The 72,089-nt window shown below is 36.1% G+C and overlaps 3 protein-coding genes, 2 non-coding genes and 1 pseudogene across 5 annotated transcripts; all 6 read left to right on the forward strand.

Annotated features, from left to right (window-relative positions):
* The first annotated feature begins 11,106 nt into the window (after positions 1 to 11,106).
* On the forward strand, positions 11,107 to 11,179 carry TRNAK-CUU (transfer RNA lysine (anticodon CUU)). Its single transcript has one exon. It is a non-coding gene; the product is annotated as a tRNA-Lys (tRNA).
* Positions 11,180 to 11,343: 164 nt separating this feature from the next.
* Positions 11,344 to 15,225, forward strand: LOC112786725 (eukaryotic translation initiation factor 2 subunit alpha homolog). Its single transcript, XM_025830095.2, has 7 exons — positions 11,344 to 11,921; positions 13,185 to 13,241; positions 13,341 to 13,427; positions 13,535 to 13,681; positions 13,837 to 13,941; positions 14,619 to 14,717; positions 14,830 to 15,225. Exons 1-7 carry the CDS (start codon positions 11,547 to 11,549, stop codon positions 14,983 to 14,985), a joined length of 1,026 nt encoding a protein of 341 aa, XP_025685880.1. The 5' UTR covers positions 11,344 to 11,546; the 3' UTR covers positions 14,986 to 15,225.
* Positions 15,226 to 16,239: 1,014 nt separating this feature from the next.
* On the forward strand, positions 16,240 to 22,105 carry LOC112786723 (probable methyltransferase PMT23). The gene is made up of 8 exons (XM_025830094.3): positions 16,240 to 17,110; positions 17,573 to 17,722; positions 18,399 to 18,669; positions 18,875 to 18,988; positions 19,362 to 19,533; positions 19,942 to 20,196; positions 20,751 to 20,945; positions 21,706 to 22,105. Exons 1-8 carry the CDS (start codon positions 16,640 to 16,642, stop codon positions 21,896 to 21,898), a joined length of 1,821 nt encoding a protein of 606 aa, XP_025685879.1. The 5' UTR covers positions 16,240 to 16,639; the 3' UTR covers positions 21,899 to 22,105.
* An 8,495-nt stretch (positions 22,106 to 30,600) lies between these two features.
* Positions 30,601 to 31,306, forward strand: LOC112785700 (capsanthin/capsorubin synthase, chromoplastic-like; annotated as a pseudogene).
* A 16,357-nt stretch (positions 31,307 to 47,663) lies between these two features.
* LOC140183020 (secreted RxLR effector protein 161-like) lies at positions 47,664 to 48,206 on the forward strand. The gene has a single exon (XM_072231017.1). The coding sequence runs from the start codon at positions 47,664 to 47,666 to the stop codon at positions 48,204 to 48,206; it is 543 nt and encodes a 180-aa protein (XP_072087118.1).
* A 21,039-nt stretch (positions 48,207 to 69,245) lies between these two features.
* On the forward strand, positions 69,246 to 69,353 carry LOC112786965 (small nucleolar RNA R71). Its single transcript, XR_003194406.1, has one exon. It is a non-coding gene; the product is annotated as a small nucleolar RNA R71 (small nucleolar RNA).
* The last annotated feature ends 2,736 nt before the right edge of the window (positions 69,354 to 72,089 follow it).

Here is a 72,089-nt window from a genome sequence, read left to right on the forward strand (position 1 = left end):
TTCTATGGATTAATACTATTGACAGCCTACTTTTAATTAATGTATTGATTTAAATTCAATGATTGCTTTCGTTTTTCACCTTATGAATTTGAGTGTATTAGAAGATAACTCTTTTTCTACATGATTTCTTGTTGATTCTTGGAAAAGTTAACTTACTTGAATAACAGCTTGAAAGTAACTCCTCCTAAATCACTAATTGTCTGGACTTAATGTGATACGTGACATATAATTACCTTATACTTGGGTAATTAGGATTTTTGTGGCTAATAAGCTAGAATTGGACCTAAACCTTTAATCTTAATTAAGGAGATTAAATCACTAAGAAATTAAGGTTTAATCAATTAAAGTTTGGCATGAATTGAATCTTGCATGATTAAAGTAGTTGGTAAGAATTATTAATCCAGAAAAAATAAATATCTTTGAAACCTTAATTATTCTCTCATATACTTTTCACACCAAATTTACTAATTGTTTTCTTAATTTCTGAATTACTGTTTAATGCAATTTGAACCCCAAAACACTCTTTTCTGCTTGTCTGACTAAGTAAATCACTCAACTATTGTTGCTTGGTCCATCAATCCTCGTGGGATGGACCTTCACTCACCTGAGGTATTACTTGGTACGACCTGGTGCACTTGCCGGTAAGTTGTGGATTGTAGATTCTGCATTAATCTTCCCAAAGAATCTCCCCTGTATCTCGCCGCCACAACCTCTTCACTCCATGGCACCAATGTTCAGCCTCTCCATCCAACATATATGTTGCGAACGCAACGAACTGTACTTCTGTACTTGTTGCGCCCTCAATGACTTCTCTATTCCTCAAAACCAGTTGTCCGCCTCGGTTGCCACAAGCGTCCCCTTGAACTTGGGCGGATTCACCTTTAGGAATGTCGCCAGAGTCATCAATTTGTCATTGTTCTCAACACCTCCAACGCCATTACCATCCTCTGCACGTACCCCACTGCTAGTCCTATTACGCTCGCCACTCCTATCTCCTAAACGGTCAATTGCTCGAATTGTAGCAGTCGCCGTTTCACGCATAGCCTCAGCTATGGTGTTCACTACCGCCATAAAGGCATCGGGATCGCACGTTGGAATACCTCTCAAAACCTCATGTCGTCTACCACGACCTCGTCCCCACGTAGCCGTCTAGACCCTGTTCACATCCAGCAATCAATATTAAGGTGATCAGTCTCAACGTTTCGAGTTAAAGTGTGAATAGTTCCTAAAATGGATACACAACGCAGGCATGCAATCTATATCACAAGGATATCCTATAAGAATAAGACATAACACAGAGTATGCAATGAAGCATGATTCAGTCCATTCTTTAGGCTTTAACAAGAACGAACAGCTCTGATACCAAATTGTAATGACTCAATTTTCAGTATGGTATGCTCATATCGAAACATCGAGTGTTACTAACTTGAAACTATACTGACATTATTATTAATAATATCAAGCCTATAATCGGGTTAACAGAACTCGATTTTTATGAAAAACCTTCCTTAAAGAAAATAAAATCACAACCAAAACGATAAATAGATACATACACAAACAGGATTATAAACTATATATACATATATATATAGCACCCAAAAAATGAAAAGTTAGTTACTCCCTCACAGTCATGAACATATATATAACTCAAAATATCTCTAGAGTCCAGCCTATATAGAAAGCCCCTAATCTGACGCCCATACTAGCCTAGTCTTCTAACCTGATCTCTCGAAAAACAAAAGTGAGAGTCTAAGACAAAAGAAACACTAAACCAGAGAGCTGTCAAAAGAAAATGATGATGTCACTACCTAAGCGTCCTTAGAAGTCAGATCCACAATCTCTATCTCTTTGATGTCCTCGTCGTCAAAAATAATACTCTGGGGACTATTATCACTACTGTTGCCTGCAAAAACTATACCACTAGGAGAAATCTGCTGAATTGCTGAGGGTTGACCAGAAGTTGCGATGGAAGTCCCAATAGGCTCTATGGTGAAAGGGTCAGAGGAGCAAGTAGAAAGAGACTTTATCGATATATCCAAACCTACTAGAGGAGACTCAGGGATGTAGTCATCAACAACAGGGCCAAGCTCAGGCACTGCATATCCATCTTGCTGTGCTGGAACAGGATCTCCATACACATGATCAAAAGGATGATGAACGGAATCAGTATGTAAGTAAGATAGCAGAAAAGCATACGGTGCATTAGGATCAAAGAGAAGTGAAGCTAGCGAATGCTGAAAGGGATGATCTCTAACTACATACTTAAGGACTCGAGACTCCGCGGCCACCACATAGAAGCTGTGAAGGATAGGATCCTTGTACACATAAGGCTGCTCGATCTCATAGAAAATGTCACCCGTCTCCATCTGAAGGGGGTAGGAAGATAGGGGATAAAAATTGGGGAGTTCTTAGTAGGATCGGGGTGAAATAAGTTAATTTGCTTTTTATATAATGGCCACGTGTCCCAGATCAATCAGACCACAACAAAAGAATATAGAGAAAACAACAAACAAAAGAAAACAGTAACATAACATACAATAAAAGATCGAATTCAAAATACACAAGAGATATGTGCAAAAAGTATGATGTATGTCTAGCCCTAGTGCAGGAAATGAGTTTATCTGTAGGTTTCTAACCCACGCCCGACATTACATCCTTACGAACGTTATCTCTAGTTGCCATCGCTTCTGGGTATAGTACCCGATACACTCTTGGGTTATAGCGCCCGCACGGTCTTGGGCTATAGTGCCCGTACCGCTCTCACGATTAAAGTGATGGGTCACACTCTTGGGCTATAGCGCCCGTACCGCTCTTCGGTAAATCACCGGATAAATCGATGACAAGAAGAGTCATTGGTGTAGCACTTCCAACCACAATTATCTCATCACATAATCAAATAACTTGCAGGATATAATAATTCTTTTATCCAGAATTTCACAATTTTTTTAAAATAATAAACTGAAACAGAGCGGGTCATGAGATTTAACTTTAGAATAACTTTTTCGAATATCTCAGAGTTATGCTTAAATTCTATAAATACTTTTAAAAATATGCATAAATATGCCCATTGGACTAAAATACATAAATATGCTTAAACTTTGAAAAATGGCATATTCTATAAGTTACTTTAATTAAATTTACGTATTTTAAAAATTACTCTAAATAACTCTGAACTTTTATAAAAAGACCTAGTCTTCACTGATTACTTTATAAATCATTCAAAATATTGTACAATTTTCAAATACTCAAAATTTTATTAAAATAAGTAAATTGGGCACAATTCTTCTGTTTTCAAAATAAAACCTTTTTCGTTCAATTAGAGTCATTTTTTTCCAAAGCCGTCTTCCACTTTAAACCCGTTATTTCAAACCAATTATTTTTCTTCAACAACCAAACTCAATTAATTCAATAAAGTTTATATATTTATAAATAAATAATTTTTATTTATCAAATCTTTCTCAAAAGTCAAGCCTCTGTTCCTTTTTACTCGAAACCTCTATTCAAAATATTCGTTTTAGTTATATTTAATCCCAAATCAACATCCGACCGATAGAACTCAATTACATACTATTATATAACTCAAATTTCAGCCAATTATTCAACAACATCTCAGTTCCCAATTCCTCAATATGGCCGAATCACAATAACAATTTCAATAGCAATTTAGCTAAAACTTCAACAGCCAACAATCACAGATTTAAACAACAAACACCAACAGACAATAATCTAATCACATATATCAATTAATTCATAATTTTAACCAATTAAAAAGTCAAACCCTACCTCTGTGAAGCGCAGAACACACACAAGATACCGGATGAGGTTTCTGATTGATCAAATAGAGCGAAATCGTCAAAAATTTGGTGGTTTTTCCCCTCCTTTGGTTCGGCCAAACTGGTTCCTGGTAGGGATAGCTCCACTATATGATTCCATCGAACAAGACACACGTCACTACATAGAGGAGGAAGATACAGTCACTTCTATCGAATCAAAATTATTGTGGGGGTCACGAATATCAAGAAATCAAGCTGGAAAGTTAGAAATCAACCAAAATCCTTCCTTTTCTCTCCATGCATGCCTCGGCTGGTCCTTGAGGAAAGAGAGAGAAATTTGTGCTGTTATATAGCTTGATTAGTGACTAAGTATCACTTAATCAAGGGGAAGGAGGCATTGCGACACGCGGCACATTAAGTGCTGCGTGTCACGATTTTAAACCGCTAAGTCAGAGGGGTTCATTTTTAAATATCTTGGAAGGTAATTAAGATAATTAAGCATGATAAAAACTTAATTAATTATCTCAAGTGGTGGCACTTAATTAAAATAAGAATTGGGTAAATTACTAATGTAACTAACATTAGTAAAGCCGAGCTTTTATAATCTTTTGGGCCCAATATCAAGTGATCATCCTTCGTCAAATAAAATTAAATAATAACATAATATTAATATTACATTTTTATTCATTTTATTTAAAGATCGCAGAAAAAACTTATCATAGATGTTACGCGAACAAAACGTAAAACTCGCATATGCAACTTTATCGCAAAACCAGGATGTTACATTCTACCCTCCTTAAAGAAAATTTTGCCCTCAATATTTCTTTTACTTGTAAACAGATGAGCATAGTCTGCTCGCATCTCGTCTTCTAGCTCCCAGGTTTGCCCAGCTTCAACGTTGCATCCCCACGCTACTTTGCCCAAAGAAACCATTTTGCCTCGTAGCTACTTATCATTCTTATTGACAATCTCGACCAATGTTGCAGGGTATGTTAGATCGTTCCGTAATTGTACTATCTCGGGTCACAAGACATGACTCTCGTTGGGATTATATTTCATATGCTGAGAGACATGGAAACATCATGAAGGTTGGACAGAGAAGGTGGAAGAGCTATTTGATACGCGACTGGACTAACTCTCCTAAGGATCTGAAAAGGACCCACGTACTTAGGGTTTAACTTTTTAGTGCTAAGGGTGTGACCTATACCGGTGGTAGGACTTGCTTTTAAGCAAGCATGTTCACTTTTCCTAAATTTTAAAGGCTTACATCTATTATCGGCATAGCTCTTTTGTCGACTTTGTGCCGTCTGAATCTTCTCGCGAATCTTCTTGATCTTAGCGGTTGTTTCCTGTACCAAATCCGGATCCAACACTATATTTTACTCTTTGGTGCCAACACAGTGGAGATTGACACCGTCGTCCATAAATAGTTTCATATGGGGCCATTTCAATACTCCGTTGATAACTGTCGTTGTAGGTAAATTCTACCAGTGCCAATTGCTTGTCCCAGTTTTCCTGCTATTCCATTACATATGATCTCAGCATATCTTCTAATGTCTGAATCGTTCATTTTGACTGGCTATCTGTCTGTGGGTGATAAGCCGTACTTAAGCTCTGTGTCAAAAGCTTTCTGAAAAGCTCCCTAAAATCTTGATGTAAACCTTGGATCTCTGTCGAAAACAATTGAAGAAGGTATTCCATGCAGTCGCACCACTTCTTGAATGTACAAAGGCGTAAGCATTTCCGATGTATAGTTAGCTCGGACTGGAAGAAAATGAGCCGACTTTGTCAATCTGTCCACTATAGCCCATATAACATCATGCCCAACCGACGTCCTCCGGTAATCCAGTGACAAAATCCATGGTGATTCTCTCCTATTTTCATTGAGGCACTTCTAAAGGATGTAGTCTTTCTGAGAGTTTCTGATATTTTACCTTAATCTTCTCACAAGTCAGGTATTTAGATACATATTCCGTCACATCCCCCCTTTAGTCCCAGCCACCAGCACATACTCTTTAAATCTTGGTACATCTTGGTCGTGCCTGGATACATAAAAAATTTACCTTGATGGGCCTCCGTCAAAATTTTTTGACGCAATATTCATTATATTAATATTCTTGGTACTCTTCAAAACTTTTATTCATTATATTAATATTTTTTTTTCAATAAATTATTGAATATATGGTATAATAAGTACAAATAGATTAATAAATTATTTAAATTTAAAAAATTTATTTATTATAAAATTAAATAAATAATTTTTAATATACTTTTTAAATATATAAATAATAAAAATCAAAGTACAGTTAATACATAAATAATAACTGCCCTATGATATATTATTAATATTATGATTTATATAATTTTTTCAATAAAATAAAAATAAATAAACACATTATTTGACATATGTGGCATTTAATGATAATAGTAGTCACAATAATAATTTATAATTATTAAATAATTATAATATTTTTACTAGGTATTGATACATATAAATTTTTTTTGAGTAATAATAAATTTAATTTTTTATCTCTTTAAAAAGATGACAAATTAAGTTTGTCATTACTAAATAAATTTATGCATACCAATGCTGAATAATAATAATAATAATAATAATAATAATAATGATAATGATAATGATAATGATAATGATAATGATAATGATAATGATAATGATAATGATAATGATAATGATAATGATTGGGTAAAATATATTTTTTGTCCCTAATGTTTGTTAAAAGTTTCAAAAATATCCCTAAATTTTAATTTGTTTCAATTTTGTCCTTCAAGTTTTTGATTTGCATCAATTTTATCCTTATAAATAATTTTTTGATAATTAATATTTTTTTATAATTAATTTTATCCTTTCGAAATCTCAAGAGTATGCAAGCACTATATCATGGATCATGTGCCAGGCACGATATCCCAAGGGGTTCCCATTTATTCGTGACCAAAAGGCGACATCTCCATGGGATGTGTCGGATTAGCAGTTGAACCGACGATGTGATATCACAGCCAAATAGGACAGGCATTCATCATGTGCATGTTCTATATGTTTGCTTGCTTTGCCTGTAAAATTAGTAAAGCTAATTTTAGAAAATATATAAATAAATAATAACTAAATAAAATGAGAGGTAATAAACAATCTTAGTTTATAACCTTAGAATTTTAATGGTTGAAAAAGAGAAAAATTATATACCTCTAATTGACGGATGGTTCATATTGAAGAGACTCACCTATAAATTGAGTTTTTCTTTAATTCATTTAATCAAGTCATCCAGATAGAATAACATAATATTTCTTTGAGTAGTTTTCTCCTATATATAGAGAGAGAAGTGTGTTCTCCTTTTGTCAAGAGAGAGTGTTATTGTAATCTCCTTGTGATAGAGAGAAGTTGTAATTCTCAAAGAAAGTTATTCAATTATTTCCATATTTTATACAAATTTCTAATTTTTCATCTCTATATTTTGCTGTGTCATTTGTCTGGTACCTAACATTGCCGACTTGCATTGTTTGCCTAATTGTATAAGATGCTTAATTATTGCTTGAATTACTTGATATACATAATTATACTGTGTTTTACTTGTATTGCTATTACTTGTGTTTTCTACGGGGATTGAGGAGGTTCGGTAGGTGGTGGCGATGGGATTGCATGGCGATTACGTTGGCGAAGGCTGTGGGACAGTGGTGTAAATGTTAGTTAAGAAAGTCCTTAAATTAGATTACCCCATTTCATTATGGTTATGAATTTTATTATGCTTTAAGTTTGAATCTCATGATTGATATGAAGTTCTAGGATTGTCTTTGGCGTCCCAGAGTCTTATATCTTACATTACTGGGCACTGTTACCATACTGAGAATCTCCGGTTCTCATACTATATTCTATTGTTGTTTTTTTCAGATGCAGGTCGTAATCCACCTCGGTGAGTTGTGAGATGGTGATAGAGTGGAGGATCCTAATTATCTTTTGGAGTCTTTTAATTACTTTTGTCTAGTACTCTCACGTTTGTATTTTTTTTTTGCCTTAGAGGCTTACTTTGAGAGATATGTTGTATACTGTTTTAACTTTCAAAACTTTGTATGTCTGTATATAACTAGTCAGCCTAAACTCCGCGGGTTGAGGCTAGTATCTTATGAATATTATACTCTTATATCTACATATACCTTGTTATTTTGTATCTATACCTTGTACCTTTATGCTTTTAGCTCCGTGTGAATGTTTTGCGCTTTTGAAACTCTATTTTGAGCTTATTTATTTCTTCATCGGGCTTCTAGATTTACTATTTCTTTCTATATATATTATTGTATAAGCCTTAGGATTGTCGTGACCTTTAGTTATCCTTAGCTTTACGGCATGAGGTAAGGCTTAAGATAATTAGGATGTTACACTCTGTCGTCTGTCGTCTGTCGTGCTGGTCCTCTCTCCATCAAATTTAGGATTATGCAGCAATCGGGTTTAATGTTGAAACCGTCAACATTAAATTTTAAGTTTGGGATTTAGGTAACAAATTTTCTCATCTTGATTCAATGTAAATGTTTTTGGCGGATTTGTGGTACTGGATTTAGAACTAATTAAAGAGATTATTCTAAATGTATGCCAATTTAGAAACTTGGCAATCCATGATCAGAAATTACTTAGTATTGGTGACATAGTCAACTAAAGACTGGTGAATAAGACCATGGTTTAGATGAATATCGGTTAAAATTTGTGTCTCTGTTTTTGAATGTGTGTGTGGGTGGGTGGGGGGATTCATCCCTGGTTGTTGTACACATACAATGTGAAATTCTTCTATCTCATGCTATATACATTCCTACTGCTAGTTATAATGCATTGATGTTTTGTTAAAATTGTGCTGAAAATCTTGATGAGTAAAAAAAATTGTATTATGTTGTTTGTGCTAAGGTTTTGTACTGCTACATATTTGTTCATTTCACCTCTTCATGTTTCAGGAATGGCTTTTGTTGGTCTCGTTTTTTAAGTATTTGTTTTATTTTTAATAATTTGTTCCTATCTCATGATACGCTTTCAGGTCTCTAGAGGTTATGCCAATGTTCCATGAGAAAAGGAAGATAAAGTTAGGGTAATTAGACATTGTTTATGTTATAATTTCTTAATACAGTTCAGGCTTATGTAGAAGAAATTGTGCTTAGATTGTGATTGATAAAAGAAGAAAATATGAAATTATAACTGATTGAATATGAATCTAAGTTCAATGAATTATTTATTTATATTTCATTTAGGTCATATTGAATTGTTTTAAAAAATTTTGTTCGTCGTTGAGCCACTATGCTTGTTATTTATGGGATTAGAATTTTGTAGTTTTATTTTTTCTTGATTGCATCTATAGATCTCATTGGTTATGTTTGGTGGCTCTGAAAAGTAGGTCTCTGCTTTGTATGTTGCAGCAGTGAAAGCTAATTCAGCCAAAAAGATCAAGTTTGAGAGTTTTCAGTTTATTAAGGCAGTTAAGAACAATATTATAGTTTTTCAGTTCATAAGTGACTTGTATGTGAAGAAAAATATTTTAAGGTTTATATTAGACTATAATTATAATTTAGAATGTTTATTTATAATTTATTTATTATTTTATTATAAAATAAATTTTTCAATTAAATTATGGTTCGATTGATTAGACAAATAAATTAATGAATTAATGACTAAAGTGGTTTAATAACTGGTCCAATTTTTAGAACTTTGATAATAACTTACGTGAGAACAATTAGATTGAGGAGCGCATCTAAAAAATTACTTTTAAGGTATTAATTCACAAAATGTAATTTATTATAAATAAAGTGATTAGTGATAATTAAAATGTCTTTATTAGAAAAAAATTGAATTGTGATCATGTTTTTATATAGCTCGTAAATTTATATATTTTTTGAAAAATAAAAAATTTAGGGATTGACATATTATCTTAAAACTCGATATAAATGAAGCATATAATAAGATTGAATACAACTATTTAAGGAAGGTAATGCAAAATTAAGATTATGCAATAGATGTATTAATTGGTTAGAAGAAAGATAAACTATTAAAAATGTATTCGAATTATTTTGGCGCTGATAAAATGCTTTTAAATTTTGTTATTAACAAAAATGTTCTCAAATTATTTAAAGAACGATCAAAGTGTCCAACATTAAATATGTATTTTCAAAAAATACTTTAGAGATTGAATTTTGATGCGATTTTCAAGCATGATTAAAAAATGAGATATTTTTATTTTTATAATTTGGTGATTTTTCGTTAAGTATATATATTGTAATTTTTTTTGTCAACAACCAATAATATTTTTAAAAAATAAAAAAATCTAAGTCAAATTTTTATCCGATTTTTTGTATGTATTTTTTAAATAGTTATCTAAATATTTCTATAAAATTTTAAATCAAATGTATATATATGCAGTTTGTTAAATACAAAAATCGTTTACTGCTTATATAAAAAAAATTATTTTTTGACATTTTTATTACGTTTTTTTGGTGGTATATCCATAAAAGAATGTGTAATTATTGAATCTTATTTTATTGTTGTGGTACGACAATCTCAATTTACAGACGATTGTGTTCTGTATTGCATGGCTAACAATCAAGCATGCCAAATATTAATGCAAATCTTCCAGGCAGGGACGAATGCTTTGATATTGTTATGGGACAAGTATCCTATTAGAATTTGAAAATTTATGAGTAGTATATAAATAATAATAATATATTTGTCTTCTATTATGTTGTTAAATTTGATTTCAGTATATTAAATTATTATAAAAATTATTTATTAAATTTGACTCCACTAATAAATATATAATATCTTTGTGTTAAAATAATCTCAAATTAAAATTTAATTTTCACAGTTTTAGAAGTTATCTAATTTGTTTTTATTATTTGAGAAAAAGTTATTTAGTAATTATTAATAATTTAAATATAATTAAATAATTTTATTAAAATATTATTTAACATTTGTTAAATGCGATAATATACTTGCTTATCAATGTTGTTCCTTTATCCTTTTGGGTTCCCCATTTTGCATTTGTACTGATGTCCTAAGTTTGGATCTACTTGTATTCATTTACTCTCTTAATGAAAATATATATCTTTAGTTAAAGAAAAGGAGAGACAGTAACAAAAAAAAATATAATCTCCATATCTTATTTAGTAGTACTATAAATAAGGCATCAAAATTGAATGAAGGAAACAATTTTCTTTTTCCACTCATCAACCTTTTATTTTTTTCATTTTGTAAATTTAATAGCTAAGGTTAATAATATATAGAGTAATTAAATTTTGCTAAGAGTTAAAAGAACAATTATTGTACATATAAGTTAAATTTTTAAAATAACTAGCCCGTCTAGCTCAGTTGGTAGAGCGCAAGGCTCTTAACCTTGTGGTCGTGGGTTCGAGCCCCACGGTGGGCGTTTTTTATAATTTTTCATTTCCTCCATTTCCATTGCAGAGACAAGGCCAAACGTGCCACCTTTGTATTTTTTTTCCAGCTGGCCCAGATGCGCTTCTTAAAAGCGTTTGAATAAGGTTTTGTTTCGTAAACATGATGGGCCTATAACGGGCTTTCCAGATGGATCACCGAATGGTTCGAAGCCCAAGTACTTACATCAGACGCCACCACTATCCCCCTTTCTCTATATCCAGTGCGAACTTGATTTTTCTGCTCCTTTTTCACTCTCTCACGCTCGACTCTCGCAAAAACCCTCACCACTCTTTCTCTCGCCCTCCATTTCTGAAACCCCAAGCGAGAGCGAGTAGCAGCATCCGAACCAAGCAGGTATGGGTCCGAACCTAGAGTGCCGTATGTACGAGGCGAAGTACCCGGAGGTGGACATGGCGGTGATGATTCAGGTGAAGAACATCGCCGACATGGGCGCGTACGTTTCACTCCTCGAGTACAACAACATCGAGGGAATGATCCTCTTCTCTGAGCTCTCGCGGCGCCGGATTCGGAGCGTCAGCAGCCTCATCAAGGTCGGTCGCATCGAACCCGTTATGGTGCTTCGTGTCGATAAGGACAAGGGTTACATCGACCTTAGCAAGCGCCGTGTTTCTGAAGAGGATATTCAGGCCTGTGAGGAGAGGTATAATAAGAGCAAGCTTGTTCACTCTATCATGCGCCACGTTGCTGAGACCCTAAACATTGATTTGGAGGTAATTTACTTGCTGTTTCCAGCTCAGTTGTAATTTTGCTTTGTATGCGAGTGATTTGAGTATGCTTGTTTTTTGGTTGTTTTATTGGACCTGTGTTGATTGGCGTTGTTGTAAGAGATAGTTGCTTGTTTGGGTGTCTCTTTCTTGGTTAAAGAGGACCAATCAGTGTGATTGTCTAATTTCTCTTGGTGAAAGTAGAAATGTAGAATTACAAGGAAATGATAATTTTTTATGGCATAAAATAGATGTTCAAGAATGTGTTCATTGTCCATGTGTAGAGGGAGGAAATGAAGGGAAATTGGTTGAATAGGATTTGTTTTGAGTTATGGACTGTATTGGAATTGTTACCATAATTAGGAAGGCGTTGGTCAAAGTGGCATATGATGTTCATTTCTTTCTTGGGCTTTGAAAGCCTAATTGGCTTTACTCATGTTGGTAGTATTGGGTAGGTCGTCGACTCTGTTCAATTTGCCTTTTTTCATATTTTGCTAATGTTTTGGTTTGTATTTGTTCGGACCTCGCTTGTGCTATTCGCGGTTCACGTGTTGATTCGTGGAACCTGACCTTTACTCAAACACACCGGAGCTTATTTTCAAGTGATTTGTTGTAGTTCTAACTTAAAAATGCTTTGTTTGTATGCTTAATCATATTGCTTCTGTTCAAGTATGGTGCAAGTATGTTTGATTATACTACTGTCCACGTTAGATCACAGGCTTATTTGGTGTTTTCGCTTTGATTTTTACTCCGTTGTAACTTGTAGTTCTTGCACTATCCGATCTTATAGGACACTTGCAATTTGCAAACATGTCTTTTGATTAAGAAATAAGGGTTATTAGCTTGAACTTCATAAGAAAATTTTCATGAGAAATTACCACTGACTGAAATTTCCTTTGTTGATATAAAACACTATTCATCCTCTTATTGATCTATTATGTTTCTGTCATTATCATAGTCTTCTTTTCTGTAGGCATGTTTTTCTACCTTTCTAAACATGTCTGTCCACTTAATATGTCTTGATATTTAGAGAAAGGGATCTTTGGGAAACTCTTGTTTTTGTGTTAGTGAATAGAACCCTATACATAGATATTTATAATGGTGAAGAATGGTATAGCAGTGTGTTATATAACTAATCTGTATGCTGTGGAAATCATATCATAATAACAATAATAATAATAAATTATGAATATCTGATTAAACACTTTATTTACTGGTCTTACCATTGCAGTTTTGTTTATTGAACTAAATGCAAGTGGCTTTATGCAGGAGCTGTATGTTCACATTGGATGGCCTTTATACCGCAAATATGGTCATGCTTTTGAGGTAAAGTTCCTTTTCTTTCAGAAAAGAAAATATTTTCCTAACAGTTCTCTGAAGATGCTCTGAAAAGTTTATTGACTATATGCACCTCTTTTTATGCAGGCATTCAAGATAATTGTGACGGATCCTGATTCAGTGCTAAATGCCCTCACCCGTGAAATCAAGGAAGCTGGCCCTGATGGGCAAGAGGTAAATATTTGTTATAATAGAATAGAACTATAGACTACCTGCCACGTAAATCACACTGATGAATAAAGTTTTTTTTTTTCTTTTTTTTTTTTTGCCGATTCCCATAGGTGACAAAGGTTGTTCCAGCTGTCACAGAAGAAGTGAAGGATTCTCTAGTAAAGAATATTAGAAGACGAATGACTCCCCAGCCCCTGAAAATTAGGGCAGATATTGAAATGAAATGTTTTCAATTTGATGGTGTTCTTCACATCAAGGTCTTAGCCTTTTCTCTGGCCCTGAATTGCATAAAAAGTTCCCTTTTTCTTTTCAACATCTAGTCATATAGTTTGCATATAACGTGCTATTAAGTAATTTCTGGTTGCCTATTTCCTAAAGTATTCTGAGGCATGGTAATTTCTCTAATATGCAGGAGGCCATGAGGAAGGCTGAAGCTGCTGGAAATGATGACTGCCCTGTAAAAATTAAACTTGTTGCGCCCCCACTTTATGTGCTTACCACTCAGACTCTCGACAAGGTTAGTGCAACGTTGACAGAAAGTTTGATATGTTAATTGGCTTTTGACCTGAATTCAGTTAGTGCCTACTAGTGTATGGCTTTGTTTTTTTTATTGTGGGTGTTTTGGCACTACAACTCGGTAAGTATAGTTTTTCCACATGTATCAATCATCATTAATCGACAGCTGCTGTCATTAATGGACTCGATCTAGAATTTTTTCCCTATTCAGTTCAAAGTTTTTTGAAATTTGTTGCTTTGTTATGTATTCGTTTTAAAGGTTGGAAAATTGTTCATATGACAAGGGGGGAAAAAAAAGAGGAGGGGGGGGGGGGGGGCTAAGGCAGAGTTTATGAGTGCAAGAGGGAATTAATTGAAAATATCTTGCATTTACTGAATTTATATGGTGTTCGCTGTGGTAAATCCTGTTACCTTCAAAACTAGGATGGAATTGTTTATACAGGAATAACTGTTCTTTCCTACATATCCTTGGAATTAATTAATGAACCTAAAGTGGAAACTAGAGAAAAGTCTGATACAAGCAATTCATATTCCATTCATGTCTCCTGTTTGGGAACTCTGATAACTTAGCTGCTGTTGTAATTTATTAGCCATATTATATTATAGTACACAATACACTATATCATATCATATATGGTCCAATTGAAAGTGATGCTCATTTTGTAATAAACTTGACAGGAGCAAGGGATACAAGTCCTCAACAATGCCATTACTTCTTGCACCGAGTCAATAGAGCAACACAAGGGTAAACTTGTGGTGAAGGAGGCACCTAGAGCGGTGAGTGTCACTCCTCTATATTTATCATCTACATTTGTTTACACGTGTACATATTCTGTCCTCTGATTTCTGTCTGTGGAAACTTGTGATTTGACGCTGCATTTTTATGCAGGTGAGCGAACGCGATGATAAATTGCTTGCTGAGCACATGGCAAAACTACGACAAGATAATGAAGAAGTCAGCGGCGATGAGGACAGCGAAGAGGAAGAGGACACAGGAATGGGCGACGTCGATCTGGATAACAACGGCACCGGAATCACAGAGTGACACCAGACTGAAGGTAGTGTGTAAGGCATAGATAGCAAAAGATGGCTTTACTAATTTTTGTCTTTGATTTGATTCTTTTCAAACTGTTTTCATATGCGGTTGTATCATACAAACATGAAATACTATATGTTGAGAGGTTTTGTAATTTGCTATATTACTATGGAGTCTCCGCAAAAGGGTGTTCAACCCAAACTACGGTGTTTTACAGTTACATTAGAAAGTCCATCATCTCTCTATTAAGACGTTTCTATGCTAATTTCAGTTAATGTTGGCCACCGGTGCTCTCGTTGCAAAGCCCACGTTTAGATGCACTCGCTTATGATCCACTTGTTTCAAGTTATTTTTAAAATAATGGTTTGCTTTTTGAAGCCCTTTTTGCAAAATTCTTATATACACATTTTGTTGGAAAATGAATCTTTTCAATTTTTTTTCTCAATTGATTTGTCAAATATGTTCTTTCATCATTTAATATTTTTTCATCCAATTTTTCTTGTTTCACTTAGGGTGTAATGAGAAATTATACTTGGTAAAATAATTGAAAAAAAAATTGATAAGATCTATTCTCTATTTTGTTGTACAATATTCTAGCGTGCGAAGTGCATTGATCCCCTCTATGCAAAATTTTAGGCGGGTCTTTACTCTTTATGGAGAGCTTATGCGAACTGTATAAGTTTGGTTGTAATAAAAAATGAATACGGGTGGATGAAATTAACAAAATAAAAAATGACTAAGACTTGATGATTTTTCTTTTAGGTGAATATGAGAGTTGATGATTTGAGTTGTTATTTGTAGAAAGAAAAAAAAAATAAAAAACAAAGAAAAGAAACATTGGCTCATTAAAAAAATTGTTTTTTAATCTGTCCTTTGCTAAATTGTTGTTAACAAGAACAATTTAGAAGTTGTTAATTCCACCCCTTCATTTCAATTTACGTAGAAAAGGAAAATTAGCCAAGGCAATGTTTTATAAGCTTCAACACAAACAGAATAAGCTATCATATAAAAATAAAATTTTGATCTAAATCATATCTAACAATGAGTTAAATTTGATTATATGCCGACATAGGATGAGAATGTAAATTTCCGAAACCCATGGTCCATGGATGTGACATTTTAGTATTTTACTATCATGTCCATGGTTGATTGTGACAGAAAACACTAAAACCTGTCATTGTCGGTCAGATGCATGACCTAAAAAATAACTTTCAAGTTTGAAGCATTATAATATGCCGTCATATTGGCAGAAAATGTACAATAGAATCTGTCAAATGCATATTCTAATCTGTCACTACTCTGCAAAATCACGGTCTTCTTCTTTCTGTTCTATTCTGCCCCTCTCAAGGTACAACACCAACACAATGTTACTATTATATTACACTACCTTCCTCGTCATGCAATATCACTCTTCTTTGATCCGTACCCTCAGATTCAACGCTTTATTAGCTCCACCTAAGGATTAAATTTAAAATCAAAGCACAAAGATGCTGGTATGTCATTTTCACCGACTCTCTTTCCACAAGTCTTCATTAGATTCAAGGATTTGAGTTCACACCAAAAAAAAAAAAAAAAAAAAAAAGAGAAAAAGCTAAGTTCTCACAAAAGCCAAATCTTCTTCTCTTCCTAACATCACAAGAATTAGTTGTTTGGATCATCGAAAATGGCGATTCAAGTTGAGGGAGGAATCTTGAAAGAGAGGAAATACCCTTTGGTTTTCGTGATATTGTTGTTGCTCATTTGTGCCGTGGTTCTTCTCTTAACCAACACTGCTTCCACCTTGAATCCAACGAGTTTCTACCCTGATGCCGAAAACCCTGAGCCACTCTCAGAATCAATCACAGAAGAACAAGAGAAGCCGCCCGAAGAACAAAGAATATTGCCTCTGAAAAAGGAGGAGGATGATTTCCGTGACGATTTTGTGGATTCGATTATTCATTGGGAAGTTTGTAAGGGTGGGATTGGGGTGGATTACATGCCATGTTTGGATAACATGAAGGCCATTAAGGCTCTAAGGTCAAGGAGGCACATGGAGCATAGGGAAAGGCACTGTCCTAAATCTAAATTGCACTGTTTGCTGCCACTTCCCAAAGGGTATCGGGTCCCCGTTCCGTGGCCTAAGAGCAGGGACATGGTGAGATTGATACTTTTTGGTAAGAAAAGAAATTATGATTCTTAGTGGTTGATTTGACTCTGATTTTGCTGTCTGCATAGAAAATTTTAAAGACTGTTTCATTCTCTTGATATGATCGGTTTTGTTTTTCTTCAAAACCAAAGATGATTTTGTACAACAATTGAAAATTGTTTGTAACTTAATTTGACAAGTTGATTATTTCTAAGATGGTGAGGTTGATACTTTGAGCAAGAAAATTTGTGGTTCTTAGTGATTGCTTGTATGTGATTCTGGTATCTGTATAGAAACCATTTGATTTTTGCAATGATAAAGACTCTTTCTTGATTGTGGTCTAAGATTGTGCTTTGCATTTTACAGAGTTTAAGAAATTTGACACCATAGTGCTACTTGCCCACTTCCATTTCGGTTTACATTTTCATAAATCCATTGATGAAATTTACTTCTGGTTCTGTTTTTTTTCAGATTTGGTATTATAATGTCCCTCATACAAAGCTTATTGAATACAAGAAGGAGCAGAATTGGGTGGTGAAGTCTGACAATTATCTCGTCTTTCCCGGAGGTGGTACTCAATTCAAAGATGGAGTTGATCATTATGTTGAGTACATAGAGAAGGTATACCATAGTACTAAATTATCATTTTTTTTTTCTTTTTTTTTTCCCTCCTCCCTGTTGGACTTTTCTTCTAGAAATAGAGGAATAAACAAAGATTTGAGAGGAGAAGGATATAGGGACCAAGATGGAAGATTTTCTTTTGATTTACTTGCACACAATTCCTTTTGAGAATGAGCCTGTTAGCATAGTAATGGTGTAGTCTAATCCAAGAATCAGAAAATTGAAACTAGGCCACCATAAGATGCGAAATAAAAGGGCAGCTCGGTGCACAAGCATCCCATATTAATACGGGGTCTAAGGAAGGGCTGCACCCAAAAGGTGTAATGTAGGTAGCCTAACTTGATAATGACATCAGTCTCTAAATCTACTGCTTGAACATGTGACCTTGAGGTCAAACGGAGACAACTCAACTGTTTTATTCAATTTATCCGCTAATAAGTGTCGAATTGGCAAGATTGGTACCTAAAAAAATCAATACATTCGGAAATAATTTATATACGAATTTGTCAATTTGACACTTACCAGTCGATGGAGGTTGTATGTGGCTAATAATAATCTGATATTTTCTACAGGGCAAGAAGCTATGAGCTTAAATAATTAGTACCATACACATGTTCTTGTGATATTAGTATATTTTGATAGTATTGATTTCGTTGATGTCTCTTTTTTTTGGCAGACACTACCAGCAATTCAGTGGGGCAAGAATATCAGGGTGGTTCTTGATGTTGGTTGCGGCGTTGCTAGCTTTGGTGGCTATCTTCTGGACAAAAATGTTCTTACCATGTCATTCGCACCAAAGGATGAACATGAAGCACAAATACAGTTTGCTTTGGAGCGAGGTATTCCAGCAACCCTGTCTGTCATTGGGACACAGAAGCTGACATTCGCTGATAATGGATTTGATTTGATCCATTGCGCACGATGCAGGGTTCACTGGGATGCAGATGGTACTTTTACCTACTTTTCTTCTTCTATAATTATCTTCCATGTTTCATCTGCTAGGCCATGTTTGGTAAACGTCTCAAGACGGAAATTGCTTTGGTTTTCCTCTAAATAAGTCTTGTGTTTGTGTATTTCTATGTTGAGACAATTTCCAAACTAGGCTAAAATTTGATAAAACTGTGTATTCACAAACCTTGCTCATGCCTTCAGGTGGGAAGCCATTATTCGAGCTCAATCGAATTCTTAGACCAGGCGGTTTCTTTGCCTGGTCTGCAACACCGGTTTATCGTGATGATAATGAAAGAGATAAGAAAGTGTGGAAGGGTTAGTCTTTGACTTCACACCTTTCTGCTTCTGTTTTTTTTTATCATTTTATCTCCTTTTTCTCCATGCCTAGAAAGTAGACTATATTGACAATAGGCTAATAAATATTACCACCTTCATTTCAAAATTTCTGGCAATTTGGGCAAAAGGTGGTATATTGAAAAATCAACATATCACCTTATTCAAATGAACAGATATTTTGAAACAAATCGAGTATTATTCGGAGATACAAGTTTTAATCTTCCGAGCAACTATGTTTTAAGAAATAAAGCATTTTTTTTCTTTTCAAACATGGCATTTTGATTTCATGAAGAATGTTAGAAAACATGCAAAATATTCTTCTAAGAATGGATATTGTTATTTATTTCTGCAGCCATGGTGAGAGTTACAAAAGTAATGTGCTGGACTGTCGTGGCTAAGACCGTTGATTCAAATGGAATTGGTCTTGTTATTTACCAGAAACCTAACTCATCTTCCTGCTATGACAACCGAAAAGAGAACGATCCTCCAATCTGCAAAAATATGGATACCAAAGATAAACCATGGTAGTTAGCTATATCACCTTTTGGCTTATATATCTTTGACATTTATATATCTACAAAATTTTGGTTTTTGATAACAACATGACAGAGAAATGTACAAACATCATTGCAGCTTTGATATTTTTCTTTTCATGAATTTTGTATAAATACAAATAATTAGACTTATGCGTCGGGTTTCTCCCCGAATCCTGTATAATGCAAGATGCTTGTGCATTAGGCTGCCTTATGCTTAAGCAATTAGTCTCTCTGTACAACATGTGGTCGAACTTTTAGTATAATAATATCTTGGCATCTATAATTTATTATTCAGAAAAGTTCCATAGAAATTGTTAATGCATGATCAATACTGATTTTAGCTTTATACATTTATTTCTATCTATTGCTAATTTTTCTTTGCACAATTATGTTTAGGTATGCCTTACTCAGTCCCTGCATTACCCCTCTTCCAGTTGATAGTAATGGCAACATACAGAGCTGGCCCATGCCTTGGCCTCAGAGGCTTACCGCTAAGCCTCCTAGCTTATTCACCGTACCGGATGCCGGCGAGACGTACTATAACGACAGCAAACACTGGTCTAAACTAGTTCCAGAAGTTTACATGAATAGCCTTTCTCTAAATTGGTCAAGTGTCAGAAACATTATGGACATGAACGCTGGTTATGCAGGGTAAATATATAATATATGTTTCTTAGAGATTAGTTAGTTTTCTTGCCCTTTTTCCCTTTAGATTATTGAGTTTAATTTCTATCCATGGTAAATCCAACAGTTTTACGCGAGTAAAGGTCTATTCTAGTTTAAATTGTGGCCGTGTTCAAATTGGTTCTTGAGATTTAAAAAATGTAATTTGGTTTCTGAAATTATACTCTATAATTCACTTTTGTCAGAGATGGACCAAAGTGAATCACAAAGTATAATGACCTAATGACATTATTGAAATGTCAAGAATCAATTTAAAACTTTCACACAATTTCGAGGACTCGAATGAACCTTTACTTAGTTTTGAGTTAATATCTAATCAAATCCTGTTATGAAGAAATCACTTTCTGTTAACTTGACATACATACATACTTTAATTGGAAGTTAGTGTAAACCCTTTTTTCTTTTTTGAAAGTGCACATACCAATTAAACTCTAGATTATTAACTAAACTTGGATTTCATTATGAATTATGATACTTGATCACTTTTGCCTGAGAACTGATACTAGATTATTTATTTTCAGATTTGCAACAGCACTAATTGATCTACCAGTTTGGGTGATGAATGTTGTACCAATAGATATGGCAGATACTCTGGGCATTATAAATGACAAAGGGTTGATAGGAATGTATCATGATTGGTGCGAGTCCTTTAACACCTACCCTCGCACCTATGATCTTCTTCATTCTAGTTTTCTACTAGAAGCTCTTCAGAAACGGTATGCGTATGTTATTCTAAACTCTAAAGAGTTTAATTTTGATACCATCAAATTTTTTTTAATCATATTCATTCTTTCAACTTACCATTCAAGTATATTAAAGATATATTTCAATATATTATTAAAGTTTGTTTTATTCTTTTCATATATACACAGAGTAAAAATAATTTTTTTTCAGCCAATATTTTTTTTCATTAATCTGTACTTGTCAACTACTTTATTTATTGATTACTGGTTAAAAAAAATTCCTTAGCAAAACCTAAAAAGGAATAAGTAGATAACGTCAATATATCAAAACTTAAACTCACTTTTTCCGTGAGTTTCGTTAATTTGTTCTACTAAGCAAAAGCATGTGCTTTTTAAAGAATATGGTTTTATAATTTTGTCATTTTAGCTATGTTTTGGGACTTCAACAATGCTAAGAAACCAACATGGTTCAGCCAACAGGTATTGGACCAGCCAAAATGCCCAATAAAACAAAAACAAAACACATTGTTTGAAATTACTTTTTTACCTTCGTTTCACCTATATCCACCAGCCACTTACCACCACTATTGGCCACCCTCCTGCCGCCGGCGCTGGTCATCTTAAATTTTATACTCTAAATTAGTTTTATTTTGTTTCTTATTTTTTTAATTGTGTTTTGGACGTTTTTATTTTTTTTAGTTTTAGATTTTTTTAAATAATCAATTATTAACTACTTTATTGGTTGAAAAGTATTGGTTCTCAACACTTTCTCTTATGACTTTGTATTTGTTAGATGTGACATTATGGACGTGGTTGTGGAGATAGATCGCATATTGCGGCCAGAAGGGTACCTTGTGGTTCAAGACTCCATGGAAGTGATTAGAAAGCTTGGTCCAATCTTGCGTTCACTTCATTGGTCTGTCAAGTTGTATAGAAATCAGTTTCTTGTTGCCAAGAAGAGTTTTTGGCGTCCGCAGCTTTCATAATAATCATCTTTCTTCTTTTATTATACAATCTTGTTATATGAATTCACTTTTGATATAGGAAACCAAACAAAAGAGAAAGGGAAGTAGAGAACGTGGGAAAAAAATTGTGAAGTCCACAACTATTATTGTAGACGCTAAAAGTGAACACACACGGTAATATTTTTTCTTTAAATTATATTATAATGTTACAGATTGTATGATCAAAAAGTTTTTCTGGGAAGGAGAAAGAAAGTTAGGAATTTTAGATATGATGTTCATGTTTCAAACCTATAATGTGCCCAAATTATTTCCATGATTTAGAGTCATAAACTTTATATATGTGTATACATTGACATTATAAATCAAATTCGATTCTTAAGTTTGTATGATAAATCAAGTAACTACACAAAGGGGATGCTCTGAAAAGAAAAATGTTTTTCGATGAAATATAATGATTTAACAATGAATATGTGATATGTGAAGAAAATTTATATTTTGGTCAAATTTGATTTACTTATGCTCAGCAAATAATAAAATCAACTTTAATTACATACTAAATCCGTAAATCGCAATTTAACTATTTATTCAAACTTAGTTCACTCATTTTCGGTCCCATAAAACTAAATTTGATCAGATATTACTAGACTTTTTACGTATCACGTTCTTATTCCTCAACCATACTATTTCAGTATTTCATCAAAAAACCTTTTTTGCTTCACTCCACTTCATCATAGTATCCACCATGGAGAATTTTTCTTGGCCTCAATTTATAGCTAACTTGTTATTTGTGTCATAATTAATAAATATGAATTTGTTGTGAAATAAAAGATATATATAATAGAGATGTATAAATAGAAGACTCTAGTATTAAAATAATTAGCCCAATAATAATTTATATATATATAATAATATAATATGTTGTAATGTGTATATATATACAAAGATAGAAAGGAGTATTAAAAATAAAGAGAGAGAGAATCGCATTTGTTTATTGTTACAATCTCAATATAATAAAGATGATTAATATTGCTATTAATATTATATGTAAAGAGTAATAGAAAATAGAATTTAAAATACTTATAAAATAAAAGAAGAGAAAGAACTGTAGTAGTAATATAAAGAGAAGAGTATTTGATTGTAACATAAAGAGAGAGTATTTGATTTTATTATTGTTATGTATATTCTCTTGCCTCAGATCATGCTTTTATAGGCAAAGAGAAGTTTACTTTTCAAACTACATTTATTTCTTTCATCCTAAGAACTTGTTCTCTTCAACGTAGAAAATGGGTTGCCCATTAAATGGACATCCATTCTTATCCTTTCCTAGTCACAACACTCCCCCTTGGATGTCCATTTAGGATTATGCCTCGTTAAAACCTTACTAAAGAAAAACCCAATGGGAAAAAAAAACTTTAGTGAAGGAAAAAGAGTACAAAATCCTTTGTGATGAGAACTGCCTCATTAAAAACCTTGTCAAGAAAAATCCAATGGAAAAAAAACTTGACCAAGGGAAAAAGAGTACAGTCTCCCCCTCTTGCTGACATCATTTAATGTCTCGAAATCGGCGCATCCCAATCTTATGTACCAATCTTTCAAAGGAGGATTTTGGGAGTGACTTTGTAAATAAATCTGCCAGATTGTCACTTGAACGGATCTGTTGGACATCAATTGTCCCTTGATTTTGAAGGTCATGAGTGAAGAAGAATTTGGGAGAAATATGCTTTGTTCTATCACCTTTGATGTATCCACCCTTAAGTTGAGCAATGCATGCTGTATTATCTTCAAACAGGACAGTTGGAGCTATCTTATGATCAATCAGTCCACATGATGATAGAATATATTGAATCAGACTCCTCAGCCAAAAACACTCGCGACTAGCTTCATGAATCGCCAGTATTTCAGCATGATTAGAGGATGTTGCAGCAATCGTCTGTTTCGTGGACCTCCAAGATATAGCTGTACCACCATATGTGAACAGGTATCCTGTTTGAGATCTCCCTTTATGTGGATCAGACAAGTATCCAGCATCTGCATAGCCAACTAATTGTGACTTGGATCCATAGGGATAAAACAAACCCATATCAACCGTCCCATGAAGATATCGAAAGATTTGTTTGATTCCACTCCAATGTCTTCTGGTTGGAGAGGAACTATATCTTGCTAGTAAATTCACAACAAATGATATGTCAGGTCGCGTATTATTAGCAAGATACATTAGCGCTCCAATGGCACTAAGATATGGTACTTCAGGACCAAGGATATCTTCATTTTCTTCTTTAGGACGGAATTGATCCTTTTTCACATCTAAAGATCTTACAATCATTGGGGTACTTAATGGATGTGACTTATCCATGTAAAATCTTTTCAAGATCTTTTCTGTGTATGTTGTTTGATGAATAAAGATCCCACTTTTTATATGCTCGATCTGCAGGCCGAGACAAAACTTAGTCTTTCCAAGATCTTTCATCTCAAACTCTTCTTTTAGAGTTTTTATAATTGTTGGAATCTCTTCAGGAGTCCCAATGATATTTAAATCATCAACGTACACAGCAATTATAATGAATCCGGATGCAGATTTCTTTATGAAAACACACGGGCAGATATCATCATTCTTGAATCCGTTTTTGGCCAGATACTCAGTAAGACGATTATACCACATTCGTCCAGATTGCTTTAGACCATATAAAGATCTTTGCAATTTGACTGAGTATAACCCTTGCGAATATTCATTGGATGGTTTAGATATCTTTAGTCCTTCAGGGACTTTCATATAGATATCACGATCTAATGAGCCGTATAAATAGGCTGTTACCACATCCATTAAATGCATATGCAGTTTATGATATGCAGATAGGCTGACCAAATAACGCAATGTTATTGCATCCACTACGGGGGAATACGTTTCTTCATAATCTATACCGGGCCTTTGTGAAAAACCTTATGCCACAAGTCGGGCTTTGTAGCGCACAACTTCATTTTTCTCATTTCGTTTTCTCACAAATACCCATTTGTATCCAACAGGTTCTACATCTTCTGGTGTACGGACTATAGGTCCAAAGACTTCACGTTTTGCAAGTGAGTCTAATTCAGCCTTCATGGCTGCTTCCCATTTTGGCCAATCATTTCTTTGTCGACATTCTTCGACTGATCTTGGCTCAAGATCCTTACTTTCATGCATGATATCTAATGCCACATTATATGCAAATATTTCATTGACAATTGTCTTATTTCGGTCCAATTTCTCTCCTGTAAAGACATAATTTATCGAGATCTCGTCATTTTCACAATTTTCAGGTACCTGAACGTCTTCTGGCGTTATATCAGAATTTTGGACAACTGCAGGTGTCTTTACTATGTCTTTTTCAACAGGAATCGTATTTACCTCTTTTCTCTTTCGAGGATTTTTATCTTTGGAACCGACAGGCCTGCCACGCTTCTGGCGTGTATTTGCTTCAGTGGCAGTTTGTCCAACTGGGACATCAATTCGAATTGGGGCATTTTCCGCCCTGCCACGCTTCTGGCGTGAATTTACTTCAGTGGCTACTTGTCCTACTGGGACATCAATTCGAATTGGGGCATTTTCCGCTGGTATATACGACTTGGTTATCCTCTTTGTATCGGAAAATGCATCAGGCAATTCATTTGCTATTCTTTGCAAATGTATAATCTTTTGAACTTCCAGTTCACATTGCCCTGATCGAGGATCTAAATGCATCAATGATGATGCATTCCAATTAAGTTCCTTTTCAGGAAACTTATTCTCTCCCCCTAATGTTGGAAATTTTGATTCATCAAAATGACAATCCGCAAACCGGGCTTTAAACACATCACCAGTTTGTATCTCAAGATACCTCACTATAGAGGGAGAGTCATATTCAACATATATCCCCAATTTTCTTTGGGGTCCCATTTTGGTGCGATTAGGTGGCGCAATGAGAACATATATCGCACACCCAAATATTCTTAAATGGGAAACATTTGGCTGCTGGCCAAAAGCTAATTGCATAGGAGAGAACTGATGGTACCTCGTTGGCCTCAAACGAATAAGTGCTACAGCATGTAAAACTGCATGCCCCCAAACCGAGGTTGGGAGATTTGTTCTCATAAGCAAGGGTCTAGCAATTAATTGGAGACGCTTAATAAGTGATTCTGCTAACCCATTTTGTGTGTGAACATAAGCTACTGGATGTTCAACACTTATTCCATTAGCCATACAATAAGCATCAAAAGCTTGGGAAGTAAATTCACCAGCATTATCAAGACGAATTGCTTTAATTGGGTTTTCTGGAAATTGTGCTTTTAATTGAACAATTTGAGCCAGTAATCTCGCAAACGCCAGGTTGCGAGAAGATAATAAGCACACATGTGACCATCTCGAAGATGCGTCTATTAGGACCATAAAATATCTAAAAGATCCACATGGTGGATGAATAGGTCCACATATATCACCTTGAATCCTTTCTAGGAATTCAGGAGACTCAAATCCAATCTTTACTGGTGATGGCCTTAAAATTAACTTCCCTTGAGAACATGCAGCACAACAAAATTCACTAGTTTTAAGAATCTTCTGGTTCTTTAGTGAATGTCCATGAGAGTTTTCAATGATTCTCCTCATCATGGTTGTTCTCGGATGACCCAATCGGTCGTGCCAAGTTATGAACTCATTTGAGCTAGTAAACTTCTGGTTTACAGTGGCATGTGATTCAATTGCACTAATCTTGGTATAATACAACCCAGATGAAAGTGAGGGTAATTTTTCTAATATAACTTTCTTATTTGAATCATGAGTTGTTATACATAAATACTCATGATTTTTCTCATTCATCGTCTCAACATGATATCCATTTCGGCGAATATCTTTGAAACTCAACAAGTTTCTCAGAGACTTGGTAGATAATAGTGCATTATTTATTATAAATTTTGTTCCTCCAGGAAACAAAATTATAGCTCTTCCGGAGCCTTCTATCACATTGCCTGAGCCAATAATAGTGTTAACATATTCCTCTTTTGGCACAAGATGGGTAAAATATATATCACTTTTGAGAATAGTGTGCGAACTTGCACTATCCGCAAGGCATACATCTTCATTACATATCCTTGTCATTCTCTTCAAAAACAAATAATAATAAAATGAGTAGTATGCACAGTTAAATTGAATACTTGATCAGAATTATTTTCTAAGAAACACTGTACATAAAATAATGTCATATACCAAAATTTTATTTTAAAATTTGACACAATTAATAATTTCAAAATTCATAAATATCAATATTTCATTATTTATGTACATCACATTTGAAACTTAAATACATAGAAAATAAAACTTTAACAATAAATTTTTTTTTTACATTATTTATTTACATAGATACTTCACAATTTCACATATTAAACTATTCCATCATTGATCAAATGGCCAATATTTCCTTCAGGGTCCTCAAAGAAATCAGATACATCATAATGAGTGGTGGAGTTCTCAGCATCATTTGAAACAAAATTTGTTTCCTTTCCTTTGTCGTTCTTTTTCAAAGATGCCTGGTAAAGATCGACTAGGTGCCTTGGGGTACGACAAGTACGTGACCAATGGCCCTTTCCACCACAGCGGAAACACTTCTCCTCGGTTGATTTATTCTGCCCGATATTCTTTTCTTTGTCCCACTTCTGGTGAGATCCTCTCTTTTGAACATAATTCTTTTTTCTTCCATAATTTTTTTTGTTATTAAAAGCTTGCCATTTACCTCTTCTGGGGTAATGATTTGCCGCATTTACTTCAGGAAATGGGGCGGCGCCAGCTGGGCGCACTTCATGATTTTTTAATAACAACTCATTGTTGCGTTCAGCAACAAGAAGGCAAGAAATTAACTCAGAATATTTTTTAAACCCTTTCTCTCGATACTGCTGCTGCAGGAGCACATTCGAGGCATGGAAGGTTGAGAAAGTTTTCTCCAACATATCATGATCAGTTATTTTTTCCCCACACAATTTCATTCGTGAGGTGATCCGAAACATTGCAGAATTATATTCATTTATAGATTTAAAATCTTGTAAACGCAAATGCGTCCATTCATATCGGGCCTGAGGAAGTATCACCGTTTTCTGATGATTATACCTTTCTTCAAGGTCTTTCCAAAGATCTGCAGGATCTTTTAATGTAAGATATTCATTTTTCAATCCTTCGTCAAGATGACGACGGAGAAAAATCATGGCTTTAGCTTTATCCTTCTGGGATGCATTATTTTCAGCCTTAATGGTATCTCCAAGATCCATTGAATCAAGATGGATTTCAGCATCTAATATCCATGATAAATAATTATTTCCAGATATATCAAGAGCATTGAATTCAAGATGAGAGAGCTTCGACATAATGAAAATTTGTTACCTGAGTCTTCCTAAAAATTTGATCAGAGTCTCGTGCTGATAACGTGTTGTGAAATAAAAGATATATATAATAGAGATGTATAAATAGAAGACTCTAGTATTAAAATAATTAGCCCAATAATAATTTATATATATATAATAATATAATATGTTGTAATGTGTATATATATACAAAGATAGAAAGAAGTATTAAAAATAAAGAGAGAGAGAATCGCATTTGTTTATTGTTACAATCTCAATATAATAAAGATGATTAATATTGCTATTAATATTATATGTAAAGAGTAATAGAAAATAGAATTTAAAATACTTATAAAATAAAAGAAGAGAAAGAACTGTAGTAGTAATATAAAGAGAAGAGTATTTGATTGTAACATAAAGAGAGTATTTGATTTTATTATTATTGTGTATATTCTCTTGCCTCAGATCATGCTTTTATAGGCAAAGAGAAGTTTACTTTTCAAACTACATTTATTTCTTTCATCCTAAGAACTTGTTCTCTTTAACGTAGAAAATGGGTTGCCCATTAAATGGACATCCATTCTTATCCTTTCCTAGTCACAACAGAATTAAGGGTTTTTTTGTTTTTTAACCAATAGAAATACTAATCTCAGTTCTCATTTTGGTTTCACATGTAGTATTTATTAATATTTGATCAGAATTTCATAAATATGATCTAATCCACAAGCCTATAGAATTGGATCCTATTCAATCTAAAAAAGAAATTGGATCAGATATATGATGTTTAGAGAAGTATTTGCGTATTCAATCCGCAATCTGCATATGCAATTAAATAATGAAAAATTATAAATAAATAAAAATATAAGTTGTTATTTTATGTTTGGTTGTACACTGGTGTAATTTTATTATGTTAATAGTGTTTAAGTGTTTTTTTATTTGGTTTAGTTTTCAATTTTTGTTGCATTCTTTGAATGTTGGTATATTAAAATAAATTTGTATTATTACTTGTTTGTCGTTGTTGGAATGTTAGATAATTAGATTTGTTGTTTTAATTCTATTATTATTCATTATATGTTTAGTTATTTTATTTTCTATTATTTAAAACATATTGTTTAATAATATTCTGGAAGTAAACAAATATAAAAAGAGTGAAAAAAAAAGAAATATTGACTTTATTTAAAAAGAAAAGTTAAAAATTATATATATATTTTTTGTTTTCGTGGTCTAGTAATATCTGATCCCATTTAATCTGTAAAATGGGATTTGAGCCAAAAAATGCAAATATCTAATTCGATGTTTTGAGTGCAAATCAAATTGAGATTTTGTTGTTGATATCTAATTCAATTTACATGTCATAAAACTCACTGGTTTTTTGTTTTAATTTTTTAACCAAAAATATTATCTCAAAGTATAAAAAGTTTCTCTCCGTCCACACTTTTCAATCTCTGGTGATCTCTCTTCAAAGGAATTTTGTGTTAGTTCCATATCTTATAACTTTGATAATTAATAAAAATAAATATAATTTATAAATATCATTAATTCATTTGAAAATTTCTTCGTGAAAAGTGAATTGGGTGAAGAGTAGTAAAGATAGCAACTAAATAATTTAGGAATGTGCATTACATGTGATACGCTTTATTTTTAATATTTTTTTCTGTTGTAAAAAAAAATTCATTAAAAAATACTAGAAAAAAAATTAAATAGGTCCCTAACATTTTACTCCGTGGATATTTTTGTTACTGATCATTGAAAAATACTTTTAAGTCCTTGACATTCTTAAAAATTGGGCGGATTAGTCCCTCCGTCCAAATGTCTCCGTCAGACTCAACAGAAAAGTCTGACGTAGCTTCCGTTCTGCTTACCTGGCATTACAGCTGTCCACGTGGCACGTTAGTGAAATGAAACTTTTGAAAAATGGACAAAGAAGTCCCTGTCTCTCAATGCGACGTCGTTTACCCCACCACCACCTACCAAAGCCACACTTTCTTCATTCCCTCTCCCAAAAACTCATTACACATCAAGTTCATCATGTTCTTCGACTTCAAGAAGGTTCAGAGTCAGGGCCTACAACAACACCAACAAGTTTGGAAATTTCCTCAACTTGAAGCCTGCCCATCAACCTGAACCCTTGGATTTTGATCTCCCATGGTGCCATCCTTCTGATCGATCTTGTTTCGACGTGATCATCATTGGATCTGGCCCTACAGGCACTCGCCTAGTAGAGCAAGTTTCCCGCTATGGAATTAAGGTTTGTTGTGTTGATCCTGACCCTCTCTCCATGTGGCCTAACAACTACGGTGTGTCGGTGGATGAGTTTGAAAGTATTGATCTTGAGAATTGCTTGGAGGGTGTGTCTCCAATGGGGTTAAATTTCACAAGGAAAAGGTATGGGGAATGAGCCTTACTTGAGAGCTAATAATTCCAAATTTTCTACTTTTTTGTATGCAATGCCTTTCAGTTCCAATATGATATTTCTTGAGGAAACTTCCCTTGTTTGCTGTCCGATTTTGTCTTACATGGAGGTGAAGAAAAGGATGGTTGCAAGGCTAAGGCACTTAGGAATCAGAGTGAAAAAGATATTGGAGGATTATAAGTGTTTGATTCCAATGGGGGACTTCTTCCTAGGATCCCTCAAAATGTAATGGCCATTGGCGGCACTTCTGGGATAGTACACCCTTCGCCAGGGTACATGGTGGCTCGAACAATAGCCGTTGCACCATGTGTAGCCATAACCATAGCAGAGTGCCTTGGCTCAACCAGAATGATCAGGGGGAAACAGCTCTATGCTAAGATTTGGAATAGCATGTGGCCAATTGAGAGTGAGCTCAACAGGCAATTCTACTCGTTTGGATGGAGACTTAGTTGAAGCTTGACTTGAATGGATCCAGGCGTTTCTTTGATGCATTTTTTGACTTGAAACCTTACTATTGGCAAGGGTTCTTCTCTTCAAGATTGAATCTAAAGGAACTCGCTTGGTTAAGCATTTCACTCTTTGGACATGCTTAAAACCCTTCCAGGTTTGACATTGTAACAAAGTGCCCAGCACCATTGGCTAAAATGATAGGCAATATTGCCTTGGAATACATTGGATGATGCAAGGTTGTGAAACATGTACCATAGTCAATGTATTTTCATGCTTCGGTGAAATATGAGGTATTGTTGAAGGGGCCTTAAGCTCTGGTGGATTCTGCTGAGTGATTCTCTGAGTTGGTGCTGGTGCATGCGCCTCTCTTCCAAGCTTTGTCGTCGGGAAAGGTATTGAGAGCAAGAGTTGGTGGAGTTGGGAGGGAGGAGGCAGTGGTGGCGGATATGCTCTTAGGAGAGACAGGGACTTTTTTGTCCATTTTTCAAAAGCTCCATTCCACTAATGTGCCGCGTGGGCAGCTGTAATGGCAGGTAAGCAGAACGGGAGTCACGTTAGACTTTTTCGTTGGGTCTGACGGAGGCATTTGGAGGGAGGGACTGATCTGTCCAACTTTTAAGGATGTCAGGGATTTAAAAGTATTTTTCAATGGTCAGGGACGAAAATTTTTGTAGGATAAAAGGTTAGGAACCTATTTGTCCTTTTCTCAAAATACTATTCACCGTAGCATTACTCATATAAAACCTATACATTTAGTACGAAAACACCTCAAAAAGTAATTGAGTTACCGATCTATCTTAGAAGCTACAAAGAATTAGTTCTTACTAACAAAAACAAAAAAATAATTGATATAGTGTCTAAAAGTCTTTGTCTAACTTATTAAAGAAGATTAAAAATTAATATTTAAATTTAAAAGTATAAAAATAAATAATTATTGAATATTCAAATTTTATCATAAAAAATAAGTTAGATAAAAATTAAACATTAATATAAATTATAGGCAACATAGAATTCACTAAACAAAAAATTATCCTTTTAAGATTTTAGAAAATCATTCAAAATAATAAATACCTTTTGACCTCAAAATATGAGAGTGTTGAACATGACAAACTGATTATAAAAAAAAAGAAAAAGTTTTTCTCACTTTATTACAATAAGTATCAATAGTTTTTTATTTATGCTACAAAGCATCATACCATGTGTTCTTGCAAGGATACTCTTTCCGAGCTATACGTCGGCTACTTGTTGATCCTGGTATGCTTGGTAGCTTGAGCCGGATCGGGAATATCCTCGTGAACTCGGACTCGAGCGTGGTACCTGCAAAAAAGACTCCGACGCCCAAGTTAGTAAAGGAATAATTTAAATGAAAAGCGTGTGTACAAGTGCGGATGTTGCTCCGAAGTATGGTGTTGTGAGATGAGTTATTGTGTGTTTTATCATTAACACCGTGCTCGTTTTATAGCTTAGTGTGGGGTAGAACAGTTTGCTTCGTCCGAGATTCTGGTGACTGTTTTCATTCCGAGATTGTGGGGAGTGTTCTGTTGAGATAGAGCCGTTATGCCGAGGTATGACTCGGTTTTATCCGAGATCTCAGGGGTACAGTACACAGCCCCCAAACTTGACTTGATGTAATTTCAGCAAGTTGAGTTTTTTCTTAGAGTTATTCCTCGGCATTTTGAGGTAGAATACTAAAGCCCCCAAGCTCAACGCGCATTTTAAGCTTGGGCTCAAAAGTAAATGGATTTCAGAAAATATAAAAATAAAAGTAAAAATTCTTTTTGAAAAAAATTTTTGCTTTGTAAATTGGGCTGCAATAAATTTGCGCTTTAGGTGTGATGGAGCCGGACCGTTTTGCATTGGGCGGGTAATTGTTGTTGTTTCAACTTCCCACTAAAATAGTGGGTTGTAATTAAACTTGTGCCGTTTTGGAAAACACGAGATACGACTTCAGTTTACAAAAATTTGATAAGTGTGAGAAGACATGTCTTCCAGAGGTTAGTCTTCTCCTCTTCTAACTGTCTTGTCGTCTTCTCAGTGTTCCTTTCATTTCTTCCCTTTTGTTTATTATTTGAAAAAATGGCTAAAGAAAAAGAGAAAGAAAAGGTGAAAGTTGTCGAAGTAAATAAAGAAAACCCTTATCATTGGGTTCATGTTGATGTGAAGACTCGTGCGTCGTCATATTGTGATCATGAGTCGCTTCGTGTTTTAGAAGCCCCAAAGTTTGTTAAGGGGGGTTCTGGCATTCGTATTGAGTTTCTTCCCTGTTCTAGTGAGGAGAGGGTTTGTGAGAGGAGAAGGAACTAGGGTTATTTTTATATGTATGTTCCTTGTTTGTCTGAGTTGCATGTGAGGTTTCCTTTTTCATATTTTGAATGTAAGGTTTTGACTCAGCTGAACTGTGCTCTGTCGCAGTTGCATCCAAATTCCTGGGCATTTTTGCGTGCATTTGAAGTTCTGATGTGTTTTCTGAAGTCTCCTCCTTCTCTGAATGTTTTCTTTTCTTTGTTTCAATCGAAAAGGGTTCGTAAAGGGCTTTGGGTGTTTCTAAGTAGCTTCCCTGGTCGCTTTCTCTTCTTGTTGTATAAATCTTCTTTTAAAAACTTTAAATCGATGTTTGTGAAGGTTTGCTCTTTGGAATCTGAATATCCTTTCTATTTAGATGATGATATGAGATAGAGAAATTCCCTTTGTATTGGTGTTCGGAACCGTTGTAAATCCTCGAAGCAAGTGAGAGAAGTGAGGAAGAGGACTATTCGTTAGTTTTTAATTGAAAACTTTGCTGCTGGGGAATGTTTGTCTATTCCTGATTTATTGAAATATGAAGAGGAAAATGACATGGAAAGGTTGGAATTGTATATAGGTAATTTTGTTTTTTATGTGTTTTGATTTTGTCTGATTGCGTATTTGTTCACTTTCTACTTTTTGTTGTGGTAGGTAGTAGGGTTCCGAATTTGAATGTTGCTAAGTTTCAGGCGTATTTGAAAAAGAAAGGTGAGAAAGGTGGTAGTACTTCTGGGGTTGTGAAAGAGACAGATGGGGATACCACTTTTTTTGCTGCTCAGCCTCCTCATTCTCCAAAAAAGAGAAAAATCTGAGTTAGAAAAGTCTTTGGAAGTGATATCGGAAGGTGACCAAAGTGCTGCTGTGAAGTCTGTTTTTGAAAGGCAACAAAGATTGCATGGTTTTATTCCTGGGGCGAACTCACATTCTTTGTTTAGTGACCAATTTCTGATTTCTGAGCTTGCAGATCATGTATCTCAATATTCTAGAGATATAGGTCTCACACATCGGACTGGAGTCGAGGGGATGGAAAAATTTATTCAGGTTGGATTTTCTTCTTTTTTTTTTTGTTTTTTCGTCCCTGTAGAGTGTTTTGATCGATTATGTTGTTGTCTCTGCAGATTGTTGCTTCTCGAATGTTGTGTGTTGGTAGTGCTACTGAGTTGTTGGGTTCGGAGCAATAGGTAGCGGTTGAGGTGTCATCTCTTGAGCGTTTGTTGAAGGAAAGGAAAGAGTTTGTTGTTGGCGTGACCACAAAGATGAAGGAGAAGGAAGATGAAGTTAGTCGCCTCCAGGAACAAATTAGATTGCTGCAAGCTGAAGTTAAAGAAAATGATAAAACCAAAGGTGAAATGACTGCTCATCTTAACGAGCTTAAGGAGGAAAAGATAGACATGTTCATAGCTGGGTTTGATCGTGCCGTCAACCAAGTCTCATTGTTTTTCTCGAACTTTGATGTGCGAAAACTCAATGTGGAAAAAATTGTTGTTAATGGTGAGCTTGCTGATGATGAGGTTGGCGAGGAGCAGGCTGAGAGCATTCCTCCTCCTTCTTGAAAGACATTTGTATTTTTAGTTTTGTAGCTTTCCGATTTCATCGGAGTATTTTGGACTTGTGTTGCCCGACCGTTTTGGTGTCGATTTTGACCTCTTATAATACTTTATAAAAAGCTCTTATGTGTATGGATGTTAATTGTAGCCTTTGTGTGCTAGTTGGATAATAGATATTGAATTTGGTAATAGTTTTGTATGGGTTTTATATTTGTTTGATGATATTCTGAATTGGCATTTCCGACTTATGTGGTCGGTTCGATTTATTAGATGGTCGCAATTTCCGACGTTGACTTGCCGATTTGATTGATATGCATTTAGTATTATTTGAAATAAAGGTAGTTGAGCATAATGTGAAATTCATTGATATATGAATCAGTCGTTTAAGGAAGGTATGAAGTGGTCGGCCTCGTTAAAACCTGTCCGAGTAAAACCTTCCTTAGGGATAAAACCTCATGATCAGGAAAAAGAGTATCTGGTCATTTCATATTTACATAAGATCTCAACTGTAATAAATTTTTAAAGATGAAATGTTCCAAGTGTTGGAAAGGGGTGTTCCTTCTAATGTTTCGAGGGAGTATGCTCCTTTTCCGATGACCTTGGAGATGCGGAAAGGGCCCTCCCAGTTTGCAGCTAGTTTCTCGTGTCCTGGTGGTTTTCGGACCTCTTCCATTTGTCATAGGACCATGTCCCCTCTTGTAATGTTCTTGGTTTCACTTTTTTGTTGTACTACTTTCATATTGTCGTTTGCATGGTCCGCTGCCTTAGTTCGGTAAGAAATCGTTCTTCGCTTATCAGATCGAGCTCTGTTGATCTAGCTTCTGTGTTGTCCTTCTCATCAAAGTATTCGGCCCGAGTGGACCCTTGGCTGATCTCTATAGGTATCATGCAGTCTGCACCATCTACTAGTCAAAACGGGCTTTCATTTGTTGTTGTGTGGGGTGTTGTGTTATAACTCCACAATATTTCAGATATGAGCTCGGCCCATCGTCCCTTAGCATCTATTAATTTCTTTTTTAAAGCCTGCAAGATAACTTTCTTAGCTGCCTCTGCGAGCCCATTGGTTTGTGGGTGTTCGACGGAGGAAAAACGGTGCTTAATATGTAAGTCGGTTAGATATGATGCGATCTTTTTATCCGTAAACTTCCTGCCATTATCAGATACGATTTTCCTAGGTAAACCGAATCTACATATAATTGATTTCCAAATGAAATTTTGTACCTTTTCGGCTGTAATTTTCGCAAGAGGCTGTGCTTCTATCCATTTTGTGAAATAATCGACAGCTACTAGAAGAAATTTTACCTGTCCTGTTGAGATTGGGAATGGTTCGAGTATGTCCATCACCCACTTATGGAACGGCCAGCTGAGGTCAGAGGTATGTAATAGCTCGGCTGGGTTGTGGATGAGCGGGGCATATCTTTGGCATGCATCGCAGTTTTGTACCTTCTCTCTGCAATATTTTCTCAATGTCGGCCAGAAATATCCTGCTCGGAGTATTCTTGTAGCTAGACTCCTACTTCCGGTGTGGTTTCTGCAGATTCTATCATGTAGCTCGTCCATGGCGGTTTCTGCTTCTGCTCGGTCGAGGCATTTCAGAAGAGGTCGGGAAATACCTCGCTTGTATAGGTCGGCTCCTAACAAGGTGTACTGGTTTGCTTTGTATCTGAATGTCCTTGGGTTTTCGCCTTCTGGTATTTCTCCACTTTTTAAGTAGTGGATGAATGCGCTTCGCCAATCTTCTTCCTGTGACACGCTTAAAACAGATTTTACATCTAAACTGGATTCCGTTAGTGTAAGGTGATGCAGTACGTCTGTTTGATCGGCTATCCTATATGTAGCTAATTTCGATAAAATGTCGGCCTTGAAGTTTTGTTCTCTAGGTATATGCAGTATTTTGAAACTTTAAAAAGAGTTCATTAAGGTTTTAACCGAGTTCAAATATTTTTCTACGAGTGAATCTCGTACCTGGAATTGACCGTATGCCTGTTGTACCACGAGGAAGGAGTCACAGTGTACTTTTAGGCTGGAGATCCCTATTTCTTTGGCTAATCTTAGGCCTGCCAGTAAAGCTTCGTACTCATCCTGATTATTGGTTATTTCGAAAAGAAATTTGATTGACTGTTTGGCTTGGAATCCATTATTGTCCTTCAGGAGAATTCCTGCTCCGCATCCATTTTCGTTTGATGCTCCATCCACGTATAATTCCCATGTTTTGATGTATGCCTCCTTATCTGTGCATTCCGAAATGAAGTCGGCCAATGCTTGTGCTTTGGGTGATCCTCGCGATTGATATGATATGTCGAATTCAGAGAGCTCTATTGCCCATTTCGTCAATCGTCCTGCTAAGTCTGGCTTCGATAATATTTGTCGTAGAGGATGACCTATCCGAACTATAATTGGGTGTGTTTGAAAGTAGTGCCTTAATCGCTGAGCAGTGATAACCAGACCGAATGCCAACTTTTCTATCATCAGATACCTTGTCTCGGCATTTTGTAAGACTTTTCTTACAAAATACACCAGATGTTGTTCTTTTCCTATTTTTGTTACAAGCACAGAATTGATAGTGTTAGTGGAAATTGAAAGGAATAGAAAGAGTGGTTTACCTTGCTCCGTCTTTTTGAGTATAGGAGGTGACCCCAAGATATGTTTGAATTCGGAAAATGCTTTTTTGCAATCTTCTATCCAAAAAAATTTATCCGACTTCTTCATGGTTTTGAAGAAATGATAGGATCTAGTTGCTGCGGGTAGCAAGAATCTGGATAGGCCTGCTAGGCAACCTAAGTCGTTGCACCTCTTTGATCGTCTTTGGTGACTGCATGTTTAGGGCTGCTTGACATTTGTCAGGGTTTGCTTCTATACCTCGGTTTTTCAACAAAAACCCGAGGAATTTGCCTTTCTGTACGCCAAATGCGCACTTTTCTGGGTTTAGTCTCATATTATAAGCTCGGAGTTGTTGGAAAATCTCCTGAAGGTCGGCTTGGTGTTGTTTTTCTGAGCTGGATTTGACGACCATATCATCGATGTATATTTCGATATTCCGTCTGATTTGATTTTTAAATATTTTGTCCATCAGTCTTTGATAAGTCGCTCCTGCATTTTTTAGTCCAAAAGGCATTACCTTATAGCAAAAATTACCTTGGTCGGTTACAAACACTGTCTTATCTTCATCATCTGAGGGCATTTGTATCTGGTTGTATCCAAAGTAGGCATCCATGAAACTTAGTACTCGGTATCCAGAGGTGTCGTCTACTAGTCTGTCAGTGTTCGGTAGTGGGTAGGAGTCCTTTGGGCAAGCCTTGTTTAGATCTGTGAAGTCTACACACATCCACCATTTTTACGAGCTTTTTCTAACCATAACCACGTTTGCTAGCCATGAGGAAAAGCGAATTTCTCGGATGAAACCTGCATCAAGTAATTTCTGTGTTTCTAATGCTGCTGCAATTCTTCTTTCTGTGCCTAGGTTACGTTTCTTTTGTCTGATAGGTCGGGCATTAGGGTTGACCGCTAATTTGTGGCATATGAAGTTTGGGTCGATCCCTGGCATGTCAGAAGGGGTCCAGGCGAACAGGTCGGCATTGGCCTTCAATATGTCTTCCAAGTTTTGTTTCGTTTCTGCAGAAAAAGCTGAACCGATGTTAGTATATTGATTTATTTCACCTGATTGTACCTTTTCTAGGTCGTCTGTTGGGGAGGGGCGACTGTTATTGTCCCTGGGGTCCATTTCAACCAGGGTAGGAATGCTTTCCGAGTTGTATACGGAATGGATTCTTGGAATGGCCTCCTTTGTGATTTTCTTTAAACTCGCGTTGTAGCATTGTCTAGCTTCCTTATGGTCGGCATGGACCGTTGCCACTGTGTTATCCTGCAAAGGAAACTTGACACATAGATAAATGGTAGAGACAATAGCTCCAAAAGAGTTAAGGGATGGGCGTCCTAAAATGATATTGTAAGGACTAACACAATCGACTACCAGGAACTGGATATCTAGTGTTTTGGAGTTTGGGGATTCTCCCAATGTTGTTTTTAACCATACATAACCTGATATAGGGACTTTTTCACCTGAGAACCCTGCCAACTCTCCTCCTGATGGTTGCAATGCCTTGTCGCCCAGCTACATCTTTTTGAATGTGGAGTAGAATAGGACATCGGCACTGCTTCCTGGATCGAGCAGGACCTTCTTTACGGTTAGTTCTCCCATGTGCACCGAGATCACTACTGGGTCGTCTAGATTTGGCATCTGTGATTTAAAGTCGTCAGTATTGAAACTGATGTGGGTAGTTGAGGTCGGGACTGGTGGGTTTTGATGAGACCCTTCCATTGTCATCATGGTCCGATAACTTCTTTTCCTGGCTGTGTTAGTGATTCCTCCTCCAGCGAAACCACCTGATATGTAGTTTATGACTCCCTTGGAGGTCGGGGTCTCTATCGGGCCACGCCATGTTCCTTTTTCTTTGTAATCCGAGGCATACTTCGATATGTTCGTGTTCTCGGTTGGCTCCTTCCGACTTTTGGAGCTAACGTATTTGTCCAGTAGTCCTTGTCTTGCTAACCTCTCCAGTAGGTCTTTAGCTACTACGCATTCATCAGTGGTGTGACCGAACTTTTGGTGGAATACGCAGTGTTTGCTTTTGTATACGTATTTCTGATCTTGGTATGTTCTTGCCATGATTGGTGGCTTTATGAGTCTATTGTGCAGTATCTCTTTAATGATGTCTTCTCTTTTGGTATTGAACATGGTATATGAATCAAATTTCGGAGTTAGTTTAAAAGGTTTTTTGAAATCTTTGTTAAGGGACCTGTTCAGCTTGTCTTCTTCCTTTCGTGATGGTGGCCTCTAGTTCCTTCATGTTTCACGCAATTCCTCTATTTTGATTTGTCCAGTGGCTTTGCCTCGGAACTCCTCTAACGTTTTTGGTTTCGCCACAGCTATAGCTTCCTGGAATTTTCCAAGTCGGAGGCCACTTTTGATGGCGTGCAACTGTACTTCGGGATTAAGGTCGGGGATTTCCATGGCTGCTGTTTTAAAGCGTATCATGTAATCCTTTAGGCTTTCGTGTTGCCCTTGTTTGATTGTGCTGAGGTAGTCTGAATCCCTCACATAGATTTTAGACGCTGGGAAATGATTGATGAACATCTTGGCGAACTCGTCAAAGCTGGTTATGGATCCTGCGTGCAAATTAGAAAATCATAATAAAGCAGCTCCATCTAAAAAAGTGGGAAAGGATCGGCACAGGATGGGATCGGAGTCGTTATTTAGAAACATCATAGATTCGAATTTCGTGACATGAACTTTAGGATCTCCGATCCCCTTATATGGTGTTAGGGTCATAGGGAGTGTAAAGTTCTTAGGCATTTTGAAATTCATTATCTCCTCGGAAAACGGGTTGGTTCGCCGTCTTCCAGTTTTTGGGGGGTGTTTCCCCTGTCTTTGTGTTGGACTCTGCTTGATGTTCTTCGTGTTGATTAGCGTTTGTCTTTTTGCTATCGACTTTTCAATCTCCGTTATTTTGCATTGCTGCTAACAGTTCGGCCATCCGCTGATTTTCTGCTAAGAGAGCGGCGTTAGCGGCCATGAGAATGGCATTTGTTTGAGGAGGTTGCTGGGTCTCCGAGTGGTCAGTCATGCTTCCTTTTCTGCAAAGAAAAAGGGGTACAATGCAGATATGGATAGGTTATAAAAATTAAAATATCGAGGCGGGGTGAAGTTAAACTTTCCGGCCCTACGGTGGGTGCCAAATGTTCTTGCAAGGATACTCTTTCCGAGCTATACGTCGGCTACTTGTTGATCCTGGTATTCTTGGTAGCTTGAGCTGGATCGAGAATATCCTCGTGAACTCAGACCCGAGCGTGGTACCTGCAAAAAGGACTCCGACGCCCAAGCCAGTAAAGGAATAATTTAAATGAAAAGCGTGTGTACGAGTGCGGATGTTGCTCCGAAGTATGGTGTTGTGAGATGAGTTATTGTGTGTTTTATCATTGACACCGTGCTCGTTTTATATCTTGGTGTGGAGTAGAAAAGTTTGCTTCGTCCGAGATTCTGGTGACTATTTTTATTCCGAGATTGTGGGGAGTGTTCTGTTGAAATAGAGCCGTGATGCCGAGGTATGACTCGGTTTTATCCGTGATCTCAGGAGTACAGTACACCATGTATAAATCCTTTTTGTATTTTTACACACTATATATACAAGTGAAGAGGCTTTAAGAACTAAAAAGAATAAAATATAGCTTGATATTTTATCTAAATGTTCATCTTAAGTTCTCTTTTTTTTTTCTACGTATTCTTCTTAGCTTAGAAGAGTTGTCTTAGTTGTTTGTAATTTAAATTATTTTTTAATAAAATCTCATACTAAATTAGTAAATAACATATTTAAGTAGTTCCTACATTGTATAAAATCTTGAAATAAGAATATTAGATCTTATATGTGTATCTCATATACATCTTTATTATATTCTTCGTACTTCGATTCCATAGTGATTATTCTTGAGAATACTTTAGTTAAGAATATCTTAGGTGTTTAATCATCTAAGTCAAGCTTAGCCAAAGAAGATCTGATGCAATAATATTGAAAATGGAGAATCAAATACTTATTCAAATAGTAAAACTCTTCATATTTATTTATTAGAGAGCTAGATTCGGGTGTTGTTACTGCACTACTATACATTATGGTGTACTCTTTTAAATTCATCTCTTTATTTCCTTTCGTTATATTTCTTTAAAACTTCATAAACATTCTTTTAACTGAAATCTAACTTTACCTTCTGCCTTAGTCCATATAACCAATGTTTAAAATTGAACATAAATTTTATAATTTCTTTTTATAGTAAACCACTCATCATAAATCCAAGAGGAAGTGAGGGATAGTACAAAGAACAAACACATCAACCTACAACTAAAACATATCAACAAACAGACACTACCATCTAATATTGTTAGTTGATATAGACCCTTATTATACTATATGCTAATTATAGTAAAGTTGGTTAGTTAGAGATTACTAACTGTTAACTTACCTTAATTAGTTAGTTGCTTTTGGCTTAATTAGAGTTAGTTAGTTCACAAGCTGCTGTATACATACTGCAACTGTATCGAATTTTATTTTTGTGATTTTCTATTCTCTTTCAACAAAAAATATGAATCATTTCATCACTTTCTTTGCTACTCTTCCTTCTTGCCTTCTCTGTCACTGAACCTTCCACAGCTCCACTTTTCATATGGTACGGTGAGCGTGGAAGATTCGCATCTGTGAGAGGAATCGATCAAAGCTCAAGACTCAAGAGGAAGAACAGATTGTTGTTGAAAGCTCCCGATTCGGCCCATTCATGGCAAATGAAGAGTGAATGAAAGATCCATTCTGAGCAGTGGAGGACGAGTATTCTCCAAGTGACATTCAATGTCTCACGAAATTTCTGAACTAACTTTCAAGATTTGGAAACCTACACCTGCAAAACAAGATGAACCAGAATCCACTAGCTGTCGCTGTAAGTTCGACTTTGAATTTTGATCCACACAATCCCTATTACATGCATCTGGTGTGGTAATTTATAACCCACAAACTAACCGGCAAGTGCACTGGGTCGTACCAAGTAATACCTCAGGTGAGTGAGGGTCGAATCCACGAGAATTGATGGATTAAGCAACAATAATTGAGTGATAAGCTTAGTCAGGCAAACAGAAAATAGTGTTTGGAAGTTCAAAGGCATTAAAAAGTAATTAAGAATTTCAGAAAGCAAGTAGTAAATGAGCTGTGAAATATATATGGGGAAATAGTTAAGGCTTCAGAGTTATCTATTTTTCTGGATTAACTTTTCTTACTAACTATTTTAAAAATGTAGGATTTAATTTATGGCAAACTGTATGTGACTAGACCCTAATTCCTTAGACCTTTCTAGTCTCCTCTAAAATTCATTAACTATCAATTTCTTGGTCAATTAATTCCAATTAGAAGCTGCATGATCAAATTCCAGTTTATATGCCACAAAAACTCTAATTACCCAAAAATAAAAAGATTATATGTCACGTATCCCGTTAAATCTAGATAATTAAAATTTAGGAGAATATGTTTTCAAGCTGTTGTTCAAGTAAAGAGCTTTTCCAAGTTATACAAGAACTCAAATAGAAAGAGGGTCATACTTCCGTTCCACCCAAATTCATAAGATAAAGAACAAAAATAATTCTTAAATTATAAACCCATACATGAATTAAAATAGAAAAAGCAATAAAATCAATCCATACAAATAAACAGAGCTCCTAACCTTAACAATGGAGGTTTAGTTGCTCATGGTTCAGAGAAGAGAACTGTGGAATATGGAATGTAAATTTGTATAGAATTGGAAGTTCCCCGGGACCTCTCCCAAAAGAGAGGTTTCCTCTCCCTTTTACATCTAATCCTAATAATTTAAAATCTAATATCTAAAACTAGAATAATATCTTTTCCTAATTTAATATTTGAATTTTAAATCAGAATAATAAGCAAGTCTTCAGTTGATGGGTGGAGACCACTTGTTTTGTCCATTCTGCAGCTTCTAATCTGTGTTTTTTGGGTTGGAAACTAGGTCAAAACAGCCCAGAAATCGCCCCCAGCATTTTTCTGCATTTTCTGCACGTGGCGCATGTCACGAGTCATGCGTACGCGTCGATGGTCTTTTTCGCGAGTCACGCGGATGCGTCGGTCACGCACGCGTGTTACTGTGCAAATCTTCAAATCACGCGTACGCGTCAGTCACGCGCATGCGTCGCCATGGAAAGCTCCAAATCACGCGTACACGTCAGTCATGCGTACGCGTCGATCTTTGCTGCCATCTCCTTTGATTCTTGTGCTACAGAAACTCCATCAAATCCTGCCGAATGCAACCTAAAATAAACAAAATTGCACAAGACTCAAAGTAGCATCCACATTGGCTAAAAGATAATTAATTCTTTATTAAACTCAACAAATTAGATGCAAATTCACTAGGAAAAGATAGGAAAGATGCTCACGCATCAGCATCCAGGAGAGAACCCTGGGATTTTCATTGTAAATGTGACCTTAAATGCATCTAACTACGATTCTTGGGCTCGTGCAATGCGATTAGCCCTCAAATCAAATAATAAGCTACAATTTATTGATGGCTCATTACCTAAACCTGATGAGAATGACAAAAATTTTTTGGCGTGGGAGAAGTGTAACACATACACCGTTACTTGGATAAATCTCTCACTCAGTAGTGAAATTTCCCAAAGTGTAATCTGGAATGAGAATGCTTGTGATATGTTGAATGACCTTAAACACAGATACCACCATGGAGATGTTTTTAGGATGGCTGAATTGGAAGAAGAAATGTATAGTGTGAAGTAGGGTGACCTAAGCATAATTGCGTATTTCACAAAATTGAGAGCCCTATGGGTGGAATTGGACTGTCTGGAACCGATTCCTCAATGCTATTGTGGAGCTGAGTGTATGTGCAGATAAGGCATGCTTAGAAAATATAGAAGAAACAAGCAAGTTATGAGACTCCTTAGGGGACTTAATGAAGAATACAGTGGTGTGAGGCTACAAATCATGCTGCAAAAACCAATGCTTGATGTAAATGAAGCTTTTTCAATGTTAACACAACAAGAGAGACAGTTGCATTTCCCTGATGTGAATGAATTTTGAATTCTCATGAGCTCAGCTGATTTGATTGAAAGTGTGAGAAATCATCATCCTCCTTCAAATGGTAATTTTTGATAAAGAAGAAGGTCAAACAGAGGCAGAGGAGGTAGAAGACCTCCTAAAATATGCTCTTACTGTAACAAAACAGGACATTTGGTGGACACCTGTTACAAGAAGCATGGGTTGCCCCCTCACATGAGATAGCAACCATACAGAGCCATGAATTGCACAATCGTAGAACCTAGCAATGAAATTGGAGAAGCCAGTGATAGTCAATTGGATTTAACTTAAAAGAAATAAGGTAAGAATTCTCATCTCATGATATCTCAAGAACAAAGAGAAACATTAATTGCATTACTTTAATAAGGGAATAACCAAAATAACACTTTGCACATGAGTTCACATATTTCACACATCTTATTCACAAAATCTTTTTTTTTTTTCAAATTCATGGATAATAGATAGTGGTGCCACTGACCATGTGTCCTTTTTCCTCAAGAATTTTTTTAGCTATCACTACATTGATCCCATTCTTGTGAAATTGTCTGATGGAAGTCAAACCTTGACAAAAATAGCTAGAATAGTGATTTTTTCAAATAACCTGTATCTCACTGAAGTGTTATACATACCATCGTTTATCTTTAATCTACTATCAGTATCTAAGGCTACAAAATAATTAAATTGCCATTTTTCATGACTGACATGTGCTGTGAGATACAGGACAGGAGTACTTCAAAGATGATTGGGTGTACTAAAGAATCAAATGGACTTTATACATTGAGAGTTAGCACACTGTGCTCACAAACTATCACCACATCTGCATCATCATCCTGCACATCAAAGACTTTTAGAATTGTACCAGAAAGTCCTTTTCAATCACCACACACAGTAAAAGTTGCACAACATTCTACACACCACACTCACATGTTTTCAAAATATAATATAAAAAATAATGCCAAATTCTGGCATCTTAGGTTCGGGCATGTCCCTAAAAGTAGATCTATTATAATAAAGAAAGATTTTCCTTTCATAGAATGCACAGGTGATGTAGAACCTTGTAATTCTTGCCGTTTTTCCAAACAAAAGAAATTGCATTTTATAAGAAGCGTTACACAATCTTCTAAAGATTTTGATTTGGTACATCTAGACATTTGGGGGCCTTTAGCCATCCCTTCAATTGATGAGCATCGATATTTTTTAACAATCGTTGAAGGCAAAACCATGTTCACCTGGGTTTATTTTTTCAAATTAAAGTTTGAAGTACCAATCCTAGTAAAGAATTTTGTGACACACATTGAGACACATTTCGAAAAAATCATCAAATGCTTCAGGTCCGATAATGGACCCAAATTTAAATTGATTTCATTCTTTAAAGAAAATGGCATTATTCATCAAACATCCTGTGTCGAGATACCACAACAAAATGGTGCAGTAGAGAGGAAGCACCAACACCTATTGGGCATGGCTAGAGCATTTCTATTCCACTCTTCAATTCCAAAATCCTTTTGGACCTATGCTGTTAGCCATGCCACTTTTCTCGTAAATAGGTTACTAAGCATCGCTTTAAAGGACACATCACCTTATGAACTATTATTTTTTGAAAAATCAGATTTACCGAGTTTGAAAGTTTTTGGTTGCTTGGCTTATGCTATCCCTCTCACCACACATAGAAAGAAGTTAGACAAACGGGTAAGGAAGTTTGTATTCTTAGGCTATAAGTCACACATTAAAGGTTTTATCCTGTATGATATTAATTTCAGAGAATTATTTCTATCTAGAAATGTTCAATTCTATGAGAAAGTGTTCCCTTTTGAAAAGAATTTAGATTCTACACCTCAGGGTCTTGTACATGCACATAGTCAGCATATAGATAGCACAAACTTGTTTTCTCCCATATATGATGAGAATCAAAATCATTCGAATAAGATTTTTGAGCACACACAAATTCTCACTAGTCCAGGACAACAATCACAATCTGTCAAGTCAGAAAATGATATATTGACATAAATTAAAAATCAGGAATCACATTCATCCCAACATTCACCATTACCACCACTGCATTCACGTCCCTCATCACCTCCACAAATTATTCACCCCACTGTTATTCAAAGAGTGAACAGAATTAGAAAACTACCAGCCTATTTGGATAACTATCAATGTGCGATGTTACCATCATCGATCACACATTCAATCACCAGGTACCCTCTTTAAAAATATATCACTTATAGGCGACTCTCACCAAATTATAGAGCTTTTTCTCTAGCCGTGTCCACCATTTCAGAACCAAAATTATACAATGAAGAAATTCAACATCCTTGTTGGAAGAATGCAATTAATGCTGAACTTCTTGCTCTTGAAAATAACAAGACATGGGTGCTTACCAAACTGCCTCCTGGAAAGAATGCAATTGGATCTAAATGGGTCTTTAAGGTGAAATTCAACGTTGATGAGACTGTTGAAAGGTACAAGACTAGGTTGGTGGATAAAGATTTTAATCAAAAAGAGGGATTCGATTATTTTGACACCTTTAGTCCGGTAGTTCGCATGACAACACTGCATGTTTTACTCACTATCGCAGTCCCTAAGCGGTGGTATCTACACCTGTTAGATGTCAATACATAATTTCTTCATGGGGATCTGCCAGAAGAGATATACATGAAGGTCCCTGATGGTCTTGAAGCCCCTGCTGGATTAGTTTGCAAGCTTAACAAGTCCCTTTATGGACTGAAACAAGCTAGTCGCCAGTGGAATACCAAGCTTGTCTCAGTTTTTTTCTAAAGCTGGATACGTACAATCCAAGTGAGACTATTCACTCTTCACTCGAAGAACTCCATCTACTTTCACAACCATTATAGCCTACGTTGATGACTTGGTTTTGGCAGGCAACGACATTCAAGAAATTACCTGGATCAAACGGCTTTAGACAATCGCTTCAGCATCAAGGACCTGGGAAAACTCAAATATTTCCTTGGCATGGAAGTTGCATACAACACTAAGGGGCTTGCTTTGTTCCAAAAGAAATACACCACATATTTGATAGAGAAATTTGGGTTGATTGAGGCCAAAATCCTGTATCCACGCCGATGGATTATTCCACTCATTTATTAAAGACCTCTGGAGACTATATGGATGATTCAAAGATCTATCATCGCCTCATTGGTAAACTACAGTACTTGACTAACACAAGGCCTAATATTGCATTTGTGGTGGACAAACTCAGCCAGTACCTAGAGTCCCCAATGACTGAACACTACAAAGCTGCTCTGCGGATACTTCGCAACCTCAAGAAGGCCTCTGCCGCGGGTCTCTTCTTCCCTCTAACCACTAATTTCAGCCTCACTGGGTTTGTGGACCCTGACTGGGCAACTTGTCCAGACACAAGGAGATTTTTTTCTAGTTACTGCTTCTTCCTCGGGACCACTTTAATCTCTTGGAAGAGTAGCAAGCAGCAAACCGTGTCTCGATCATCTTTGGAGGTGGAATACCGGACATTGGCGAATGCGACGTGTGAAAGTCTATGGCTTCTTTGGTTATTAAGAACTTTTGGCATTAATCATGCACAACCATTCACCCTCTATAGCAATAGTCAATCCACACTCCACATGGCCGCTAATCCAGTTCTACACGAGAGGACAAAGCACATAGAGGCTAATTTCCACATTGTGTGAGACAAGGTCAATGGAGGGATCTTGAAGCTGCTCCCTGTCACATCTGCTAACCAAACAGCAGATTTGCTCACCGAAACACTTGCTCCAAGACCCTTCCATTCATGTTATCGTAAACTAGGGTTGTTAGACCTTTACATTCCTAGTTTGAGGGGGGGGGATGTTAGTTGATATAGACCCTTATTATACTATATGCTAAATATAGTGAAGCTGGTTAGTTAGAGATTACTAACTATTAACTTACCTTAGTTAGTTAGTTAGTTAGTTTTGGCTTAACTAGAGTTAGTTAGTTCACAAGCTGTTGTATACATAGTGCAACTGTACTGAACTATATCAAACTCATAGCCAAATGGGTGAGAATTCATAGTAATAAGAGAAAATAAAAACAAAAGCTAATAAGAAATAAAGAAAACAAACTCCTAAAACTAGCAAACAAACCAAAAATCAAGCTATCACAATATCAACATATATACAATAACCAATAACAAGCGCACATTTGCAATTCTCCGTCAACGGTGCCAAAAACTTGACGAAGGAGAAATCGTCAGTTTAGAATTTTCACAAAAATAATCTCGTCGAAATATAGATCCAAACCAACAATTAACCCTCAATCAAAGTTTAATTTGTTTGTCACTTAAGTCAAACCAATAAAAATCGAGAGTATTTAAACCTCGAGTCATGTTTCAAAGGAATTGCAGAAAAGTGTACACATTATTGGTTATGAGATATTTAGGAGTTTTTGTAGTAAGAGACAAGAAACGTAAATAACAAGAAAGTAACCTAACAACTAAGGAAGGTCTTGGCAAGGGGTGAGAATTAAAATTTCTATCCTTATTGTCATTCTCAAGTGTGATGGCAAGTGTATTTTGGTCTCACTTAGTTATCCTCTAACAATTGAAGAAAAATCAAGTGAGCAAAATTGACTCTAATCCACAATTCCTAATGAAAAATTAGCTTTAGTAGAGTTCAAGCCAACTAGCAATCCTCAATCACCAATCAACATTAGATTGTGATAATTCAAGAGTCTCCAAGTTACCAACCCAAGACAAGAACACAAAAATCTACTCTAAAATCCAACCAAGCATTTTATCAAACACTTGGGAGGCATAAAATGAAAGAATATTAAAATAGCAAGAAATATAAAATCTAAAACTAACAATTGCAAGAGAATAATAACAATAACTCAAACCAACATCAAAGAAACATAAAACATCAAAATGGCATCAAAGGAACTCAAAATTAACAAGGGTTCATAAACATGAAAGTAACAAAATAAAGAGAATAGCAAGTAAAACTACAAGAACTATAATGCTAGAATAATAAAAAGTAAAGGAAACTAAATTAAAACAATAATTGAAACCTAAATCTATGGAAAAAGTAATCTAAAACCCTAATGTCTAGAGAAAAGAAAGAGATTCTCTCTCTAAAAATCTAACCTAAAACATGCGAAAAACCTCAACTAACACTACTTGCCTCATCCTCCTTCAATCCTTGGGTTCAATAGCATCAAAAATGGGTTGAATTGGGACCAAAATGAGCTAGAAATCCCGGATCATGTTCTGCATTATGCAAGTCACGTGCTGCATGTCACGCGTATGCATGAGGCATGCGTACACGTCACTTAACTCCATGTCAACTATAGAAAATTACATATCATTTTGAATCCCCCAGATGTTAGCTCTCCAATGCTATTGAAATCGTCTCATTCGGAGGTCAGGATTGACAGCTTAGCAATTCCTTCATTTCTTCATGAATTCTCCCACTTTGCATGCTTTTCTTCTATTTCTTCAAGTCATCCTTACCTTCAATACCTTAAATCACTCAAACAAACATATGAAGACATCGAATGGAATTAAAGTGAATTATATTTGGCAAATTAAGGGCCTAAAAAGTATGTTTTCAATCTTAAGCACAATTTAGGGAGAATTTATAAAACCATTCTATTTTAGTGAATAAATATAGGAAAAGTTGATAAAATCCACCAAATTTAATACAAGATAAACCATAAAATTGTGGTTTATCAGTATACCTAGATGGATATAAGAGGGGTTTTAAGACTGGCTGCCGCTCATTGATCAGACTCGATGGAGCCTTCTTGAAGACTCGATTCGGGGGACAAATACTCCCAACAATGGCTCAAGATGGCAACAACCATACAAATCCAATTGCGTGGACAATTGTTGATGTCGAGAATAAAGACAATTGGAGGTGATTTTTGGACCTGCTACTTGATGACTTGGGTGACTACATGGCTAACAAATGGGCTTTTATGTCAGACATGCAAAAGGTAAATGAATAAATGTATTTATATATTTTATTGGTGTTTGTTGTGAGGACTGTTATTAGTACAGTTAAAATATTTGGGTGGTCGATTTGAATTCAATTAAGTTAATTGTAGAGTCTGATTGAGGTCATTTAGTATACTTAGGGTGTGTGTTTGAGGCACGATAATAGAATTTGCATGTGTTATTAGTTTAGGGTTTGGCTTCAGCAGTAAAGGAGCTCATGCCCAATGTACACCATAGATTATGTGTCTGACATCTATAGAAGAATTTTAACAAATAGTGGAAAGAGTAGGAGTATAGAGGACTATTATAGGAGTGTGCTACGAAAATAACTCGCTATGGTTTTTATCAGAAGATTGATAGGTTAAAGAGGTTTAACGAGCAAGCTTGGGCATACTTGGATAAGTGGCCTAGAGAAGCATGGACAAAGGCATATTTTCGACACGATAAAAAAATTGACAATATTTATAACAATGCTTGCGAGGTTTTTAACTTAAGGATCAAGGAATATAGAGCTAAGCCAATAATCACCTTATTAGAGGAGGTTTAGATGTTTGCGATGCGGTCGATTACAAAAAACAAGGTCAAGTTATCCCACCATGTTAGTAAACTCCCACCAATACAACACAGTAAATTGCAGAAAATCCGAAAAGAATCTCAAAAATGGACACCGGTTTAGAGTGGAGATGAAGAGTATCGAAGATTCATGGTTGGCCTACCAATATGACTGTTGACTTAGGAAAGAGCATCTGCACTTGTAGATTTTGGCAAATAATAGATAATAAAGTTATTATTAACTAGTGGTTCCTATTTGCTTATATCATTTAATTAAATAGATTTTGAAATAGATAGTGGCTGGTTTGTATTTAATTAAGTCTTGTTTTTTGTTTAACAAGATTTTTGAGTATCTGTTTCATAATATTTGTCTTTGTAGACATGCCGCGTGTCCATGCATATGTAGCCATCTCCAAGATTAATCAAAATCCTGAGATACCTACAGACACTCTCTCAATCCAAAACCAAGGCAGGATCTTTGGGAGAGAAGCCAACACAACAGGCCTCATGCACTCAAAATGAGGAAAAGTCAGGGCTAATAACCAAAAAAAGAAGGAAGGATGCCGATGAAGAGCCCTCTGGTGTTAAGAAGTCAAAATCTTCAATTAAGTTGAAGAGGCAATACAAGAAATTCACATGTACTTACTATGGTACGAAAGGGCACACAAAGAGGAATTGTGCTCTCAAGAAGGCTAATGACATTGCTAATGCCCTTGTTACTGCAGTGATAAACTACTATTTTATGGTTTATCTTGTGCTAAATTGAGTGGTTTTTATCAGTTCTTTGCACACTTATTCATGTAATCCGCATGTTTTACATTCACCTTCCTAATTTTGTTCTATGATTGAAAACTTACTTCCTAAACCTTTAAATTGTCAATTTTTAATTCTCCTTTATACCATTCGATGCCGTGATTTGTGTGTTAAGTGTTTTCAGGCTTTATAGGGCAGGAATGGCTTAGAGGATGGAAGGGAAGCTGCCAAAAATGGAAGGAACACAAGGAACTATGGAGCTGACCAGCGAGGATCGACGCGTACGCGTGACATGCGTCACGTGCAAAAATTGCAGAAGACGCTGGGGGCGATTTTGGGATGGTTTTGGACCCAGTTTTCAGCCCAGAAACACATACTAGAGCCAGGGGACAAGCAGAGACTCAACACACATTCACATTCACTTAGTTTTAGTTTAATTTTAAATCTTGGAGATAAAATACTACTTCCTCGAGGGTTCTTCATATTCATAGATTTCTAGTTTTATGCTTTTGGATTGGATATTGAGAAGAGCTACTACCTCCGTTTGAAGTCTTTATCATTTCAATTTGCTTTCTTATTTCCTTACTCTTTTATTTTTCATTCAGTTTGTTCAGAGTTACATATGGATATCTTTGATTTTGGAAAGTATTAATGCAAAATTTGTTTTTATATTTAATTTCATTATTTGTTTGATTATTTAATTACCATGTCTCCTTTCTACTTCCTTTACATGTTTGCGAAAATGGCATCCATGTCAATGGAGTAGACTTCCAACTTGACTTTAGAGTTGATTAATAGGAGACCCTTGAGTTGGAATACTCAAGTGTTAATTTGTAATTGGAAGTTCTTGGCTGGCTCTCTAGTCTCTGACTCTAATCCTTCCCTAGGAAGGGATTAGGACTTGGGAATCAGAGTTGGTTAGTTACTTGACTTTCCTTTATTATGTAAGGGATAACTAAGTAGAACGACAACCTCTTACTATTACACTTGGGAAAGTTCAACAAGGATAGAAATTCCGATTAATCTTCTCCTAGTCAAGGCTTTTTATTTCAAATATATAAAACCTCTAGTTAATTTTCATTGCTTTAATTGATAGTCATTTATTTTTCCGTTCTCCAACTCTAAAATTTCTCAGAAAATTCCTGACCAATAAATTGCACTCTTTTGTAAACTCATTGGGAGACGACCTGAGAATTCTACTCCCAGTGTTTTATTCTTAATTCATGACAACCCCTTTCTAAATTGACAAGCAAAATTTTCGTCGGTTAAGAATTGTACTTGCAACGTTATTTCCATTATAAATTCTTAATCGACAATTTTTCGCCCGTCATGCAGCATCAGCTATTATTGTAAAATCAAAAGGTTCTAAGGCTGGAAAGACTACAAACCCAGCAAATGCTGCTATTGCTAACACACAAGCGGGTGAGATTAATGCAAATGCTCCATTAGCACCACTTCAAGCTGTTGATGATGTACAAACTTCAGAGATTGAACTCACCCAACCAACTTACTCGCAGCTAGAAAATTAAGAACGTGTAATGATTGGTTTCTAATATTTGATTAATTGTTGATTGGTTTATATTGGTTTATAATACATGATTAAGGTAGATCCAATTGGTTGATACAATTTGATTATATTTGATTGGTTTCTATTGGGTTGTGTTGGTTTTTTTAATTACATTAAAAATTTTACTAGGTCCCTCCATCAGATCCATCTCCACCTCTATAACAGGTGACAAGGCCTAAAAAGCTACAATCTAAGAGAAAAACAACTTCCAAGGTAAACCTAATGCAATGAGCACGTTCTGGGACAGTTACACGCTTGGTAGAGTTTATAAAATTTGTCTCCACCTGCTTCACACCACCAACAACAAAATAGAATATGATTTACAATGTTGACTGAAAGAAATTGTGTAGGACACATTTTGTAGAGAGCTATTTTAAACTATGCTCTTTTGATATTTTTAGACTCAGTTATGTAGGGTATTCTGTTTTGGCTAGGATATTTTGAAACTATGTTATGTAGGATATTGTGGTATGTTACAAATATTGTTATTGCTAATATTGCTTATCACTGATGACAATGATTAATTACTCTGAATGACTAAATGAATGACTATCTTTTTTTTTATAACTTATTTTGTAAAATTTTATACCTCTTTCATATAATCTCAATTTTAAACAACTTTCACAGGATACATCATTACTCAAGAGAACATAAAATCTCATTTCTATTTTGTCATCAACTTCCAGCTTTATAAAAAAACAATCAAATACATAACAATATTTCATTCCCATAATTGATATCACATTTTGTTGAGTTAAGAAATTAACTAAATTAATTAGTGATGACAAACATTATTTTTGGTAAATAAATAATTAGTATGGATTAATTATAAATTGCATATTACTAATTATTTATTATGTGTTGCAGGCCATAATTCAATTCAACCAGCCCAATTGGAATAAAATAAAAAAATCAAAAGCTGAGGGCTAGTAATTCAAGCGAAGCTCAAAAGAAACAAAGCCAAAGAAATCAAAACGGGTTGCTTAATGGAAATCCAATCCAAGCCCGTATCCATCCCACAAAGCTTCTCTTTTAAGATTGAAGTCTTCACTCTTTCAATGTGCAACGTTCACCTCTGTGAGTTGATCAGAGTTTCAAAAAAGTAAGAAAGAGAAAGAGAGAGGGCTTCCTCCCTAAGCAAATCACCAAAGAAGCAAGAAAAAGAATGATTAAGCTTGAAACGCAGAAGTCTAATCAGAAAATCCAAACCAAATCAAGCTTAGGTTAAAGGTAACATATCTCCTCTTGCATGCATCAGATCTTCTTCTCTTCTTCCCAACTCTCTGCTCTATCCAAAAATGGCGTTCAAGGAAAAGTTGTTCTCTGCCCTATTCTGCTTTACATCTATGGTCACAAGTGATACTTGGGGACCAAGTAGTTTCTCAATGGCTAAGATCAAGTTGACCATGAAAAGATTTCTATGGTTACTGTTTTATGACTTTTGGTCAAGATGAGGAAGTCAGAAGGAAAATTTCTACTCTGAGGATTAAGGAGAAAAAGTGAGTCTATGGGTTGGTGAAGCTCAAGGCTCAAGATGTTGACCTTGGAAGAAGAACCCAACAACATGCAAGGAGATAAAAGAGGTTTGCTGTTCATTTAAAAAAAAGGAGAGAAAACCAGTGAATAGAGGTTTTGTTCTGAAAAAGCTCTTTGAAGAAGTTCAACTAACTGGATAGTGTAACCTAATCAAAGGTGCATTCCACCAGTATGAAGAACTGAATCAGAGGCTTGCTAATCTGGTTTTTTGCATAACACAGAGGCTGTTGATGAAGTCAATCTCCTTCATGTTTTACAGATTGTAATGTACTTTTCTATGTTTATCTTTCTGTAATTTCTTGTGAGAAAAGGCATATTGAGAGAGCTCAAGTAAAAGCCATGAGTGAAAAAAGGTTGAGTGATACACTTGAGAGAAAAGCCTAGAGTTATTTTCAGATTTCTTTAGGTATGTCTATGTCTTGTATCTTGTACCTGTAAGGTATCCCTTTCTTAGTTGGGTTAGCACTAAGAGGAAAGAGTTAGGTATTAGCATAGCCAATGTCAAGTTAGGTTAGAACTTGAGTGTGAAAGGATTGGGTCAATCCTGTGAAATTGGTGTATGTAATACTGTTAACTATAGTGAAAATTCTTCCATAGTTATGGAGGAGACTGGACGTAGGTTGCATAGCACAAGGCAACCGAACCAGGATATATGCTTGTGTTAGCTTTTCTCTTCTCTGCTGTGTTCTGTTTTCTGATATTCATGAGACAAAAATAAATTATCTCATAAATTTCCGCTGCTGAGTTCAAACAGAATCAGAATTCAAAGTTTGTTTTAAAGGGTCACAACAGCAACTTAAAAGAAAGGCATAGATTCAACCCCCCTTCTCTAAGCCTACCACAACCTTCAATTGGTATCAGGAGCTAAGGTCTTAAGAATCAAGCTTAACCGCTTTGAGCAAAGATCCAATGGCGAACAACTTGGGCACAACCACAGTTGCCTACGCCCTCACTGAAGGCCAGTCAAACAACTGGCCACCTTTCTTCAATGGGAAGAACTACTCCTACTGGAAAGAAAGGATAAGAATTTTCATCAAATCCATTGACTACAACATATGGAAGATTATCGTGAGCGGTCCAAAGATCCCAACAAAAACAAGTGCTGATGGAGTGGTGACTCCAAAAGAAGAAGCTGAATAGAATGAGGATGATAAGAAGAAGATAGAGCTGAATGCTAAAGCAATCAACCTTCTTCACTGTGCGATAAGCTTTGAAGAGTACCGGAAGGTGTCTAGATACAAGACAGCCAAAGAAATCTGGGAAAAACTCCAGGTTACACACGAAGGCACCAAACAAGTAAAAGAAACGAGGATTGATATGTTGCGAAAAGAGTACGAGATGTTTAGCATGAAGGATGGAGAAAGCATTGATGAAGCGTTTGAGAGATTCTCAATCATAATAAACAACCTTGATGCTATGGGTACAAACTATGCAGAACAAACCTTGGTGAGAAAACTCCTTAGAAGCCTCACAAAAGAATGGGAAAACACTGCCACTGTCCTAACCGAGAGTAACAACATAAGTCCCATAACCTATGATGAGCTGAGAGGAAAACTCCTTGCCTATGAAGCCACACACACAAACACAGACTCAAAGAAAAAGGGAATAGCCCTCAAGTCACAAATAGTACCGAAAGAGAGTGAGTCTAGTGATGGTATTTCAGATGACGAGCTTTTATTTTTTGCTAGGAGATTTAGAAGGATGATGAAGAACAAGGGCAAATACAAAGGTTCAAGTTCAAAGGAGCACAAGATCGACTTGAGCAAAGTGACGTGTCATCACTGCAAGGAGGCTGGACACTTCAAGCTAAACTATCCAAAGCTCAAAAAGGAGGACAAAGAAAAGAAGGAAAGGAAGAGAGTACTCATGGTAGCTTGGGAGGATTTTGAGAATGACTCAAATGAAGAAGAAGAATCTGAAGGAGATGACAAAGACTGCTTCATGGTTGGAAACAACAATCTTGATGAGGTAAACTATTATGATTTGACCATTGAGGACTTGCATGCTATTATTGATGATCTCACTTTAAACACATCAAAACTGCTTGACAAATACAATGAATGCAAATCTGAAAGAGATGTGTTAAGAGCTGAAAATGATTTTTTAAAAGAAAAAGTGAAGGAAACTGAATGTGCTTTGGACATCATTGAAGAAAACAGATTTCTAAAATCTGAACTTGAAAAATTAAAAGGAAAGCACATTGTGGATCCTTCTCATGAGTTAATTGCTGAAAATGAAAGATTAAATGATATGATTAAAAGGCTGAATGGTGACTTAGCAAAATTTGCTCAAGGTTCTAGCAACTTGGACAAATTACTTGCAAGTCAAAGACCATTGTTTGAAAAATCTAGTTTAGGCTACATAGCCAAGGAAGATGCAGTTTCTAATACTTCCTATATAAAATTTGAGGCTTCTTCATCAAATAACAATTCCATACCAAACAAATCGGGTATTGGATATGTTTCAACTCTTGAAGAAAAATTTGATGAAGTATACACAAGTGAAACTGAGCCCTCACCAAGAACTGATCCGAGATCAAACCGGCCAGGTTTGGGTTACACTTCGAAAAATGAGGTTGCTTTCAAGAAACCACCATTTTACAACAAAACCTCATTTTCGAAAGGTAAAAATGTTCAAAAAAATTCTAGTGAAAATACTTTTGCAAAGAAGACTAACTTTAATAAAAATCAGTTTGTCAAAAGAAATGCATCTCCTCCAAAAACCAGAAATTTTCAACACTTTAATCATTTCAAGCAATATAACTCACCTCAATTTCAGCGACACACATCAGAAAATTATTGTGTCAATTGCAAGAAATTTGGTCACTCATATGCAAAATGTTTCATTGAAAAGAGAGTTGTAGGAAACAAAGTTTATAATGTTGTTTGTGATTTCAATGCACTTGGGCAACCAAGATGGATTAACTTCAAAGGATCCAAATTAATTTGGATACCTAAGGCTACTTGAAACTCTTCATGCAGATTTGCCTAGCATCCAAGAACAAAAATGACATGTGGTACATGGATAGTGGATGTTCAAGGTACATGATTGGAAGGTCAACTTACTTCATCAAACTAAACAAGTATGATGGAGGTTTTGTGACTTTTGGAGATGATGGTAAAGGTAAAATCATTGCTGTTAGAAAAGTAGGTAATGAACAATCTACTTTCATTGATGATGTACTTTTGGTATGTGGTTTAAAGCACAATCTTTTGAGTATAAGTCAGCTGTGTGATTTAGGATATTTAGTTGTTTTCAAAAGGCTTGAATGCTGTGTTGTTAATGAAAAGACAAATGAAGTGATGTTTGTTGCCAAGCATTTCAATAATATGTATGGACTTACTCTTGATGAACTAAAGGATCAAAATGTAGCTTGTCTTCACTCTAAAGAATCTAAAAAGTGGTTATGGCACAGAGATTGGGCCATGCAAGTATGTTCCAAATAAACAAACTTGTAAAGAAAGAATTAGTAAGAGGTCTTCCTTTGATAAAGTTTGACAAAGACATCACTTGTGATGTTTGCCAAATGGGAAAACAAACAAAAAGTTCTTTTAAACCAAAGGAAGACATCTCTACTAAAAGACCACTTGAGTTGCTACACATTGATTTATTTGGTCCAACAAGAACTCAAAGCCTAGGTGGTAAACATTATGGGTTAGTAATTGTGGATGACTACACTAGGTTTGGTTGGGTTTTATTTATTGCACACAAAAATGAAGCCTTTTCGGCCTTTGAACCTTTTTGCAAGAAAATTCAAAATGAAAAGGATTTGAAAATCTCTTCTATAAGGAGTGATCATAGAACTGAATTTGAAAATAATTTGTTTGAATCCTTTTGTGAGGAATTTGGAATATCTCACAACTTCTCTTGTCCAAGAACACCATAACAAAATGGTGTTGTGGAAAGAAGAAATAGAAGCATACAAGAGATGACAAGAGCTATGCTTTATGAGAGTAATGTTCCAAAATTCCTTTGGGCTGAAGCGGTTAACACGGCTTGCCACATTTTGAATAGAACAATCATAAGGAAATTTTTGAAGAAAACCCCTTATGAACTTTGGAAAGGCTACCCACCAAACTTGGATTACTTGCACATCTTTGGATGCAAATGTTTTATTTTAAATAACAAAGAAAATTTGAGAAAATTTGATCCAAAGGCTTATGAGTGTTTGTTTGTAGGATATTCCACAACTAGTAAAGTATATAGGGTTTATCATCAAGATGCTAGGATTATTGAGGAGTCCATACATGTTTCATTTTGTGATACTAACTTAGTGCAAAGCATTTTGGAAGATTGTGATACAGGAAATCAAGCTCAAAAGGAAGATGAAATCACTCAAAATCATGAAAAAGAAAATTCTGGTCAAACTGAACCAGAAATTGCAACTGCTGAAAATTCGAGAGATAATTCTATTTTGTCTCATGAATTTGAAAGAAATCCTGGAAACAGCAGCACCCAGAATCTCTTGGTGACTGAATCTGCCACCGAATCCACCAGACCTCGTGAATGGAGGTTCTTGAAGAACTATCCCGAGAAATTCATCATTGGGGACGTTTCTCATGGAGTGCAAACAAGGTCTTCCACTAGAAAGGCAAATGAAGGATCAAACATTGCCCTTCTTTCACATATAGAGCCTTAAAATGTCAAGGAAGCCCTTAGTGACCCTTCTTGGGTTAAAGCTATGGAGGATGAGCTTCTTGAGTTTGAAGAACCAAGTGTGGACTTTGGTTCCAAGGCCAAGTGGAAAGAAAGTGACCGGCACCAAGTGGATATTTCGAAACAAGTTAGGAGAAGATGGTAGCATTGCAAGAAACAAGGCAAGGCTAGTGGCACAAGGATATGACCAAGAAGAAGGAATAGACTTTGATGAATCCTTTTCCCCTGTTGTCCGAATGGAAGCCATAAGACTTCTCTTAGCTTATGCTGCATTTTGTGGTTTTAAATTATATCAAATGGATGTGAAATATGCATTTTTGAATGGAGTGATAGATAGAGAAGTATATGTGGAGCAGCCTCCTGGTTTTGAAAATAAAGAGCATTCTAATCATGTTTTCAAATTATCTAAAGCTCTCTATGGTTTAAGACATGCTCCTAGAGCTTGGTATGAGAGACTTAGCTCTTTTCTTTTGAAAAATGGTTTTCAAAGAGACACCACTGACACAACTCTATTTATCAAGAACTCTAACGATTCTTTTATTCTAGTCCAAATATATGTTGATGACATTATTTTTGGATCAGCCAATGAATCCCTTTGTTCTGAATTTGGAAAACTCGTGACAAGTGAATTTGACATGAGTATGATGGGTGAACTTAATTTTTTCCTTGGGCTGCAAATTAAACAAATTGAAAAATGTATTTTCATTCATCAAGAAAAGTATGCCAAGGAATTAGTTAAGAAATTTGGTATGGAAAATGCCAAACCCATGGGAACTCCCATGCATCCTAATTCTAAATTAGATAAGGGAGAAACTGAGAAAGATGTTGATGAGACTAGGTATAGAGGAATGATTGGTTCTCTTATGTACTTAACTTCCTCTAGACCCGACATTGTGCAAAGTGTTGGATTGTGTTATAGGTTCCAATCCAAACCAAAAGAGTCACATCTTTCTGCAGTTAAAAGGATCATTAGATATGTTCATGGCACATCCAATTTCGGTCTTTGGTATCCTAAGATTGATGATTTTTCTGTAGTTGGTTATTGTGATGCAGATTTTGCTGGTGATAGAGTTGATAGAAGGAGCACTTCAGGCTTATGTTGCTTCCTTGGGAAGTCCTTGAATGTTTGGTCAAGTAAGAAACAGCCAACTGTGGCTCTATCCACTGCTGAGGCTGAATATATAGCTGCTTCTTCATGTTGTTCTCAGCTTTTATGATTAAAAACACAGTTTACCGATTACAAATTAAATGCTGAAAATATTCCTTTGATGTGTGATAACATGAGTGCCATTAATATTTCTAAAAATCCAGTTTTGCACTCTAGGACTAAACATATTGAAGTGAAGTTTCACTCAATACGAGAGCATGTCCAAAAGGAGATATTATCATTCAATTTGTTGAATCGGAGGAGCAATTAGCAGATATTTTCACAAAACCATTAGCTGAGGATAGATTCTGCATGCTTAGGACTTGTCTAGGAATTTTGAGTTATGATTATTTGTTTGAAACATGCTGATATGTTTGCTAGAGCCTTTTGTCTCATAAACAGGTATGAGACAATTCTGGGCAGAAAAAGAGCGTTCCCCTTTAATCAGCGTGATCTGGGCTTATTTCAAGTGCAAAATGATTTGGGTCAACCTCAAAAAATCATATCTAGAATGGTCCAATGTGTTTCCATTAAATTCAACTATCCCTGGACCCAAATATGAATGTTACATTTTTTGGTTAAATTTTTTTTGTTGGGCTGTGTGTTTAAATTGTTTTTTGAAAAAGTTTTATTTTAACTTTTTGTCCAAAAAAAAAAAGATTTCCAGTTTAATTTAATTTTTTTAGGATTTCGAATATTTAAAATTAAATTTCCTTGTTTTGAAAATCAAATCAAATCTTTCTTTTATGAGGTCATGTCTTTTCAAGTCTTTTCAAATGGTGATGCAGTTGCATGGTTTTGGAAATCTACTTTTGGGTACAGTTACCAACACTCCCTCTCTTCCCTCCATAACTTCTCCTCAAACTCTTCAGTTTCTTCCCACTCTCTTTACTGCTTATCTTCCCTCAAAAGCCTAAATATCACCAAATGAGGAAGAAAACCATTGCTAAAAGGCCTCCTCGTGAAAAAATCTTCAAGCCTCTCACAAAACCCTCAACCCGCTCTCACGGCCGAACCTTCACTCCATCTCCTTCTCCTCCTACCTCTCCTCCTTGGTGTGATCCCATGGCACGAACCAAAAATCCCTCTAGGGTTACTCCTTTCGCCAAGAAGATACAACAGACGAAAGAACCTCCATCCAAGCCAGGGTCATCGAAACTGAGTTCATCCAAGGGAAAGCGACCAGCCGCACCTGAACCTCCACCTGAGTCCACACAACCAAAGTCTAGGTCTGTTCCATCACATTCTCAAAGAGGTAAAACTCGAGTTCCCCTTAAGTCAGTTAAAGAACCAGACATTGGCCCTTTTGATCATAAAGCTCACTTTTTGACTTCTCATTCAAACTATAACCCTTATAGATTCAAATCTGCCATGAACAATGATTTTTATGAGGGGGTTATCCAGTATCGTACCCTATGTCCCTCTTTTCTCGCTGATTTGCCTTCTTTGAAAAGAAAAGGTTTTCCATTTGTTGATAACTTGATTTTTTTGGACTGGAATCACCTTTTTGACATCAAAAATCCTGTTTATCCCTTGTTGGTCAAAGAATTTTATGCAAACATGACTTATCATGAAGGCACTGCTCACACATATGTAAAGGGCCGAGACATAGTTTTAAATAATGAAACTATCAGTGATGCTTTGAAGTATACCGATGTTGGGCCTTGTGCTTACACTTCGGTTAAGTGGGATGAAGGTGTTGGAATTTCTTATCATGATGCATTGGCACACATCTGTGAACATGTCTCTTTAATTGATGGCATTACACCCATTTTTTTTTTCGAAAACAAAGGAGAAGTTTTTGAAAGAGTTTTGAAAATTTTTTTGAAAACTTTTTGAAAATAAAACAAAAAGAAAATTACCTAATCTGAGCAACAAGATGAACCGTCAGTTGTCCAAACTCGAACAATCCCCGGCAACGGCACCAAAAACTTGGTGCGCAGAAATTGTGATTACACTTTGATTATGTAAAATTCATCGCTCTTTCTTTCCTTGGTAATGGCGCCAAAAACATGATGCCAATACCATGGTTCACAACTTCGCACAACTAACCAGCAAGTGCACTGGGTCGTCCAAGTAATACCTTACGTGAGTAAGGGTCGAATCCCACGGAGATTGTTGGTATGAAGCAAGCTATGGTCACCTTGTAAATCTCAGTCAGGCGGATATAAAATAGTAATGGGGTTTTCGAAAATAATTAATAAAATAGCGATAGAAATACTTATGTAAATCATTGGTGAGAATTTCAGACAAGCGAATAGAGATGCTTTCATTCCTCTGAACCTTTGCTTTCCTGCTATCTTCATCCAATCAGTCTTACTCCTTTCCATGGCTGGCTTTATGTAATGCATCACCATTGTCAATGGCTACTTTCGGTCTTCTCTCGGGAAAATGATCCAAATGCCCTGTCACGACACGGCTAATCGTCTGGAGGCATCACCCTTGTCAATGGTTACATCCTATCCTCTCAGTGAAAGTGGTCAATGCACCCTGTCACGGCACGGCTATTCATCTGTCGGTTCTCGATCATGCTGGAATAGGATTTACTATCCTTTTGCGTCTGTCACTACGCCCAGCAATCACGAGTTTGAAGCTCGTCACAGTCATTCAATCATTGAATCCTACTCGGAATACCACAGATAAGGTTTAGACCTTTCGGATTCTCTTGAATGCCGCCGTCATTCTAGCTTACACCACGAAGATTCCGATTAAGAGATCTAAGAGATACTCATTCAATTTAATGTAGAACGGAAGTGGTTGTCAGGCACGCGTTCATAGGGAATGATGATGATTGTCACGTTCATCACATTCAGGTTGAAGTGCAAATGAATATCTTAGAAGCGAAATAAGATGAATTGAATAGAAAACAGTAGTACTTTGCATTAATCTTTGAGGAACAGCAGAGCTCCACACCTTAATCTATAGAGTGTAGAAACTCTACCGTTGAAAATACATAAGTGATAATGGAGTTCATTGGTCTCAGCCCCAGAGGGGAACCAGAGTAACCAAGACTGTGAATACAATGATAACAAGTTCTATTTATAATAAACTAGTCACTAGGGTTTACAGAAGTAAGTAATTGATGCATAAATCCACTTCCGGGGCCCGTTTGGTGTGTGCTTGGGCTGAGCTTGAGTGTTACACGTGTAGAGGTCATTCCTGAAGTTGAACGCCAGTTTTGGTGCCAGTTTGGGCGTTGAACTCCACTTTGCAACTTGTTTCTGGCGCTGAACGCCAGAATTAGGCAGAGATCTGGCGTTGAACGCCAGTTTGCGTCATCTAAACTTGGGCAAAGTATGGACTATTATATATTACTGGAAAGCCCTGGATGTTGAGTTCTGTAGCTTCAGAAAATCCATTTTGAGTGCAGGGAGGTCAGAATCCAACAGCATCAGCAGTCCTTCTTCAACCTCTGAATCTGATTTTTGCTCAAGTCCCTCAATTTCAGCCAGAAAATACCTGAAATCACAGAAAAATACACAAACTCATAGTAAAGTCCAGAAATGTGAATTTAACATAAAAACTAATGAAAACATCCCTAAAAGTAACTAGATCCTACTAAAAATATACTAAAAACAATGTCAAAAAGCGTATAAATTATCCGCTCATCACAACACCAAACTTAAATTGTTGCTTGTCCCCAAGCAACTGAAAATCAAATAGGATAAAAAAATAAGAGAATATACTATAAATTCCAAACTATCAATGAAACAGAGCTTCAATCATATGAGCGGGACTTATAGCTTTTTGCCTCTTGAATAGTTTTGGCATCTCACTTTATCCATTGAAGTTCAGAATGATTGGCATCTATAGGAACTCAGAGTTTAGATAGTGTTACTGACTCTCCTAGTTCAGTATGATGATTCTTGAACACATCTATTTTATGAGTCTTGGCCGTGGCCCTAAGCACTTTATTTTCCAGTATTTCCACCGGATACATAAATGCCACAGACACATAATTGGGTGAACCTTTTCAGATTGTGACTCAGCTTTGCTAAAGTCCCCAATTAGAGGTGTCCAGGGTTCTTAAGCACACTCTTTTTTTTTCTTTGGACCTTGACTTTAACCGCTCAGTCTCAAGTTTTCACTTGACACCTACACGCCACAAGCACATGGTTAGGGACAGCTTGGTTTAGCCGCTTAGACCAGGATTTTATTCCTTTAGGCCCTCCTATCCACTGATGCTCAAAGCCTTGGGATCCTTTTTATTTGCCCTTGCCTTTTGGTTTTAAGGGTTATTGGCTTTTTGCTCTTGCCTCATGGTTTTAAGAGCTTTTGGCTTTTTCTGCTTGCTTTTTCTTTTTCTTTCTATTTTTTTCGCCTATTTTTTTTCTTTTTTTTTTTCTGCAAGCTTTGTTCTTTGCTGCTTTTTCTTGCTTCAAGAATCATTTTTATGATTTTTCAGATTATCAAATAACATGTCTCCTTGTCATCATTCTTTCAAGAGCTAACATATTTAACATTCTTAAACAACAATTTCAAAAGACATATGCACTGTTCAAGCATACATTCAGAAAACAAGAAGCATTGTCACCACATCAATATAATTAAGCTAAGTTCAAGGATAAATTCGAAACTCATGTACTTCTTGTTCTTTTGAATTAAAACATTTTTCATTTAAGAGAGGTGATGGATTCATAGGACATTCATAACTTTAAGACAAAGTTACTAACTACTAATGATCATGTAATGAAGACACAAACATAGATAAGCACATAACATAGAAAACGAAAAACAGAAGAAATAAGAACAAGGAATGAATCCACCTTAGTGATGGTGGCGTTTCCTTCTTGAGGAACCAATGATGTCCTTGAGCTCTTCTATGTCTCTTCCTTGTTTTTGTTGCTCCCAATAGTTTTGTGGAGGAAAATGCATTTGAGGCATCTTCGGGATCTCATGGTGATGAGCTTCATACGCCTCTTGAGCTCCATGAATGGGCTCTCTTGCTTGCTCTATCTTTTTCTTAGTGATGGGCTTCTCTTTCTTAATAGGAATGTCTCCTTCTATGAAAGCTCCAGGTGAGTAACATAGATGGAAAATAAGATGAGGAAAAGCTAGCCTTGCCATGGGGGATGACTTTTCGGCTATTTTGTAGAGTTCATTAGAGATGACTTCATGAACTTCTATTTCCTCTCCAATCATGATGCTATGAATCATGATGGCCCGATCCACAGTAACTTCAGATCGGTTGCTAGTGGGGATGATGGAGCATTGGATGAATTCCAACCATCCTCTAGCCACAGGCTTGAGGTCCAATCTTCTTAGTTGAACCGGCTTGCCTTTGGAGTCAATCTTTCATTGAGCTCCTTCCACACATATGTCCATAAGGATGTGGTCCAACCTTTGATCAAAGTTGACTCTTCTTGTGTAGGGGCATGCGTTCTCTTCCATGTTTGGCAAGTTGAACGCCAACCTCACATTCTCCGGACTAAAATCTAAGTATTTCCCCCGAACCATTGTAACATAGTTCTTTGGATCTGGGTTCTTACTTTGATAATGGTTCTTGGTGATCCATGCCTTAGCATAGAACTCTTGAACCATTAGGATGCCGACTTGTTGGATGGGATTTGTTAGAACTTCCCAACCTCTTCTTTAAATTTCATGTCGGATCTCCGGATACTCATTTCTTTTGAGTTTGAAAGGGACCTCAGGGATCACCTTCTTCTTGGCCACAACATCATAGAAGTGGTCTTGATGGGCTTTGGAGATGAACCTTTCCATCTCCCATGACTCGGAGGTGGAAGCTTTTGTCTTCCCTTTTCCTTTTCTAGAGGATTCTCCGGTCTTAGGTGCCATCAATGGTAATAGAAAAACAAAAAACTTATGCTTTTACCACACCAAACTTAGAATATTGCTCGCCCTCGAGCAATAAAAGAAAGAATAGAGGAAGAAGAAGAAGATATGGAGGAGAGGGGGAAGGTGAGGTATTTCGGCCAAGAAGGGTATAGAGGGGTTGTGTTGTGTGAAAATGAGGAAGAATGGAGGGCTATATATAGGGAAGGGAGAGGGTTGAAGGTTCGGCCATTTAGGGTGGGTTTGGGTGGGAAATTGATTTTGAATTTTGAAGGTAGGTGGAGTTTATGAGGTAGGTTTATGGGGAAGAGTGGATGGATGTGAGTGGTGAAGAGGTGATGGGGAAGAGAGATTGAGGTGATTGGTGAAGGGTTTTGGGGAAGAGTGTTTATGGGATTGTGTGAAAGAGGGGTGAGAAGAAGTGAGTAGAGGTAGGTGGGGATCCTGTGAGGTCCACAGATCCTGAGATGATCTTGTGGGTCCACAGATTCTGAGATGATCCTGTGGGGTCCACAGATCCTGAGATGATCCTGTGGGGTCCACAGATCCTGAGGTGTTCAAGGATTTACAACCTTGCACCAAATTAGGCATGTAAAATGCCCTTGCATACAACTCTGGGCGTTCAGCGCCAGGTTGGTGCCCATTTTGGGCGTTCAACGCCTATTTACTGGCCATTTCTGGCGTTGAACGCCAAAACCATGCTTGTTCTGGGCGTTCAGCGCCAGCTCCTCTCCAGGGTGCAATTCTGGCGTTCAGCGCCTAGATGATGCCCATTTTGGGCGTTCAGCGCCCAGATACTGCCCATTTTGGGCGTTCAACGCCAGAACCATGCTCTGTTCTGGCGTTGAACGCCAGGCAGATGCTTCCTCCAGGGTGTGATTTTTCTTCTGTTGTTTTTTTTTTATTATTCCATTTTCAATTTTTTTTATTTATTTTGTGACTCCACATGATCATGAACCTATAAAGACATATAACCAAGAAAAATATAGTTAGATAAAAATTGGGTTGCCTCCCAATAAGCACTTCTTTAATGTCAATAGCTTGACAGTGGGCTCTCATGGAGCCTCACAGATGTGCAGAGCTTTGTTGAGACCTCCCAACACCAAACTTAGAGTTTGGATATGGGGGTTTGACACCAAACTTAGAGTTTGGTTGTGGCCTCCCAACACCAAACTTAGAGTTTGACTGTGGGGGTTTGGTTGACTCTGCTTTGAGAGAAGCTTTTTCTGCTTCCTCTCCATGGATGCAGAGAGAGATCCTTGAGTTGTAAACACAAGGTTGTCCTTATTTAATTGAAGGATCAATTCTCCTCTGTCCACATCAATCACAGCTCTTGCTGTGGCTAGGAAAGGTCTTCCTAGGATGATGGATTCATCCTCTTCCTTTCCAGTATCCAGGACTATGAAATCAGCAGGGATGTAAAGGCCTTCAACCTTTACTAACACGTCCTCTACTTGTCCATAAGCCTGTTTTCTTGAATTATCTGCCATCTCTAATGAGATTCTAGCAGCTTGCACCCCATAGATTCCTAGTTTCTCTATTACAGAGAGGGGCATGAGGTTTATTCCTGAACCAAGGTCACACAGAGCCTTAAAGATCATGGTGCCTATGGTACAAGGTATTATGAACTTTTCAGGATCCTATCTTTTCTGAGGCAATGTCAGTTGATCCAGATCACTTAGTTCATTAGTGAACAAGGGACGTTCATCTTCCCAAGTTTCAATGCCAAATAATTTGGCATTCAGCTTCATGATTGCACCAAGAAACTTGGCAGTTTGCTCTTCAGTAACATCCTCATTCTCTTCAGAAGAGAAATACTCATCAGAGCTCATGAATGGCATAAGGAGGTTCAATGGAATCTCTATGGTCTCTAGATGAGTCTCAGATTCCTTAGGTTCCTCAGAGGGAAGCTCCTTATTGATCACTGGACGTCCCAGGAGGTCTTCCTCCTTGGGATTCACGTCCTTCTCCTCTCTTGTGGGTTCGGCCATGGTAATTAATTCAATGGCCTTGCATTCTCCTTTTGGATTCTCTTCTGTATTGTTTGGGAGAGTACTAGGAGGGATTTCAGTGATCCTTTTACTCAGCTGGCCTACTTGTGCTTCCAAATTTCTAATGGAAGACCTTGTTTCATTCGTGAAAGTCACAGTGGCCTTAGATAGATCAGAGACTAAATTTGCTAAGCTAGATGGATTTTGCTCAGAATTCTCTGTCTGTTGCTGAGTGTATGATGGAAAAGGCTTGCTATTGCTAAACCTGTTTCTTCCACCATTATTAAAGCCTTGTTGAGGCCTTTGATCCTTCCATGAGAGATTTGGATGATTTCTCCATGATGGATTATAGGTGTTTCCATATGGTTCACCCATGTAATTTACCTCTGCTATTGCAGGGTTCTCAGGATCATAAGCTTCTTCTTCATAAGAAGCCTCTTGAGTACTGTTGGATGCAGCTTGCATTCCAGTTAGACTCTGAGAAATCATATTGACTTGCTGAGTCAATATTTTGTTCTGAGCCAATATGGCATTCAGAGTATCAATTTCACGAACTCCCTTCTTCATAGGCGTCCCATTACTCACAGGATTCCTCTCAGAAGTGTACATGAACTGGTTATTAGCAACCATGTCAATGAGTTCTTGAGCTTCTGCAGGCGTTTTCTTTAGGTGAATGGATCCACCTACAGAAATATCCAATGACATCTTTGATAGCTCAGATAAACCATCATAGAATATATCCAGGATGGTCCATTCTGAAAGCATGTCAGAAGGACACTTTTTGGTCAACTGTTTGTATCTTTCCCAAGCTTCATAGAGGGATTCACCATCTTTCTGTCTGAATGTTTGAACATCAGCTCTAAGCTTGCTCAGCTTTTGAGGAGGAAAGAACTTGGCTAAGAAAGCCGTGACCAGCTTATCCCAAGAGTTCAGGCTGTCTTTGGGTTGAGAGTCCAACCATATTCTAGCTCTGTCTCTTACAGCAAAAGGGAAAAGCATGAGCCTGTAGACTTCAGGATCTACTCCATTAGTCTTAACAGTATCACAGATCTGCAAGAATTCAGTTAAGAACTGAAAAGGATCTTCAGATGGAAGTCCATGAAACTTGCAGTTCTGCTGCATCAGAGAAACTAGCTGAGGTTTCAGCTCAAAATTGTTTGCTCCAATGGTAGGAATGGAGATGCTTCTTCCATGTAAATTGGAATTTGGTGCAGTAAAGTCACCAAGCATTCTCCTTGCATTGTTGTTGGGTTCGGCTGCCATCTCCTTTACTTGTTCGAAATTTTCAATCAAGTTGTCTCTGGATTGTTGTAATTTAGCTTCTCTTAGTTTCCTCTTCAGAGTCCTTTCAGGTTCTGGATCAGCTTCAACAAGAATGCCTTTTTCTTTATCCCTGCTCATAAGAAAGAGAAGAGAAAAAGAAAAGAAGAAGAATCCTCTATGTCACAGTAAAGAGGTTCCTTATTGTTAGTAGAAGAAGAGAAGAAGAAGAAAAAATTCGAACACAGATAGAAGAGGGGGGTTCGAATTTGGTGAGTGATGTGAGGAAGAGATGTTAGTAGATGAATAAATAAATAGAATAAGATGAGAGAGGGAGAGGATTTTCGAAAATAATTTTTGAAAAAGAGTTAGTAATTTTCAAAAATAGTTTTTGAAAAATGTTAGTAATTTTCAAAAATTAAGATTTTAAAAATTGAAATAATTAGTTAATTAAAAAGAAATTTTGAAAAAGAGGGAAGATATTTTCGAAAATTAGAGAGAGAGAGAGAGTTAGTTAGGTAGTTTTGAAAAAGATAAGAAACAAACAAAAAGTTAGTTAGTTAGTTAAAACAAATTTTGAAAAGATAAGTTAGGAAGTTAGAAAAGATATTTTGAAATCAAATTTTTGGAAAAGGTGAGATAAGAAGATATTTTTGAAAAGATATGATAGAAATTAGTTTTTGAAAAAAGATTTAATTTTTAAAATCACAATTAATGACTTGATTCACCAGAAATCACAAGATATGATTCTAGAACTCAAAGTTTGAATCTTTCTTAACAAGCTAGTAACAAACTTGAAATTTTTGAATCAAAACATTAATTGTTATTGTTATTTTCGAAAATTTGATATAAAAATAAGAAAAAGATTTTTGAAAAATATTTTTATAATTTTCGAAAATAACTAAGAAAAATGAAAAAGATTTGATTTTTTGAAAAAGATTTTGGAAAAGATAAGATTTTTAAATTGAAAATTTGATTTGACTCATAAAAACAACTTGATTTTAAAAATTTTTGAAAAAGTCAATCCAATTTTCGAATTTGATGAGAGAAAAATGGAAAGATATTTTTTTGATTTTTGAATTTTTTTATGATGAGTGAGAAAAACATGAAAATTATGCAATGCATGAATTTTTTTAGATCAAAACAATGAATGCATGCAAGAATGCTATGAATGTCAAGATGAACACCAAGAACACTATGAAGATCATGATGAACATCAAGAACATGTTTTTGAAAAATTTTTAATGCAAAGAAAACATGCAAGACACCAAACTTAGAAATCTTTAATGCTTAGGCACTAAGAATTCAAGAATGCATATGAAAAACAAGAAAAGACACAAAACATGCAAATGCAAAGATCAAACAAGAGGACTTACCAAGAACAACTTGAAGATCATGAAGAACACTATGAATGCATGAAAATTTTCGAAAAATGCAAGATGAGTATGCAATTGACACTAAACTTATAACATGACTCAAGACTCAAACAAGAAACATGAAATATTTTTTATTTTTATGATTTTATGAATTTTTTTTTTTGTATTTTCTTTTAATTTTTTTCGAAAATCATTTTGAAAAAGAAAAATAAGGATTCAAAATTTTTAATATGAATTCCAGGAATCTTATGCTCTAAAGCTCCAATCAAAGGGTCAGGCATGGCTTAATAGCCAGCCAAGCTTTAGTATGTAACTCAGACATGACACGTCTAACATGCCCTACAGTCATAGCTTTACAGCCAGACATGCTTTATGAAACACTAGAATTCATTCTTAAAAATTCTGAAGAAAAACATATTTTTGAAAACATTTTTTTTTTCGAAAACAAAGGAGAAGTTTTTGAAAGAGTTTTGAAAAATTTTTTGAAAACTTTTTGAAAATAAAACAAAAAGAAAATTACCTAATCTGAGCAACAAGATGAACCGTCAGTTGTCCAAACTCGAACAATCCCCGGCAACGGCGCCAAAAACTTGGTGCGCAGAAATTGTGATTACACTTTGATTATGTAAAATTCATCGCTCTTTCTTTCCCTGGTAATGGCGCCAAAAACATGATGCCAATACCATGGTTCACAACTTCGCACAACTAACCAGCAAGTGCACTGGGTCGTCCAAGTAATACCTTACGTGAGTAAGGGTCGAATCCTACGGAGATTGTTGGTATGAAGCAAGCTATGGTCACCTTGTAAATCTCAGTCAGGCGGATATAAAATAGTAATGGGGTTTTCGAAAATAATTAATAAAATAGGGATAGAAATACTTATGTAAATCATTGGTGAGAATTTCAGACAAGCGAATAGAGATGCTTTCGTTCCTCTGAACCTTTGCTTTCCTGCTATCTTCATCCA

Source organism: Arachis hypogaea, chromosome 20, assembly GCF_003086295.3.
Source record: "Arachis hypogaea cultivar Tifrunner chromosome 20, arahy.Tifrunner.gnm2.J5K5, whole genome shotgun sequence".
NCBI classification, from domain to species: Eukaryota; Viridiplantae; Streptophyta; class Magnoliopsida; order Fabales; family Fabaceae; genus Arachis; species Arachis hypogaea.

Excerpts from the sequence above, each read along its gene's own strand:
- LOC112786725 (XM_025830095.2), top strand. The coding sequence starts at position 11,547 with ATGGGTCCGAACCTAGAGTGCCGTATGTACGAGGCGAAGTACCCGGAG. Across the intron at positions 13,428-13,534 it reads CTGGCCCTGATGGGCAAGAG|GTGACAAAGGTTGTTCCAGC; the intron begins GTAAATATTTGT and ends CGATTCCCATAG. Across the intron at positions 13,942-14,618 it reads CCACTCAGACTCTCGACAAG|GAGCAAGGGATACAAGTCCT; the intron begins GTTAGTGCAACG and ends TAAACTTGACAG.
- LOC112786723 (XM_025830094.3), top strand. The coding sequence starts at position 16,640 with ATGGCGATTCAAGTTGAGGGAGGAATCTTGAAAGAGAGGAAATACCCT. Across the intron at positions 17,723-18,398 it reads ATGTTGAGTACATAGAGAAG|ACACTACCAGCAATTCAGTG; the intron begins GTATACCATAGT and ends TTTTTTTGGCAG. Across the intron at positions 18,670-18,874 it reads GGTTCACTGGGATGCAGATG|GTGGGAAGCCATTATTCGAG; the intron begins GTACTTTTACCT and ends TCATGCCTTCAG.
- LOC140183020 (XM_072231017.1), top strand. The coding sequence starts at position 47,664 with ATGGATGATTCAAAGATCTATCATCGCCTCATTGGTAAACTACAGTAC.